The sequence below is a fragment of the Anabas testudineus genome, chromosome 1, assembly GCF_900324465.2.
Source record: "Anabas testudineus chromosome 1, fAnaTes1.2, whole genome shotgun sequence".
Classification (NCBI taxonomy): Eukaryota; Metazoa; Chordata; class Actinopteri; order Anabantiformes; family Anabantidae; genus Anabas; species Anabas testudineus.
The window spans coordinates 14,919,545-14,975,859 of NC_046610.1; the positions used below are offsets into that span (position 1 = coordinate 14,919,545).

The window sequence follows — 56,315 nt, forward strand, 5'->3', positions numbered from 1 at the left end:
CCATTAAAATTGGCACTGTTTCCCACAGTAAGTGATTTTGCTTGGCAGTGGTGATGTAGTGGTGTTGGCTGATAGCACCAAGGTAGGAGGAGGGACAGGATGACAACGCGCTACATTGAATTTCCTGGTTTCATCTGGGTTTATCAAATATCCGCTATGCTCAGTATAAATAGTATGAATACAGTAAATATAGTTACTGTAGACATGTACATAGCAGAAGAGGACTTGGGTAGAGATTATATGCTATGTGACTGTAGTAGTTAAACATGACTACTACTACTACAGCTTTTTTTTTCCAGCTACTTGGTCTAAACACCAAAAATCCTGATTTTAAACTGGTCTTTCTAAACTGGATTCTGATACTAATGATGATTTTGCTAGAGAAGACATCTGACTGAGTTTTGAACATTTTCGGAGCCCTTACTCCAAATAGATCTTATTTTAAGTTCACTAACATCTATTCAACCTCAGATGAGCACTATTATATCTACATGATGTGTCAGAAATAAAGTGGGTATTTGTATAAAATAAAATTGAGGAATGTTTTCTCAGGATTTCACTCAGCTATCTGTTGTAGCAGCACCTCCTCTAATTTAAAGCGCCACGGTCCAAGTTTTTTATTTTTTTTATATATTTTTTTCAAATGGAAAGCCCTGAGGTTATTTCCCTTTCAGTTAGAAGACTTTGCTAAAATTAGTGCTGTAAAAAATGAAATGGCTGTAGGTAGTTTGCAAAGAGAGTCATGCATGCATTATTCAGCTGCAGTGCAGAGTGCTCGAAGCCACAAGCACTCTTCAGTGATGTGTGTGTGGGAGGATCATGAGTGGGGGCGTGCAGGTAGTTAGCCATACTTTGGCCACTTTGATTATACAAATGTGTAATATTCCACTGCCTTCAGTCTTTTGTCTTTTGTTTTTTTTTATTTGCTGTAGTCATTTAACATTTTGTCCATCTGTTCATCGCTCAGTTAACATAGTTACTAAACAATATTTTCTAATGACTTCGGCAACCTTTAGCACTTTCATCTCGTATAATTTTAGGACAAAGTTCACACACATAAAGAGAATATCTAAATGTAATCACCTGTCGTCTTTGGATACCTTGTGTTTTATGGCAAAAATGTCTAGTTTAAGATTTTATTCTTGTGAACTTGAGATTTCTATGAACACCTTAAAGAAAATGTCATCAAATTTGGCTCAAACTAAGCTTTCTGACACTGGGCAGCACGTTTCGCTCCAGAATGCATCAATAGTCAGTAGCATAAATTGAAGAAACCCTTTGCCAGGTGGAGCAAAGTAGCCCCAGAACATAACCGAGCCTCCTCCGTGTTTCTCAAAAGCGATGCCTGGTTTTCATGAGTTGATTTTTCATTTATTTTTTATTTCTTCTTCAAGTTATTTCAGTGACCTTTGTGGGTTTTTCTTTCTTTAACGTCTATATCTGGCACAAATGTCATAATGTCTAATTTCAACATAAGTCTTCTGTAATCATGGAATACACATGTAGCTGTGCATTTGAAATCACTTCTGTGTTTGATGTAACCAGCAGATGCAGCATTAAGAAATATAATGACTCACTTTAATGCTTAATATGGATGATAATGCTGTATGAAAGCCTTTACAGCACTCCAATATTAAAGAGAGGATGAGTCACATACTGATTATTGGTTTGTATGCTTCTCGTTTGTATGAAATCAAAGGAACAGCCTTGCATTAAAACACACAAGCACATTTTTTTCAATAGCCAATAAGATACCTGGAATTTGGCACTGACCACGGCCTTTTTAAGACTCTAAGCCTTCATTAATGTTATTATCACACCACACCACCGTTTTTCTGCTGTGATGAGTGCTTTTGGAATCAAATTATCTACATTTACATTTAGATTGAGTTGAAGATGTTTTTCTCTCATCTAAGCAGAGATGTCAGAGACACAGATCATCTGTGTGAGATAATCTCAGTTGTTTTCTTTGTCATTTTCCACAGGTGAGGAAGTTAGCCAGTTGTTTGATTCCTGATTCTCATGGGAGGATCACCTTCAAAGACTTCTGCTGTGGTGTGCTCACCATGAAAGGTTAGAATCAACTGGAAATACAGCTTCTGATTGTTTGCAGTCTCAGTGTGGTTTGTTTGTGCTTAGTATTTTATAACATGTATAGTACATCTCTGGTAAATATCATTACAATTCTGTATTTTAATTATATTGCATACTGAAAAACAATGGAGGCTGTTTTTTTCTGCACACAAAAGGCAAAACTTCAGGTTTTGCAGGTTTAAGGCAAATGCAAGGCATTATTCCATACATGAGTTCATTGTGCGTTTTGCAGTAGAAAGTCCTGCATCTTTTACCTCATCTCACCCCTATAAGTGTGAGATTCATAACAGTTTTCTAGACTTTCCCTCAGTGGATTTGGGTTCTCTTTAATAATAGATTGACTTCAGAAAATTACACCACTTATTTGCTCTCTACAAGTTTAATCACAGATGAAACTTTGTGGGTTTTGTCCTGATATTGGTCCACAGTTTTAGAAGTGGTGTAGCTATCAGAGCACCACACACAGAAGATGCATGGTTGTTGAACCTTTTGAAAGATTTGCTCAACAGCATAGTGCTGAAAAGCTAATGGAAATTTGACCTTTACCTTTAGCCTCTGCTAGTTTATAGTTTTTATTTTAAATATTCTACACATCTCATATGTTAAGAAGTATGATGAGAAAAAAAAAACAAAAACAAATTAAGGAAATCAATAAAAAAAAACATTAATGAATTAAATTAAAAACATTATTTGTTCCATACCAGATGGGACTTTTTTCAGTACATGTAGCAGTTTAAAAGTAAATATTATCAATGTTCACACCACCATCAACCACATGCATGCACTATATGCAGCAAATACATGTGGTTTTAGCATCTTGAATAGATATGATTGCTTTGCAGAATCTCATGCAGAGATGAGTCATTCATGTCTCTGCTATTTTTGCAGGTTATGTTGGGCTCCTTAAAAGTAAAAGGAGAGCACAGTTCATCAAAAGGCCATGTGAAACGAATAAGGCCTCATATACTCAGGTAAGTTTTTCAAACGCGTAGTGTACTGCATGCGTCTTTTATTAATTATAATGACAATTTTTCCCAACTGTCAGCTGTGGACATTTACTAAAATTAAGGCCTAATTCATTTTTCTTATGTCTGACGATGCTGACAATACACAAGCAGTGAAATTGTGGTACATCCAAAAAGTACAAGTCCTTCACCTGGATACAGTTTATAAGATAAGATAAGGTAAGGTATGTAAAATTAACAATAGTTCAACACGAATAACAATTCAAGCCATAATAAGTAGAGGTAAATACAGTATAGTTTAGCAAATAAATATGATAAAATATGCTAAGTGTTCAGCATCAGTATCCCTCAATTAAAAAGCAGTGGCACTGTGGGTATTTATATACAGTATATTATAGTAAATTCTAACTTGTACTTACACTATTCTGTCCACTTGATGGTAGTATTCAGCTGTACTTGGTCACTCTGGAAGTCACACTTGACTGCAGAAATATAATAAACATGTCTCAGGGTAACTCATGTTATGAGTATAAACATTACAGATCTGTTCTGGAGCAGGTTCAAATCCAATAACCTTTGAATTTGTGTCTCTGTATGTTTGGTTTTGGTTCTTAATACCCCTGTTTGAATTATATGATAATTAAACATAAATGTCTTGCTAAAATTAAGGTCTACTGTGAAGATTTCCCCAAAAATGTGATCAGTGTTGCATTTTATCTTTTAGTTTTATGAAGAAAGGTTTTTATAGATGTGGTTATTTTGGTTCTTTTACTTAATATTGTTTCTCCAATAATGATGACTATGATGATGACAATCATTAGGTCATAGTCTGAGAGGTAAAATACTTTGGTGTTGTGTGACACATAAATTCCTGTGACAGTCACTTGGGAAATATAATAATTTTCATGATGCGACTTCCTCTGTCGTCACTGTGACTTTATAGTTAAGAAATAACTGTTGCAAATGATTTTATGCAACAGTTTTAGATGTTTTGTTTATGATGAAGTTAACTTTTCTCTTTAATATTTTCTGTTGTTTATTTCAAGTCTGGCTTTTGATTCTGTTTTAACTTGATGCCACAGAGATGTTAAGAGTGTTTTCCTTGCCTGTGGTACAGGTCTAACATTTCATTATACGAATACGGAAGTGCTCTTAAAATATTCACACTGGTGAAATGCTAGTGCGTCTTTGAAAGGTGATAAAAAAAAAACTTCTCTGTTTTGGGAGTGCCCTGTCATTTTCCCCCCTCTTTGTGAAACATGACTTTCTAAATCATTGTATGCTAGCACTTATACAATCTTATGTTCATGGAGGAGGTGTTTGGTTTTATCCAACGTTACTTTTCACTGCTTATCATTTCCCCAGCACAGCGGGTTATACATGTGATGTGCAGTTTTGTATGATTATACACACTTTTGAAACACTCCCCCATGTTTTATTGATCTTTAAACTGTTGGTAGCTGTGCGTACAGCTATTGATATGAGAACAACCTGGCCTGTCTGCATACATAATTGATCTGTTGCAACCCTGAGTCAGTCCTGCTGAGCAGCATAGAGGCTTAATAACTGAGAGATGCGGTGAAGAGCTTTGCTGGTACTGAAGAAATATGTTGTAAATATGTACGTAAAGGATCTCTTCTTTTCACCTTGTTGTAATGCTCTACTGAAATGTTTTAATTGGGTGAATTGCTCTGAAGATCTGTGTGAAAAAGCAGCCACTGCATTTCCTGTTGTTGGAAGCTGCAGCCAATCGATGCCAGAGTGGGCTCCAGCACAGAAACACTAGCTGTAATCTTCAGGTACCTACTCTGTTCCCTCCAACTGCCTTTGTGTATGTAATGCAGAACGTATCTAATTTTCCTTTAGGCTAGGCTTTTCCTCTTAGAGATAACATGAAACTAATAACTGCTCTTTAACCTTCCTTTATAGCACACGCTTTCTTGCTATACCTTGAGTCTCCTGGAGTTCTGTTCCTAATGTACTGTAATCTCATTTTCGTGTCAGCGACACTTCTCCCTCTTCTGTTGCATGAAGATGTGTTGCATATGTTTAAAATGGCATTTATGATGCACAGAAGCCCGTGTATTTGTGGGCTGGGGTATCCAATTGTGGGAAAAAAATGTTAAGCAGTAAATGTGAGTTGCCCTAGTAGAGAGAGGGAGGAATCCCAGAGCTCCCCAAGGCAGCTCTGCAGAGGTGTGTGTCTATGTGCACGCTTGTGTGTGTGTGTGTGTGTGTGTGTGTGTGTGTGTGTGTGTGTGTGTGTGTGTGTGTGTGTGTGTGTGTGTGTGTGACAGAGAGGGAGAGGAGAAAGAAAAATGGGGAGGGAGTGAAAGAGGAGAGGGAAGAAATGCGAGAAGTGTCTCATTATGGTGAGAGACATTGTAGGGGAGGATTTATTAGCTTGCTCTCTCTTGCTGCTTCACATGCTTCAACACACACGTGGACACACACACACACACACACACACACAGATATTACTGAGTATGGAGAAAAGTTTGACTAAGGCAGGTTTTGGAACATAGCAAAGACAAATTGAACTGCTGCACTAAACACCTGGTAGAACACATACATATTAAGTGTGTCTGTGTGAGTGTATGGTGAGGAGGGGCGTGACCTGCCCTCACAATATATTGATCATTACAACATTGTGATTGCAACTTTTTAACTTTTCTTTCACATTTCAGTCTAATATGGCCCAGATCTGTTTAGCCACTGCAGAAAAAATCGTTAATAATTTACACCTCATTCATCCTCACATGAGATGAGAGATGTTTTTCTCCTCTGGGTTTGGTGCAGGCCAGAGGAATCGTCTGAGCTCTCTTCTCTCTAATCTGCTTCCATGTGAAAGCTTTTCAGCTCTTTCTCTGTGTGTTTTCTTCATCTTGAGCTTGTTTGGTTTGATCTCTGTACTGTCAGAGATCACACGTCCTCCCTGGGTTATCGTCAGACAGAATTTTGCTTGTGTGGTTGCATCGGTTACAGAACTGCGAGTTTATGCTTCAAACATAAGCACAATCCCATCTCATCTTTGTTTTTTTTTACATTGCCCTCTGTTTGTATCCGCTGTCCTCTGTTGCATATATGCGCTTGTTTAGAGCATGACTGCTGCTTTAATCTCCCCTGCTGCACTCCCCTATCTTTTGCTCTTACTTGTCTTCACTCTCTCTTATTTATTCCTTCATTTATCTTCCCCGAATCCACTGGTTTCCTCTCATTTTCTTTTGATATCTCCTCTTTTTCCTCCACCATCATCGTTTTATGCTTCTCCATCCCTCCTTCTGCATTAGCACTTCAGATGAACAGCACAGAGGAGATTACTGTGGCACTATCTCCAGTCATTTCATGGTCTTATTAGAGAACTGAGATGAAGGGAAAGTGTAGCAGAGATGCAAGACTCAATACCGACCTTAGGCAGCTGGAATAACAGCAAAAGTTGAACTAAAGTAAAACAATGAGCTGGAATAGGGAACCAAAAAGAGAAACAGTAGAAGTACAGAGGTCATGTTTGCTGTTTGCCCTTTTTTTGTGCACAATGAGAAAATCAGCCAGCCGAGGTGCACTGCCGTCTCTGTTACAGTGGCAACATCCCTGTTTTTGTTTGCACCATAAGCACTTCCCCATGAACTTATCAACAAGCCTTCCTTGTAGATACGTGTTGGCTGTTTGTTGGTGAAGTGGCTCGTTTTGATTTGCCTGCTTACCGACAGTGGAAGAGTGCTGATCATACCGTGTTGGCGTTTCGGTTCATGTGGCATGAGTTAAATAGTTCTGTTATTCACGATCAGCAGTGCAATGATGCAAGCAGCTCATGATTCCTCATAGAGATTTCATGCAGAAAAAAAGGACGCTTCCTTTTGAACAGCTAGCGACCAATAGCTGCCTCCTCCTCAGTCTCAGCGTCGAAGCACCAGATGCACGACTGATTATTTGCTGTCACATTTAAAAACGTTCACTTTGTTCTGGAAGGTTGAAGTGTTATAGTTCTTGAATATGTTTGCAGACACACGATGCTTGGTTTGAAACATGGCGAACTTTCAGTCCACTTTAAAAGCCAAACAGCTGACTGATAGCACTGCTGACAGCCGTGGAAAAGCTATATGTGATGCTACTTTGTGAACCATCTGGTGTGATGTGATGTGATGGCACATTATGACAATCTGTCTTTTAGATTTATCATTTCACCCGTGATCAAAAGACAGTGTTGGCAGTGTGTGACTTCTCGGTGACGTCTCTTAATGGCCCAGACCTTTCTCAGCTTCCGTGGTAAATGTCGGTTTGAAATTTCATTTAAGACAGCTGCCGTCGTATATCATGAGGTCAGTCTTAAGTTCCGTGTGGAGTTATGAATTACACATCATTTTCCAAATATCCATGGTGCAAGTACAGCTTCAGAGCAGTTCTCTGCAGGGAGATGTTTGTATTTTTGAAATGTTGAGCATCAAAGAGATGGAACAGAGCTTAATTTACCCATTGTGCAATTGTAATAGTGTTTTCTCCTCCTCTTTGTTATTTAACCGTTTAAAAGATGAGCGGACTTTTGTAAGATAATGTTTGCAATGTTGGCAATGGGCTTTTTTCCTATTACAAAGTTTAAGTAATCTCGAGTGTGATCCCTTGTGTGTCCTGTCATTCCTCTTTAACACTCAGGCAGAATTTCTTCTTCTTTATTTTTTCCAATGTGAGATTTTCTGACTTTCTACATGTGTGACAGCACAACCCTGCCCGATGTCTGGACATGATTCTCCCGATAGGAATCTTTGCTCTAGTGTCAAGTGAAAAGGTTGAGAGTTTAGTCACCTTTAGACCTTTTATTCACACCTTTAATACAAATGATCACCGCCCCTCGAGTTCGAATCCCAGCTGTGGTCTGTCTCTGGTAGGGGTCCTTAGGTCTTTGTCTTGTACCTTTTACCTCACTTGTAAGTCGCTTTGGATAAAACCATCTGCCAAATGACTAAATGTAGAAACATGAGGTGGACTAGAACAGCTGAGAGACAACACATCTTGTCCACTTTTTACTTAATTTCATAAAAAAAATATTTCAAGTATTAGTTACTGCAGCTTTAACAATACACACATTCGTAAAAGATATGATTTAAGTGAGGTTCTTTAGTTTGGTTTGCTGTTTAGTAATGAACAGTAGGATAGTATAGTATAGGGCACCAATTTTCTGTATTGACTAACAGATGTTATGTAAGCTTGGTCGACCTCTCTGTCTGAATAAGTCAGAAAAAAAAAATAATGGTGATGACAGCAGATGGACAAAGAAATATCAAATATTGAGGGAGGAAAAAGATGGAGTAGAGGACAGTAAAGATGATAGATTGGGTTGAGCGTGAATTGATGGGTTTGAGGGAATGAGCGTTTGGAAAGAGATAAGAGCAGCAGATGGAATCCAGACAAAGAAAAAGTTTGAAGAGAGATTAAAGTCAAACAACAAAAGAAAAGTGAAAGAACAGAGAAAAGATAAGAACAACAGAGTTAGAGAGTCCAGGCCGCAACTTTATCAAATGTATCAACGTTTGGCCTGTGGTGACTGACAGGACCCTTTACTGTAGGACAGGTGACACTCGTCAGGCTTCACTTCCAAATCAGTGTCTGGTCTTTCTCTGAGCAGATGGAAACAGGAACAGATGATGTATTCAGGCCGAGTCAGAAGCACTTGCTTTGCTCAAAATGATAAGCATGGTGCACACGGGGTCTTGAGGAATTGTGAAAGCAGTTAAATATTATATATATGGTTAATATAACCATATATATAATATATTGTTTTAATATCTGATTGTTATTTGGGGTACTTGCAACAGGTTACTGTGAGAAAAAAGCTTTTTTACAGTAATCGCGTTGCTTTTGTTGGATTTCAATTGGCATTACATTTGCTCGTACATTAAAACTGTGAATTTTATTCATAAAACTTATGAAACTATCCTGTGAAGTAAAGAACTCAACTGGCTGAGTCTCTCAACTCAGTGATGGCTGATTCAAATTTTGTCTTCTTGTTGTGCATTATTTAAACCTAACTACTGTTCTGTTCAGTTCTGTGAAAGAATATTCAACCCCCTATTGAGTTCTTCCCTTTTCATGTGTATATCATACTGCACTGTTTCAAATCTTCAAACTAAAATCTAAGGCAAAAAAAAAGGCAACCTGAGCAAATGCAAAATACATTTCAAATGATAATTGTAATTTTTGAAGCAAAAAGACAATGTAATGCCAGCTACGCCTGTGGGGAAAATACCAAACTGCTTTGCACAGTCTGGGAAAGGGTTGCAAAGCTGTTTCTAAGGCTCTGGGACTGCACAGATCCACAGTGAGAGACACTATCTACAGATAGAGGAGACATGCAACAATAGTGAATCATCCCAGAAGTTAACAGTCTTCCAAAATTAACCCAAGAGCACGCCAGCTCATCCAGGAAGTCACAGAAGAGCCAAGGAACACCTCAGCAAAGATCATTTATCATGGCTCCACTGAATACTGGGTTGATGGCATCCACTGGAGAGAGGCCTGGTGAGAACCACTGCTAACCCAGGAGAACATCAAGGCTTCTCTGAATTCTGCTGCAACACACCCAGATGACCCTAAAGATAACCCGTTTTGTTGTTGCAAAGACTCCATAAAGAAATGCAGCAGAGCATCCTTGTAAAAATTGGGCCAGTTGTACATCACACATACAGAATCTGTTCAGGGACCACAGTCTCATCTCTTCATTCACATTAGTTTTGGTGCTTCAATACTGTATGTTACCAAAAAACGAAACATTATTTGAAATGTATGGTACCTGCTGCTGCTGTTATTGTCTTTATTCATTATGTCACAATAGGCTGGCTGGAAGGGAAGGGAATGATATATTGTATATTAGGAAGAGCACTGAGTATTGCTACTTCGCTTTTTGGCACCCATGCGTGTGGCTTAGTTAGTTGAATTAAGTTTTGAAAGACTCTCATACATATACACACAGACACACAAACATGGACACACACTTTGGATTGGAGACAAGGCCCAGCAATCCCACCAATGACGCTCAAGGACACACCGCCACCAAGCAGATACTCACCCTCTTTTTCTCTCTGTGTTGTGCACACAGCCACATACTCAGTTCTCTCATGATCTCACTGACTAGCAATGGCTATAAATTGTACTCTGAAGTTTAATGTTTAAACGTGCGTGGACATGCATCAACACATATCTGCCTAATACAAGTCCGAAGCATTAATGCAGAATGTATTGTCAACCACCCCACGTTTCTTTCTTTCTCTCACAGGCAAATAATTCTTTCCACTTTATGATAAATTATACTTTTTATTGGTGTTTGATCGCCTCAGCTAATCCCACTATGTTAACAGAGCATGTGTGTGTGTCCCAGGGCAGTTTCCTATGTGATTCAGATCAAGTTAAAATCAAGGAGGTTTAAAATCTTCTTAAAGCAACATTCATATTGCTGGTATGAGAATATTACGTTGTTACATTGAACGCTTAAGGCAGTGCTGTGAGATGAATTAGCATTTGGAAGAGAATAGCAACAAATGTGATCAGTCATGCTGGAGTCGGAGAGGAAGCTGAAAAGCGTTTGTTTCTGTTCCTCTTTATTCTAGAAGTTAAAATGACCTTATCTGCCTTTGGACAGGCTTTGAATTTCTCTTTTTCTAAGTGTGTGTTGCATTTCCAGACCCTCTGTTTGCAGACAGAGGTCACCTCCTGCCAGGAAGCATCTGGTTGGAGAGCGCACACACATGCACACGGACACTCACTGAAAGATGAGTATTTACTTCACCTGCATACCTGCATTCATTTCTGTGCGTTTGCATTCAGAAGGTGTACTTCAAGTATGTTCAAAAGCTCAATTAAATCCTAATAGTTTTTGGGGCCAAGCTTCTTTCTGTCCCCCAACTAGAGCAGTCTGTATTAAGTGTTGAGGGTAACACTAAGCTGCATTATATAGGATTAAAAGGTTCACATCTGAGGGCAAACTGTGTGTTTTTGAAAGTGATAAAGGAAGTTCGTACAGTGCTGTAGTGCTGTTATTCTGTGTGTTTGGGTGATCTTTTCTCACTGTTCTTTTTATGATAACACTTTTGCTTTGCAGTAACTTTAGACGTTAAATCTGAAGCATCTTCTCTTTTTGTGTCGTTGTTTCCTAAAAGACAGAACAGAGTGCAGAACAAACAACACAGGAACTTGCACAACTCTTAAATGTCCTTCCTCCAACTCTTGAAGAAGGAAGACTGTTACTGATCATCTGATTTCTTGCATATGTAAACATGGATCTGAATACATTCTTTCATACACCTCAATATAAAACACAAACATGTGATAATGCTCATTAGTAGATGCACGGTACGTATTACTCATTGTTTCGAATCTTATGTCTACATAAAGAGCTGAGTTTGAGCAACACATTAACATAGCAACTAGCTTTGGTCCTTTAGTCACATAACATGTTCAGTACAATGCATAGGTCACCCTGAATAACCTAAATAAAAATGCACTTCAGGCTCGGACTGCCTGTAGTATCTGTGTTTCCTAAGGGCAGAAACACACCAGGCTGACATAAAAGAACTAGTAGCAACAAAGGCTGATTGTTTTATCACCTCATGTCGCATTCATCTGTGCTAAAAAGTGGCACTTGAACATACAGCAACATACAATACACCCGGCACTCTGCTTCTGCATGACAGTAACTAACTCTCCATACCAGTGATCGAGTGTGATGTGACTTGACTTGATATTCAATTCTACAAAAGTTAAACTGAATTGATAGCTGGTTATGAATTATTATCTACAGTAGAAGACAAAAATATGCACACAGCATTAGAGGTTTTACCACAAACCCAACTCACTGGTTTCTCTCCTGTGTTATTTCACAAGTCTCTTCATGCCTGACAATGTCACTGTGCATGAAATATGCATGAGCCTCTAACTTCTAACTGAAGCTGCAGGTGACTGAATGCCTTTCCACAAATTGAACATAAGTACCGCCTCGATCGCTTAAAGCATTTCTATGGTCAAACTAGCCGCCACTATAGTTAAAGTGCACATTTGATAAGACATTTACGGTAATCATGTTTCAATCGTCTGTCACTTTATTGTTTCCACTATGTACTATTGTCTATTAGTGTCTATTATGTACCCAAAATGCTCACACCCATTTAAAAGTGGCGGGGGCATCTTGTACACTAATTTCATGCTCTGGTTGTCTTATGTACTGATATCACAAGACAGATTTTCACCTTGACAGAAAACATTGTCACGTTTTAATATTTCATGATTTTTGTGACATGAGATCTCGTCACGCTCTTAAAACCAGTGGGTGGCAGAAGTCTACATTTGTCATTGAGTAAGGGAAAGTGGAAGACCTAAGACCGGGGATACAAACAAAGTGTTTGTGTACCATTTTCCCCCCGTCTCATTTACCACAGATAGTTTCAGTTTCTTTCTTTCAGGGGGTTCTTTTCTCGTGCACTGATTCGCTAAACTAACAGCCAGCCACAGTGGTCCTTCTCACTGGCGTTGGCTCGGTGTTTCACTACCCTAAGTTATAATAAATTAAATAGTCAACTCTCTATTTCTTTGTGTTTCCTCCCCTTTGTTCTCCCTCCTTCTTCAATTTGCTGTCTCTTCCCTTTCTGTCAACTCTAACCTCAGTCGACCAGAGCTGGAGGCCTGTGCAAAGCTCTGCTGTACGTCTGTCGGTCTTGTTATCCATAATTAGTGTCCAGAGCCTGTGTTGTTGTTCTTCTTCTTTTCAAAGCAGATGAACTGCTCTCTCTGTCTCTTCTTGGTTTCGGCATGTGTGTGAAACACTGCATCCCCCTTCCATGTTACCATCTCTGTTTCTCTGTAGCTCTTACATCTTATTTCAGACTTGCCTGATTTAATCATTGATTTTCTCCGTTAGATATTAACATCCTTTCATTCCCCTTTTCTCTCCATATTCCTCTTTGTTTTTCTCACTCATTTCTGATCACCACCGTTCTTGTTTTCTTCAGCTTCACTTGCTTTTTCTTTTTTCTTCTTTCTCTCTTTCTTCCTCTTTTCTCCCTCATTCTCTTTTTGTTTAATTAGGTCGCTGATTATCCTGTGATGTGTGGACTGAATAGAAAATCTGTCACAGAAGCTCAATTCTGGATCACTGCCTCCTGCTTTTCCCCCTCTTTTATAAACAATGCTGTTATGCTCACATACACTCCCACTCATAGTAGGAGTCCTGGGATTGCATCACATTTTGGGGGTGACTCACCAAATTCAGTGGAAATGGTCATAAGAGCTTTAAACCCACTGCATTTCTCAAACCTAAGGAGGATATATGGGAGGAAGGAATCATATATATATTGGTTAAACTTAAGTTAAATATTGTTAGTTCAACCAGCTAGAAACCACTTTTATTTTCATTGCATTTCTTATTCCAGTAAAATTCCCCTTAAAACAAGGTTACAGGCCAAAATTCAAACATAAGTTGCCTCAGCTTCAGATGGTCAGTTACAATATGGGACATTTATACTTGCACAAACTGTTTCAACAGTTGTTACAGCAACATTGTACCTCCCTCAGTGTGACGTAACAAGCCACAGTAGCCTCCCAGCTGGCTCATAACCTTTGAGTCGAAGAAAGGAGTATTTTACCAAGGCCAACTTCCTGTGGCAGCACCAAGGTGTCTGTAAACCACAACACTACTGTGCTGATGTGTCTTTGTGTGGGTTAGGGTAACACTGAAGAGAAAAACACAATGATCTTTTATTGTTCAACCGTAAACAGGTAAACAGAGAGGAAAAACGATGCCATTCAGACATAGCAACAAAGACATGTTCTGCAAGGTAACCAAAAGGAGCCACACACTATTTATCTAAAAAAATAGAAATCAAGTACAATACACTAATCTTTTTTTCTGAATTCCTCTGTGGGCCCATCAAGATGAACCCAGCACTTTACACGTTCTCTCTGAAGTGTACTCTTGCACACTGTTAAGGGAAGATGAGTTATTGCAATCATTAATGCTTTGCTGTAAGTTGATGTAAACACCAAATTCACTTCAGAAGCGATATTTTCAGAATGTACAGGCCTGTGTATAAGATATTTAATTTGTCGGGTTTCTTGCTTGTGTGTCTAATGAGGGCCAGGTTTGTGGTTGTGGTCCGCTGTGGATGCATAGACACATGCAGGAAAGTCAGTTTCCCCAAAATGTTAATGCAGTAATACATGTTTGCAGATTGCTACTTTACTGATCGTTATATTTGAGGTTTCTGCACCCACACATTTATTACTACTAAATATCGCTAGATCATCTTATTACTGCAGTGGTGAAGATATAAATCTTTGTTTTAGTTTATTGTTAATCAGTAGTGCAGTCGTCGAATGCTAACAGCTTTGGTCTGCAAGGTTCCTTAACCTGGCCCTGCAAACACCTGAATATACAGGGGTTTAGAGTAATGTAACACATTCAGAGAAAAAGTTTGCTTATGTGTCAATCTTTAGGCAAATGAACCAGGTATCTAGTATTTGGTTTTGGTGGCTATATTGCAAGCTAGAGCTTTAGTATATTGTGGCAAGCTTTGCAATAGTTGCAAACTTGTAACTTAAACTTCTTGTCACTCCAATAACACCATTTGCCAATGAAGTCATGTGCTCAGTAAAAGGTAAAATGTTAAACAGAGGCTTGTATTGTTTGTGAACAAGTAAGTCTGTAATGATAGTCACCCACTGTGTGCATCTCTTTGCAAAGTGCTTTTTTATGCCATGACCTTGGCCCTTTCATGGTTCAGCGATTTCCTTCCTGTCTGGCTAATTAGCAGCCAGTCCGCTTGCATTGTCTCACTTCAGTTCTTACTCTACAAAGTACGCTCCCTAGATACTGTCACCTTTTAATAGAGCGAGTGAAAACCTCCATTAAACCCTGCACATCCTTAAAGCTCTGTAGTTCCTCAGCTCTCAGGTGTAAATACACAAGTGGTTCTCCGTTTAATGGTTAATGTGTTGTCTTGTATTCTGTTCAACCTCTTCTCTCCATTCTCACCACACCTGTCTTTCCAATGCCTTTTTCCCTTTATGTCTCTCCTACTCTCTCACCGTCCCGTCTCGTTTAATCAGACTTGTCTTTATCTTGCTCAATTCCTCATTGATTCCTCTGTCAGTTGCTGTCCCATTGGTGTGGTAGTGATTTGATAGATGGATGCTCTGGTCATGTATTGATCATCGGGCTTTCATCTGTTGTCAGTCAAATGGTAACTGGGCTGGCTCAGCATGTTGGCGGAGAACAGGGTTTTACCAGGGTTTTTTTTTATCAACAGAGAAAAGACACAGTGACATGGCAATATTGATAGCTGTATAAAGGGAGAAAGCTTAATACAAATGGAAAGTTGGCACAAATTATAACCTCATAAAAGTAGAATTTATGGCATTTATGGAGTGTATGCTCAATAAAAACTGTGTTAACTAATATGTTTTAAATGTTCTTTCTCATCTTACAATACTTGTACATTACATAGACAAAGCTATTCATAAGTCTTGTCAATTAAGTGTCAGTCAATCTTAAGTATTGAATATTGTTGAGTTGTTTCATGTTATTTTAGAAGTCACCTGGCAAACTGAGTGATCCTGCTTGCTGCAATGTCCTCACTTGGACTTGTTTCTGGAAGGCAGGTGTCTGACAAAGCTAAAGCTGACATTATTGCATTTTACCATGAATAGTGGGGTATTTTTTTTAACAAGTACCTTTTTACAGTAAACTCATTTCATATGTGCATTGTCACTAGAAGTAGTGTCAACTACTTTTTCAAAGGAGCTTTAATTAAACTTGATATCTCTTCAAAGTAGCTTTTATAGTTCAACGTCTTAGTAGTTTATATGTAGTTTACAAAGCTATACGTTCAAAGTAGCTTCTTTATCAGTGAATACTCCTAAACTGTGTTTCTATTTCAGCTGATTGGGAGTTTTCCCTGCAGGCAACATTAACCTAGTGGCCTGTTTTCACTCTGACTGTAGCCAGAATATCACCATCAGATAGATTTCTCATGATGAATGTGGTGGCTCACCATTTATTACTGGTAATGTTGCCACTTAAAGTGTATCAGTGTAACTGTGAAAGTCGATCAAATCTTGCGGTAATGAATCCATTATTGAAAGATAACATCTGTTGTTCTCATTATATCGGTTCCTTGTCCATTACTGCATTACAAGGAAACTTACAGGAATTCAGTCTTGTCAACAGCTGGTAATTGTACAATGAAAAATCTCCCCTGACAGCATAACAACAGGGAAGACCTCGATTACTTAATGTTACATATTTATTCTTCATTCATACAATTACACAATATCTTTAATAGGTGTTTTTATTGTTTGGGCATAGTTCAGGTCTGTGTAGATGCCTTTCACTAATGCACAGTGTATTATACTTGTACTGTGGGTTTAGTGTTTTTTTTTTTTGTAATGTCTCCTGCGACACTGGAATTTCCCAGTGGGATTAAAAAAGTATGTCTGTCTAGCTATCTGGTAGCTCAGGTCTTGTTTACTGACTGTTTACTATTCAAAGCCAGTTTGACAATACACCTCATGACAAGAAGCCATACCATCGCAGAATGCGCTCAGTAGTTTCTGTTCTGTACTGTTCTGTCATCCCTTGTGCAGTGTTACTCTCAGAAACATCCACATTATGACAGCAGCTCATCATTTCAAGTCTCCAAAAAATTACGTTTCTATTACAAATAGATTTTTGTAAGGAATGTAATTGCAGCTGGATTACTTTCTCCATAAAAATAATGACTATATGTTCACAATTTACAAGACTGGCAAATTGCAACATATCACAAAATGTACACAGGCAACATATGTTTGTCCAATTCAACTAGTTAGCAGCTAACCTCTAAAATACATTAGTTTCTATTAGTATTTTAGTATTTTTAAAACTATCTGTCGTGCACCTTTCAAGCAAAAAGACACCTTACTAAGATATACCTGTATAAAATGGAAATCAAATAATATCCATCATTATCCTCTCTTAAAAGTTAGATACATACATACAAGTACAGAAAGCTCATAATTAAATGAGTAAAAAAAAAACACTTGTATGTATATTGTACTCACAGGAGACGTAAGAAATAAGCTGCATATAAAGCTCGTTTGTACTTGTTGTCCTTTTTTATATGTGCATTTGTGTGTTAGTGTGGGTTTATATAGTTACACAGGGCGTGTGTACCTTGTGATGATCTATGATGATCTGTGATTTAGGGAAACAAAAATGTCATTTTGTCAAACTGCTATCTCATTCTCTACATTTGAGCTTTGCATTCCCTCCTTCTCTTTGCGTGTCCCTGTTGCTTGTCAGTAGAGATGAAATGGTATGAAAACTTAATATCACTATAATAGTGACCAGAATTAACACAGTATTTTTAAAACGTGCTAAAATGTTTAAAAGGTGCTCATACACAAACTGAAGTCATTCATTTGTGACTGTCACTCACACAGATAGTATCTTCTGTACTGCGTTTGACAAGAATACAAGGAAGACTTATAGTGACAGTAATACGCCTGACAACTGGCATACCGTAAATACAGAGGTGTTGTGCCAGGAAGCTTGGCTCTGTTTCCCTTTTGTGTGCAATGCTGTCAATCTCTAAAATGCACTAGTTTTTCTCACACAGTTGTTTTTTTAACCTAGGTGTTGTGCACCTTTAAAGCAACAAGAGTGCAAGAGATGCCAACATGAGGACAACTTGTACAGTATGTTGTAGGAGGAGATATAAGAAATCGCCTGTAAAAACTGTGTTTCACTCTGCAGGAGGGCAGTTTTTCAAAGCTCAACAAGTGACCAAGGTTTTGACCAAGTCTTTATGGTCTCGTTTTTTAATAGCAAAGTCAAGTAAGGAGCAGAAATTATTCTGTAGATTTCATTTCAGCCTTTTCAGCCTCTCTGTGACTTGCTCACTCATACTCGCCCTGACCCCCTTCTCTCATCGCCTCCACTTCCTACACTCTCATTAGTGCTTGCATGTTGTCAGATCATTTCTGTCACAGATGTCAACCTCAGCAGTACTCCTCCACACCCTAACTCTGTATAATTATAATGCATAATTATGTACCTGAAGTGCAACATTTCATATTGTGGCTAGTTGCTAATTATGCCAGAACGTATACCTCATTTAAAATCCAATCCCAGTAGCTTCATTAGCTCATACTGGAGCAATAAAGGAATTTAAGGACAACTTGGTGAATAATCTGCAGCATAGGGTGTTACACCCCCAAGGCTGGCGACTTACAAGTGAGGTACAAGGCGAGCAAAATATCCAAGGAGCCAAGGAGAAGAACGTACGCTATATACATCTCTCCCCCCCTCTATTCCTCTGTATCATTTGTCTTGCTGCAGTGCAAACCCCAGCAGCTTCAGCCAAACTCAGCTCCATGCACATTTGTTAGATTTGTTTTATGTGTGAACGCACTTTGGGGTGCGTGTGTGTGTGTGTGTGTGAAGGCACAAATGTGTTTGTTTTCTCCTCTTTGCCACATACCCTGATCACTGTAATACTGCACCTCCCTTCACTCCATTATACCCAATTTCAAAAAGCAATGTAATAATGTCCCCCTCTTCCTGAATAGCATTAACACTTTGTGAAAGCATGAAGTGAAACCCAAGCTCTTGGTCCATAACTATGTGTTGCCATCTGAATGAGGCAGGTAGACATGAATAGAATTGTAAATGACTTCTTTGAAAAGGGGGAAAGGGGCCAGCCCTCTAACAAATTGCCAGCTATAAACAAATAGCCCCAGGCCATTGGCTGAGCCTCTGCCGTCTTTGAGAAGTGAAGGAGAAAGAGAGCAAGAGAGGGGGGAAAAGAACGTAGAGTAAAGGAAGGTTGCATTGGTTTCCACGTGATTAAGTTTTGTTCGACTTCCTCCGTGTAGATCACATCTCTTTTCTACTCATCATCTATTTTTGTCATCACTCCATAAGGATAATAATCAGGCAGCCATGAGTCTTTGACCAAAAGAGAGAGAGAGTCATGAAATTAACCCTGAAACATAAAAAATATGTCAACAGGCAGAGTAGAGGGAGATATAGCAAGTTTACTGACATTACCTTGTAATTTTAGCAGCATAAAACTTTACCGGAGCTGCAATCAGCTCCTGCCAAAGACTGCTGACTCTAGTTACCGGACCAAGGCACGTAGACAAGTCCTGAAACATGAGCCAACACTGCACAAACAAGCAGGTACAAACATCTATATAACCCAGAAAGGTGAGATTAATGAAGTTGAAAATAAAAATTAAATATTTGAATTTGGAAAAACAATAACAAAAGAACAATAGAAAGCCATTAGGTCACTGAAGCCAGAGGGCATTTGTTGTGATGACAGTAATGTGTGAGAACAGGTTCTTCAAATATAAGTAGGACAAAAGTATTTTCAGAGGGTGGGAACTTCACAGAAGAATATTAACCTAGAGCTGATCGGACTGGTGGTTAACGCCACGTGAGTTGGTAACCTATTAATGTTCTGAGAAGCCCTCAGTTCATATTGTTAGCTTCAATCACTTTGTTAATCTAAACCAGCTAACGTCAGCATTACTACAACAGACAGAGCTGTGGCACGGCAACAGTGACATTTTAAGACACGAGCATTAAATGAAATGTTTTCAGGGTAAAATTAACAACTGAAACTCTCAGCTTAAATTCTTAAATGTTACTGGAGATACATTTGAGGGGTTTCCTCCTCTCGTTCGATAAAGTGTGAGACACTGTTTGCATACTGGCTTTTGATAGTTCACAACTTGTCCCTGAAAAGACAACGTACACAAGCTTTACAGTGAGTTCACCTTGGTACTGAAGGATCAGGTTTTAGGATGCAAAGGTTGACAATAGCTACTGTGCATCGTCTTAAAGGAAAGTCTGACTGCCAAATGGCTCCACTAAGGACTGTAAAAACAAACATTACCAGTCAACATTTAGAAAAACTTTTTTATCTCTTTAGCACGTTGTTTTCACTGGCAATAATAAATAAGTCTGGTGAGCATCCAGCTAGAATAGGAACATTTCAAAAGTGAGGAGCATAAGATGGAGAGGCAGCTGAAAGAGTGAGTGAAAGAAGAGTTTAGATAAGAGTTGACAAAGGAAAACAAAAAGGTAAATCTTATGGAGGGCCCTCTCGGAGAATATTTATTATATATATATAATAATATATTATACATACAACCAAATTTGGACAATCTCATCGAGGGTTTTTATTTCATGACATGAAAACAATCTAACATCTCTGGAACTCTTCAAGAATGTATGAAGACCATTCAGTGATACCTCTTAAAGCTCATCAGAAAATCCAAATGTGCAAGCATATCAGGCAAAGTGCTACTTAAGACCTAGAATATAATATTTTATTGTTTCAACTTTTTGTATGTATACAATTCCACATGTGTTAATTCAGTTTGATGCCTTCAGTGTAATCAATTTCATAGTCTGAAATATGATGAAAGTGTGTCAACTTTGGTCGACTGTAGTTAAATATAATCTGTAGACTCTCCATAGAAGAAATGGAATAGCAGAAATAAGTTATTAAAGTTGCAAAAGGTAAACTAACGACTGTGGTAGCTAAAGTTTAGTTCCATTGTTAATATATATATGTTAATTTATGAATTTAGGAAAAATAGTTGCTTATTACTTGTTTAATTGTTTCAGCATTAACATGCAATATAAAAACAAATCAAATGAGCCTTGATTCCTTTTTTCTTCTTCTTAAAGTGAGTTTCTGAACACATGTTTAGTTCAGTGAAGTGAACAGTAAATGCCTGAAGCTCTCCTGCTCTCCAGTGCTTACTGGCCTTTTCTTCCTCCTTCCCGTCGGGACTAACCAGTACTTCCTTTCCTTTTGACCCATCTGGTGGAATCTGCTGCATCACTGAAGACAAACCGTTTCAGTTTTAACCGACCACAACTCACCTCCCTCCCCCCCCCCTGCAGCCCACACAGCCGCTGGCCTCCTCTACAGCAGAGATAGACACAGAGGCAGGCAGGGCTCCATATGCAAATATAGCCTGAGTAGGCGGCAGCCGAGAGCACGGTGTGCAGCAATGTGCACTCAGCACACTCGCTGGCCCCGCCCACAGAAGCCAGTTGCTAAGCAACTGCCCACCAGAGGAAAAGGAGGAGGGAGGGGGGGGGAGGAGGAGGAGGAGGAGGAAGGTGGTGGGGGAGGAGGAGGAGGAGGAGGAAGGTGGTGGGGGAGGAGGGGCCATGAATTCAACAACTGTTGCCTGATCCGAGCTCTCACAGTGTGAATGCAAGTCAGCCGGCGAAGCAGTCACAGAGACAGGGACAGTGTGTGAGTGTGAGCTGCAGAGTGTGTATGTGTATGTGTGTGTGTGTGTGTGTGAGTGTGTGTGACGGAGGGAGGCTGAGGCAGCCGGTGCGGTGTTTTTAAAGTGAACGGTACATTCAGCACTGCCGCTCCAGCAGTGCCTCTCTTTGGACTATAGCACCAACAGGGGCTCACCCTTTGGACTACCCGGGCGCTTCCTCGTCCTCTTGCCTTCCAAGGGGACACCTGTGCGTGAGCTGAGACAGCTGCCTAACAGCCCTGGGGAGCAGGGCGAGTGGATGACTTCAGTGCATGAGGGCTGGGCTGGTGGAAAGAGGGGGACTGCTGGCCATGGACTCCCCTCACTAGTAGACGGGGTAAGCGACCAGCCTTTACCAGCCCGCGGAAATGTGGGGGTGATGAAAGATCACTTGACAGAATGAGAACAAAACAGGGTGGGTGGTCAGCAGAGACTCGTGAGGGGTTTAGTGAAAGAGAGGCGAAGGCAAGTTGGAGGGAGATTTAATATATATGTTGTGGGAAGTCTTGCAGTTCAGCAGCAGGGCACAGACCTCCCCAGTTTGAGTTGGAATAATGTAGTTGACCCTGCCCCACAGCCTGCCCGCCTGTCTGTGCTGCTCAGATGTCGGTGTCTGTGTCGTCCCACTACACTGAGCCGTCTCTTCTGTAGCCCTCCTTTTATCCATCTCTGCTGTTGCAGTGTCCCCTGCTATCATTCTCTCCCTGTCTCTCTCCTTCCCTCTCTGTTGCCTCTGTTGCAGTTCAGCATCTCTGATGGTAATGGGATTAATTGGAGACCAGAGTAGCTGGAAGGTAGAGAGTAATTAAGATGTGCAGGGAGCAGGACGGATATAGATGCAACGTGCAGGTATAAACAGACTGTTAAAAGACCTGAGGAACAGCTGAAAAGAGACAACACACTAGTTATTAATTAGAGGATTGAGGGAAATAGAATTGGTACGTAGGAGTATTATTTATTTGTTTGTATGTGCATGTTTCAGGTCACAGTTCGATGAACAAGGAAAAGTGTAAAATTACCCTGTTTTGACAACAACGAAAGTGTTGCAGGTGAAAATAAATACACTGTCACATGACTCAAACACCCTATGCTACAACTTCATATTATATTTGATTCACGTATTCAGGCATTTGATTCACGTATTGGATAATAACAGATGCAGTAAATCATTTAACAGTTAACAACTAATATCGGTGACAGTTGAAAGTATTGGCAGTAAACAGATGATGGACCTTTTGACTGTTGACAATACAACGGATGCCTCTCTGTGTAACTTCTAATATTCATTCCTTCAACAGCGGAAGGGCAAGGTGAGCTTTATTTGTATTGTGGGCATCTCAATAGCAACACGTGACGTCAGACTCTTTAGTTGTTTTGAATACTCTTGGTCTGTGACTGGACATTACATAATGAGATTTACTCCTCAGCCAAGCTTCACGTTCTCTGTCGATTGTTCCAAAAATATTTGTTAAAGACCAGTTTTTCACTAAATCCATTCTACATATTGGCATGAATTTGAACAGTACTGTCACTTTGTTTCCTTAAACAAAACTGACATTCAGCCAAGTGTCTTTGCCAGCACACGGTGTGTGCACCAGGACTTGAATAACTAGATTAGCATGCACTACTGAGCTGTACTGGATGAATGGAAGTTCATCTGCAGCAGGTAAAACACTCCTCACATCAACAGAGGGACAAGAAGAGAGGACAAATAATAGTGTCTAGACAAAACAAAAACTAAATTTCTAAATATAGTCGCATCTTCTCGGCCTCCAACTTAATGTGCTGCAGCTTTAACTTGTGCTCATAATCTCCAGAAGCTCTCCCGGTTCTTGTTTCGCGTTGGAGGCCGTTGAATGACCACCTGCCGAGTGTCTGCAACCAGTGACACGCTGAAATGCCCCCATTCAGTGCACATCAGCAAGAGGGCTGACATTCGCTTAAGAGAAAGACAATGCACTTTGTTATAGAAAGACAGTGAGGTGCTTTCTATTCTTTTCACTGGACACGGGTCTGACGGCACAGAGGGGACACTGACTGAGGGACGAGAACCCTGAGCGAGACAGAGAGCTGTTAAGACTGTGTGTGAGGAACCTGAACTTTATGCTACTCTTGATGATAATTCAACCATATCAGCAGAGCTCTAGCAGAAAATATATGAGTTCATAATCTAAAATGTGAAGATTTACTGCTTCCTCTGTTTTATATCGTAAATTAATTATCGTTAAAGATGAAACTTTGGGCTTATGGAGGTTTTATGAACACAATAAAGCCTTGTCACACACACCTGCCAACTTGATGTGGCAGCTTGACTTAATTACATTTCAGTATGACAGTGAGAGTGTTTGGTTTACATATGAACGTTTGTGTACACAGACATTTAGCTGATCTGTTACTCTTTTAGGTTTTCTCTCTTAAGGCTCAGCAACATGCACACAGAAAGCTGGATTTTGCCTTCTTTCGATATCCACATTCACGTGTTGATACAGATATTTGCACATGCAAAGGGTTGACCGAATGTCGTGCGTCAGCAGGATACAACTAGCACTGTGTGTGCAGCTTCGTAATCAATAATAAAATGAATTAAGGCTAAATTGTCCGGTCATGTTTGCGGTGATTGTGTCTTTGTAGTTAGAGATGCAGGTTACTCATTAATTCACACCCACAAACCGTGGAAAACGATACTTGAACCACTCATAATCACGGGATGTATTTCAAGTTCTCCTTGTTTAACGGGCCTCCTCTTTATACACACCCACAAACACAAACATTTGTCATGGAGAAGCTCTCGTTTCTCAACCACTAACGTTAACTGTCGCCGCTATCTGGTTTTAAACCTATAAACCGAATCTGAATGTTCTCTAAATCCAGATATTTAACCCTTAAACCACCTCTTGAAGAAGTCAGGAAGTCATTTAGGGAAAAAAAAAACAAACCTCTGGGACTTCCCTTGTGCTTCAACACTATGTTTTGTTTTGGATTTGCATTTGCTCTTTATTCATTAGATTAAGGGATATAGGTAATCAGAAACACACACATACAGGCTGTTTCACCTCTTTTGGTTTCCTGTTTGTATCTGAGAGTGGTTTCATTGAAAATATCTGCACACAGACTCCAGTGTGCTGCACCTGTCCCTCCCTACATTGTCCTTTGTCCAATGCTGCGTTCTTGGTAATCCAAACCACTACCTGTTTCCCAGGACTCAGGTGGAAACAAATGTGTGATTAAAACCTGTTGAGTCGTGGTGTTTTTATATAAATTGTAAGTTTAGCTGTGAATGAAAGTCCTATTGTTGATAGTTAACTTAGTTTTGACAGACTAACGAACGGGAGGGGGGTAGGAGAGGCTATATTCAGAAATTCATACAATGATGGATCTCGGGTGTTTCTGTACACTTGGGTAAATGTGTCACCTACCGAAACATGAGTTTCAGACAATGTTGACTTATCAAAATGCTGGTGAAATATGAATCATTACTTCCCCTGTGTGTGTAATGTGTGAGTGTGTGCATACGTAGGAAGAGTATCGCTTACCATATGACGTGAATAACAGAGCCGTGCAGGCAGATACATGCACACACTCACACATGTGGGGCGTGTTTATGTTGCCTCCTCGGGGTATTTTGCAAACGAAACGACTCCATTAGGTCGGAACGTAGTCATTACTCAACAATTGAGGACTGTTTAAAAGTAATATGTGTACATTCATGTTGCCACTGATGATTGCCTTCATTACATTACATCACATTATCTACTCATTTTCAGTTTCACATCATATATGACACCAGAAAGCCGCATATCCCCACATTTGAGAAGCTCGTGTTTGCAGCAGCAGCAGCAGCACCTTCTGCTAGTCAAAATGCTGACGGTCAAAGCTGGTGCATTAAACGGTTTAATTTATAGGTGAATATTTTTGTGGTGGCAGCACTCGAGGAGCTCAGGGCTTAGACGAATAGAGAGAAAGTGAGATCAAGAAAGGATGAAATGAACAAAGAGAGAGATGGAGGAAAACCCTGTGCAGAGAAATACCTCTTATCTCATTAGCTCAGTCTGACAAACACAAGCGGAGACACTGTGCCGCTCTTCGTCTGCACGTCTGTTCTTTTTTCTGCTGCCCTTCTCTCTCTCTCTCTCTCTCTCTCACACACACACACTTTCCTTCCTCTACTGCTCTGTCTTTTTCCTTTTTTCCAATTCATCTTTCACTCTTCTGCTCATCCCGCTGACTCACAGTAAATCAAAGATCCATCAGTGTGGATTGATCCGCTGAATGTCAGCTCATGTGTCTGCTCATCAAACCTCGCACCACATTGGTGTAGCACTCCATCTCTGTCCTGTCCTCTCTGTCTTTTGCACGACATTTGTTTTGCTGTACTGTTTAGCAACAGTGTGGTTAGTGCCCAGCCAGCTGTACAACCAATGTGCCACAAGGCAACACCTCTTAGAAACCATATAAGCTGTAAAATTCATTTAATCTAGTTTTCTTCAAATTACAGCTGTACTCTGAGAACCCTCCTCGAACTACATCTTAAAGCCTTATAAGACTTGTATATTGCTTTAAAGGAAGAAATGTAATATTTCTGAAGTGCACAACATTTCTAATTTGCAATGCAGATGAGCTCGCATTTTTTTTTAACTGCAAGAAGTGAAGCAAAATTTGACACGCATGGAAATGTCTCTGAACTGGCAGCATTTTCAGCTGAGGAAATAAGAGGTTGACACTTATTTCCACCAGTCCCCATCATGGAAAGGCAAGTTCAAAGCCATCATCTCCCCCTTTTTTTGTATATTTAGATCGATAGGGCTTTGCAGACCATGGTCATCCACATAATTCTCCACTGTGCCAGAAGGGCAGATCTAATGATCGTTTCAGCTCTAAAATGGTATCGACCTTCAGCATAGACTGAAAGGGTGTGAGGAGAGGTGGGTAGGAGAGTCTTTTTAATGATGGCATTAACCCCTCAACATCGTTGCTATTGTCATCCTAATAAAGTGTTTGGGTCTTTATTGACAGGCATTAAACACTAACCTCAAATTAATTGCCCTTTCAGTGAGTAATTAGTTCACGTCCCTATTGCTGTCACTCTGTGTTTTCTGTGTATCTAAGACAGTATGTTGGCACAGTTTTTAAGTAAGCCGTGTTTAATGATGCTAACTACTCCTGGGCTATTTCTGCTGTGACGTGTCAAAATGTCGTCTTGTTTTTCTTTCTATAGCCACATTTAGTTTCCCGTGTATCATTTTCCCTCTCCCTAAGAATACTTTGGACTCCTTATAACTTATATGTCCATGAGGAATTTGCATTGTGTATTTGGATGGATTATAGATTTGACTACAGGAAATAAAGCTAAAAGTGAATATGGGTAGGAGGACTGTGCTAAACTTATCAGTGCATTTCTGAAAACACATTTGTCTCCCACTCACTGATTCGGTTCCAATTCTGTCTCTGGCACAAACAAATGTTGTTTTGTAATGTAGAAACACTGTATGTGTACCTCCCTAGCAACTGGTTTCGTGGTGGTAGTTGCAGAACTGCAACATCACTTGTATCTCACTATTTTCTGTACTATAATCTCCCACGCTGTTGCTTAACGCCTGCATTAGGACAAATACATTAGTCAGCATTTCTGACTCTGTCACCATGTTGTGATTAGTGGTCAAATACCTTCAGCATACCTCATGTCAATGCCAAGTTCATAAGTTCATTAATGAAAAATAATTTCCCAGTTACTTTCCCAAAGTGGACACAAATACACTTTTAACACTTTCTATCTATTTTTCTTTTACATCTATTTCTCTCCACATATATACTGTAGTGTGTCCATCTCACTCCCGCTGCCCACATTAAAGTGACTCTTTAGTTTTTGTCCCTTCATCTATTTTCCTCTCACTTCTTCAACTTCTATTAGAGCTCAGTGGATGTAAACGATACACTGTTTCCTGAGAGACTGTCACATACCTGACTATTCATGTGACACAATTGTTCCTCTACCTACAAGGTCTCCGCTGACAGTCTTTGTGTCTATATTACAGGTGGATGACCTGTATTTTTCCAAGGTTTATAGAGTGCATATGCTTGTTCAAGCACACATGACATGTAATAAATCACATGTAGTGAATGTGATGTGGGTAATTCAGCAATCACTGAGGATGTTTAGGGCTTGTATTCAAACACAGCACCTGGAGAAGGTTCGTACTAGTTTACACATATATATACCTTTAGCACAAATAATGGGACTCAGATGGACCACAGACACACCGGTCTGATTACTCTGTCTGAATTTCTCATATCACAAAAGGCAACTGAATTTTCTTCTATGTCTTTTTCATCTTTTCCCTCTCTGACGCTGGCCTCACCTGGGAGGGTGGGAAAAAGAGCAGGAAAGCAATGACAGGATGTCTGTACGTTAACTAGGTCAAACCCTGCAGCATCAGACTAGAAAATCTATTAGCTTTTTCATTTGAACTAAAGCTAATGATAAAATATTACAACAACAGGCATACTGTGCGGTTTATTGATATACATCTGCATGTTGTTGTTTTTATTCTGAGAGAGGCGATTGAACTGGGACAATTAACGTAATGCAAAATAAACTTTTCTTAAAGTCTTAATATTTGATATAAGTTCAACTGTAATACATCATAAGCATTCATGTTAAAAATGTTAAAATCTTTGATTTTAGTATAGTTTGATATTTAAAAAAATTAAATTAATATGTAAAAAAGCATGTTATAATTGTATTGTAAATATTTACCGTAAAACACTAAATTACTTTAGATGCTCAGAGATCAAACTCATAAATCATCAGTAAGAGAGGTAATTTAGCCCAAGCAAATATTTATGGGTGTCAGGCACAGTACACACAGAAGCGAGAGCTGCTCTGTGTCCTCAGTTCAAAGCCGCTGGCAGTCGGACACTGTTTGGCAGACGTGCTGTGTTTTTTGCTTCAGGGAATCAAGCAACTCAAAACACTCTGTAGGCTCATGTTTTGGCAGTCATAGCCCCTGGGCTGTTCTTCATCTGATGGGCACAAAGAGAAGCATACTGTAAACACACAGCACTCCTCCCTCGATTATATCTCTTTTTTTTTTTCTTTTTTTTTTTCGAAACCGTTCTTATCAGAGTGCAAAGTGCTTTTGGCTGAAGACACATATACACACGCTGTGGGTTGTTACTGTCCATCAGTGTCTTTGTCTAACACAACTGCTGTTAGAAAAGCTTAGTTTATTATCAGACTGAGCGACGGCACGTGCTACCGTTCCCCCAAAATTTAACTGGCAACCCAGCGTGTGTTGTTTCAGTGTTTCTGCAGGAGAGTGAGTGAGTGAGTGAGTGAGTCAGAGGGCGCTGACACACATTAACCTGGAGAACATGAAGCACAGAAGAACATAACGCCCAATAAAGTAAAAAAGTCAAATGTATTAGTCTTAATATAAGGGTATTCTATGCAAGAGCAGTATTTTTCACATTGTCACCCATGTTAGACGTCTTGTTGTTTATCTGCTTCTAACATTATGTGAACTACCAGTACATACAATATGAAAAAAAAAAAACCTCCTCCCTCTTCCTCACAACAAGCACAACAGGTGTCGAGTCGCCCACTGGGTCAGCTTGTTCAGTTTTTTTGAATTGTTGTGGTAGAGTACAGAGGGGGGTTGCCTTTAACTTTCCACACAGTGTGTTTCTTTTTCTGCTGCAAGGAAATGAGGAGCCGGGTCTAAGGAATGTAAAAGAGACCTTTATCCTTCTCTTTTTTTCTGTGTGACTCAGTCTTAGACCCCATGTTGGCCATTGTAGCAGTGCAGAGCCTCAGTTAGTTTATGTCAAATGGGTACTTTGATCATTTAGTTTCACGTGCACTTTAGTGTGTGTGCATGGGAGTGTTACTGACACGTCTTTGGTTCTTTTAGTATGAAATGGGCATATGAAGAAATACAAATGATCATTATTTGTATATGAACAGATAGTGGATTGTAAACATACACTTAAAAACAACCCTGAAGACAAATGGCTCAATAAACCAGGAGCACAGTCTGAGTCCCAAGTGTATTCTGATATCGACCAAGCTGCAGTATATTTCTTCCTCTCCTGCATCTTTCTCCTCATCTCTTATACTCTCTTCCCATATCAGACTGCTAATTCGTTTGTATCTGTTCTTTATTTTGTTGCTCATTTCCTCTCTTCTGCTCACTTGTTAGCCTTTTCTACACTTAGCATGCGCTGTGGATTTTGTACCTTTCCCTTTATAAATATGCAAAGTCTGGCATCTTTGCCCAATCGCGCAAAATACAAGGAGGAGATAATGCAAATAATGGATATAAAATGAGCATGTGCAATGTGATGTATCAAGCTTGAAAGGGATTGCGGTGGCTGTCACTGTGTTTGTGTTTAATATGTTTATTTTAATGCTCAATGAAATGCACAACTTCCTATTTAAGATCTTAGTAAATCCGGCCCTTATTCTTCCCTTCCTTACCTATATCCAAGACTATTTCTCACCATGTCCACATTTCTGTTACCCACTATTACACAACATGTAACTTACCCTTCATCTTGACCTACCCCCTCCTTCAATATGCGGTGTTTTAGTTGTTCAGTCATGCTGAGATAAGTCCTTGTTGTAGTCCTGGTGCATTACGCTAGATTTGAGCCACTGCAGAGAGCCCTTTCACCTCTTTAACCCTCCAGGCAATGAGTGGGGACTCAAGGTCATTCCCACTGTGAAGGAATTTACTAAATGGATAATCCAGAGAATGTAATGTAATTGTCCAGTACCCACAGTGCTCGAAACAACATTGATTTGTGAAGTTGTACTGTAGCTAAATGTCCCCAGGTTCAGGCTGGAGACAAAGTGGAGGAGTGTTTTTACCATCAGGGGTCCTAAAACCCTGGAATAGTGGAAGACTGGAAAGTAGACAAACAACCTTGTCATTCTGTACTGAAGAGTGAGGCTAACTTATAATTCAGTTTTGTAATGCCTTTAATTATGGCATTTTAGTGACTTGTGGTTTTATTTATATTCTCTTCACATTTTTAGTTTCTCCCATATGTGTCCATCTTTTTCACTGTAATGTTACATTTATTCCTCAGGGTGGTGAGGAGGAGCCGGTTTGTCCGGTCATCATGTGCACACGGGCCTATCCTGACCCCGTCCCCGAGTGCCAGCTGTTCCCTGGAGAAGTGGAGGAGCCCGAGGAGGAGGTGGGAGACGACGGCAAGGACAGGGAATCAGACAGAGACAGCGCTGTGGAAAGCACACCAGGATCAGACGCATCTGACGGGCTAATCAGACTAGGGGACAAGGAAGAAGCACTAGGGGATCTGTTTTTTCCAGGGGAGAAGTAAGCATAGCTTTCTTTCTGACTCACTGTCTCTAAATCTTGATGATGCCGTGTTTCTGGGCTGCACACACATTTTCCAAACCTAAAAAAGTCTACTTTTACCTTAACATATCCTGTTTTAATATGACTAATAATGAGTCATGTGCATAAACACACACTGTACTCCCTGTTTTTCCTCAGGTGTGGGCAGACTAGCATCTCAGTAACCTCTGACCTGTCAACACGTTCCTCAGCTTCTCTGAACGAGGAGCAGTTTGAGGACTACGGGGAGGGGGAAGAACCAGACTACACTCCCAGTAGCCCCTGTCCAGACGACGAGACTCGTACAAACGGTTACTCTGATCTAGGCTCATCGGTTCCCTCCAGGTAAGACAGAAAAAGGGAGAGAATCATTGTTCTTATTGATTTTTGTGTGGGATATTAATAAGATACTGAAATAAAATTCCAGTTTTGGAATCGGTACAGATGCCAAACTTTAGTGCTGCACAAAGTTTTATGTTGTTATATTTTTTATCTTATACTGATGACCGACCTGTGTTCGAAGCCAGTATCCTCTTGTTTTGATTGGGTTGGGTTGAGTTGGGTTGTCACAGGAAGTGATTTGGAGAACTGCAAAGCTCAAGATGATTATAACACAAAAAGTCTTCGTGTGATTAGCCTGCGAATTTAAATAATTATTATTCCGCTTCCTTGCTTAATCACGTTGTTTCCTCTTGGCCCAGTAGCAAATGTTTTGTGCCCCAACTCTAATCTACAAACCAGGGTTTAGGAACCACTGCTCTACTGTGTACCGATACAGCCTCTCTGTGCTTTTCTCCAGCTTCATCTTTTTAAATGATGTGGATTTGAGTCTCCGCTCGGCCTGCTCCACAATCTTTACCTGACTCATATTATTGTGCGTCTTGACTCAGAAGTGTAACTTAGGAATTCTCACCCTTAAGGCCACTTTAATATTCATCAAAGTCCTAATGGGATTAAGTCTCCCGGCTGATAGACTGGCAGTACAGCTCCATGCTTCTTTCACGCATACCAAGCAGACAAAACTCTCCAGATGGAGTTGGCGTGGAGATTTAAATTCAAAATGAGGCCCAGATTTACATTGAGTCTTAGACAAGTCAGCATAGGAAAGAACTTTAAATAACTTCAGTACAGAGTGGGTTTAAGGTCACTTTAAATCACTGGTTTTAAGTTACACTTGAAGTTTACGGCAGTTTATGAGAAAATAATGGGGCTCATGAATAAAAAAAAATATTTTAGTGTTTTTATTGGCAGATGAAAACTGTGTTTCCCTCTGTGTGTGTGTGTGTTTACAGCGCGGGCCAGACTCCTCGGAAGGTTCGTCAGCATTACCCCGGTGAAATGATGGATGTCTACTGTTCTCAGTGCAACAAAAAGGTCAACCAGCTAAATGACCTGGAAGCTCGCCTTAAAAACCTCAAGGCTAATAGGTAGGACTCACATGTGCAGAAATACACACAGGACAACATTACACAAAATACATAGTGCCAAGAAATGTTAATACCATCTTTATACCGCTGACTTTTCCCTCTGAACACGAAATTATCAATGTCTTTTAAATAAAAACGAATCACCCGCATATTTCCAGTAAGTGTAGTTTTCACTTTTATTTAAATTAATGAATTCATATCATGAAATACACTGTAACACGTACCCAATCCCTGATACCATAAACAAAAGCTTCTGAGCGAAAACACGCTGCTGGTAAATTAGTGTTATTTGTATTGATTAGCGTTAATTGTATTAAAGGACGGCAGCTAAATTATACATCACAGGAACTATGCTATTTTTAGGTGAGACAAAAAAATGTGTGGATGGATTTGAAATGCATTGCTCTGCTCACACTAGACTGATGAGGCTGACTCAGGGGTCCCTGTTAGCATTGAGGGCTCATTTCGAAGTCTAATTTATTAAGAGTTATGTAACATTTGTTACAGAGGTGTTAAAGTGTTTGTACTGTGTCATGCATGAGCAAACACGTCCTCATCGCGCACAGTAGCCACACAAACAGAAACACTCATTGATTGTTACATAAGGCTGTCACTCCCGAGCTTACCTCATCAACAAGTGTAATAGGGAGCCTATTATTGGAAACATAATCCCTCCTGACTATTACTGGATGCACAGTGTACCTGCAAACACAAGCGTGCACAGACAAATGTAGACGCGTCATTTGAGAATCCTAAATAATTTAGAGCAATGTTTTGAATGTAGTGCGAAGTGTGGAGTGGGATATTTTTTCCTCTGTGTTTCTTGAACTCTGTGCTGACTGTGCAGGATTGCTCCCTGGAGAGAAATGGCTCAATAAACCAAAACAGCTCTCCTAATTAGACCTATGCTTTTGCCTTATGAATAAATAAGTAGAGAGAGGTACACCGTGGAGAGTGTGAGACTACAGGGAGCAGAGGTAAAGAAGGTGCAGGACTTTGAGTACTGAGGGTCAATGGGTCAGAGCAAAGGAGAGTGTAGAAAAGAGGTGAAGAGTGGATGTGTAAGCACGATGGAACCAGTGGAGAAAAGTCTCAGGTATGTTGTGTGATAAAAGAGTATCAGCGAGAATAAAAGGAAAGGTGTTCAAGACGTTGGTGAAGCCAGAGATGCTGTACAGCTTAGAGACAGTGAAGACAAGACACGTGGCAGAGCTGGAGGTAGCAGAGCTTAAGATGTTGAGGTTCTCTTTGGGAGATACAAGGATGGATAGGATCAGGAATGAGTACATCAGAGGGACAGAATATGGCAGATGTTTTGGAGATAAAGTCAGAGAGGCCAGACTGAGGTGGTTTGGACATGATCAGAGGAGAGATTGTGAACATATCGGTAAACGGATGCTGAGGTTGGAGCTGCCAGAAGGCCGTCAAACAAGATAAAAATGATTCATGGTGAACTCTGTACAGAAGTGAATGTATCGCTTGTGCCTCTCCAACATTTTTATAACTATTTAGTGTCATGAAATTACTCACTTTGAAGCAGTGGTTTTAATATGTGAAATTAGTAAATTTGATGTAACAGAGGACTTGGCAATAATTCCTCCTTAAGCCTACTACTGTATTATTTATGAAACCACTCCTTATGTTAACTTTTGATTAACAGATAACTTTTGGTGGAATGAGTGGTTCCAGAGATGTTGAAAGTTTTGTAGCACATCATAGAAGACGCAGATAAAACAAACTTTACATTTGATATAAAGGATTCAGCATAATTCTCTAATTAATATGCAGACAAGCCTTAAGTTCAGAAAATAGAAATATATAAAAGACAAGCTATTTCACATGGGCGTAAAACATATGAGATTTGTATTCACCCAGAATATATGGGTTTTTAAAGATCTGCCAGTATAACTCTACTGTGCTTTTTCTGACTCAAACTTGAACTCGTCTCTTTTGTGCTGGGCACAGACACACACATCAGGCTGAAAGAGTCTTTGGGCTTTTGTCCCCTGAGGCGGTTGCTGAGCGGACAGAAACCCCTGCTTACTGAACCAGAAGTGAAATTGTATTATCACTGACATGTCCTTCAGTGATTCTTTCTCTCTCTCTCTCTTTCCAACATATCTGTCACACTAAACAGTCGAAAGCTAACTGCTATTATTATTATTATTATTATTATTATTATTATTATTATTATTATTATTATTATTATTATTATTATTATTATTATTATTATGGCATTTAACAAAAAATATCTTTTTTTGTTTCCCTCTGTAGCCCCAACAGGAAAATCTCCAGTACTGCTTTTGGAAGGTAGGCCACCTACTTGTGCGCGTGTGTGTGCACGTGTGTTCATGTGTGTGTGTGCTGTACACTGTGTATGCTGCACGTGTTTGCTCAATTCGTTGACATAGACACACACAGTGATGTAAGCAGTTACTGCTTTCTTATCAGTCGCCTGCCTGACTATTGTGCTCTAACAGCCAGTTAATTACTAACTAGTTATTGAGAGAAAACACAGGAAGAAGTCTGGAAGAAATTAATCTAATCTGTAACCAAGCACACGGAAAAATCTTCAGTGGCATCTGTGTATCCTAATCCATGGCCTGTTGTGGCTGAAGTGTTTTGTATCTAGGCTTTTGTCCTATTTCGATCCACTGCAGCTGAATTATAGCGACAAAGTGAAAATGGCCAGCCAGACCTGATTTATGTGTTCAATATAAGCTTTGGCTCTCTCTCCCTGTTGCTTGGACTGTCCTCTCTGCCACTGCTTCAATTACTTCTTCACATTATTGCTTTCTTTATCTGTCCTTCTGTCCTTTCTATTTTCCGTTTGCTCTTTTTTGTCATTCATCTCCCTCCTTTTTTTATCTTAGTAGTAGAGCAGAATCTCACTTTAGTGAAATTCTTCCATCAGTGAAAGACAAAAAGGGGGTCACCTGCAGCTAAAGCCTGTGTGCCTCAGAGTGTAGTCATTTGAATTTCGTTTGCACCAGCTTCTCTGTTTGGCTCCTTCCTTATAGTCTTTCATCATGTGTGCGAACTTGCAGTAGCATCACTTCACGACAGAGCCATCTGGGCATCACCTGGATCTATTCTCAGCTGGTGCCTCCTCTTAAAATTCTGTATCTCTGTGCATTTGAGCAGGCAGCTGCTTCACAACAGCAACCTGAGCAGCAGTAACGGCAGCACAGAAGACCTTTTCCGGGACAGCATTGACTCCTGTGACATCGACCTCAATGAAAAGGTATGAATGTGTTTTGTCCTTTTGTGTGCATCACTTGTTTGTCCTGTGTCAGCAGACCTTTATTTCACTAAGCGCTAATCTAATGCTTATAGGGAAGTTGCAATAACGGGTCTTGCTAATTCTGTGTGACTACAGCAAAGCCATAAAAGATTAAATAAATCTCCCCTTTAGCATTTCTTGTCGTTTTTGCACTGAAGTTACAGCCTTATGAGATGCTCTTCACGGATGCTGGTGGAGCTTACGTTGAGAATGCTAATTTATCTGATGAGCCCTGTCAGTTCTGCAAATTAAAGCAGTATATGAATGTTTAAGCCCTCAAAACTTTGTAAATTGAACAATTAGTCAAACTATGAAAGTATTGTTACTCAGTGCCAAATCGTGGCTTTAATGGATACAGTGGACAGGAAAACAAGAAACGAGGGAGCACCTGGGTCACCAACCACAGCATGCATTATTTTTAACCCCAAAGTGTATTTGTTGATTTTAGTTATTCAGTAGTTGTAGAATAAATGGAGCTTTTAGCAAGATGTGTTTGTTTTTTCAGGTGAGTTCTTTGGAGAAGAAGGTGGCAGAACTGGAGAGTGAGATCCTGATGAACAGTGAGGTCAAGTCCAAGCTGAAGCAGGAGAACACACAACTAGTACACAGGTAATATTTATCTTCAAACCAATAAATTATCAGCCCTCAACCTACATTAAAGATCATTCTGAATACCATAGAATTATTCTTGGAGATATATTGTGACTGTTTGGCATAATTCACTTTTTGAAAAAATAACACTATTGTGTGATGTTCATCAACTCAGGGTTAATGAGCTGGAGGAGCAGCTGAAGGACCAGGAGACACGAGCAGAACAAAATGTGCAGGAGGGCCTAAGACGACACAGAGAGGCCTATAGCAAGATGGAGAGAGACAAAAACACACAGATAGAGCTGCTGACCAACCGGTGAGAAGCACATACATGTGTCCAATTTGTATAGAAATGCTTTAATTCATTAGTTTATATTCTGATGATGAAATAACGCAAAGTTATGGTGCAGAGATTTTCTTTTAATATTGAAGTTGTTGTTATATGTTCTGGCTGTACCTGCTTGTACGTAAAACTAAATGGTAAACAATTCAATTCAATTCAATTTTATTTATATCACGCCAAATCACAACAGAAGTCATCTCAAGGCACTTTACAGTGTTTCAGGTCTAAGACCTTACAAAATATAACTGTATAGAGAATAGAAAACCCAACAACCCCATTTGAGCAGCACTAGGCGAAAGTGGAGAGGAAAACTCCCTTTAGAGGAAAAAAACCTGCAGCAGAAGCAGGTTCAGGGTGGGCGGCCATCTGCCTCGACGGGTTGGGGTGAGTGAAAAGAAGAGACAGGAAAGAACAGCAGGCAACAAAAACAACAACAACAACACACAGCAAATACACTGGGTAGGTTTGTAGGGCCAGTAACTGCACTCTAGAGATATACAGCTCCAAGGCCGAGGATACCTGCAGAGGAGAACAGAGAGAGGGAGACAAAGAGTAGGAAACACAACTACAGGAGAGAGAAAAGTCAAAGTTAATGACAAGTAATGGTAGCATTTAAAAAGATGGATATAAGCATTTTAAAAAAGGGAAAGTTTTAAGTCTAGTCTTGGTACGCTAGTACACTAACATACAAGACTTTGTGTTTTTAGAGTGAAGCAGCTGGAGGAGGAGAACAGTGAAATATCTCTTAACATGTGCCGGCTCAAGTCACAGACAGAGAAACTGGATGAGGTATTTACTTTTCTTTGTCTATTTGCTTTCTTCTACGTGTTTCTATGTGAACTGTAACATATTCAGCTGATGCTCCTCTCTAGAGCAACTCTACAGTTTACTGTGTGTGTGTGCTTTTCATATCTAGACTTGTCAACTTACACCCACTGTGTTGAAAATGGCAGTTCCTTTAAATAATGTGCAAAGCACAAAGATAATGAGGAAGTGTCATTTTATTTTCTGGATGAGGTGTGAGAGCTTCTTGTGCCACATCTCTATATTCAGATGGTATGTAAATGTAAAATGTAATGTAAATCACACCAAACCTGACAGTTGTCATTGCTGGAAATAGTTTAGAAAGCACGAATGCATAACCAAATGTGTGACAGAAAATAGAAAATGTATCACTGTTGATGTTTGCATGTAGAATAAATACCCTCTGATAACATTTACAATAGTGTCTGTCAGCGTAGAAATGTGTGCATACTGTAAATCAACATGCCTCTTCAATGACTAACTGTACTGTATATGCCCTTGTATGATTGTACTGAAACTGTATGAGGATGTGCATATGTCATCCTCAGGAGAAGCAGAGGATGACAGACAAGTTGGAGGACACCAGTCTGCGCCTGAAAGATGAGATGGACCTCTACAGGAAAATGATGGACAAACTGAAACAGAACAGACTCCAGTTTCAGAAGGAGAAAGAAGCCATGCAGGAGGTGGGAGGATTATTGTGCAATCAGGCGTACACACACACAAAGTGGATTGTTTCTCTCTTTTTCTCTCTCGCTGCGGTCAAGCCAGCACATACACCTACAAAATACTGCATCCACGTTATACAACACTGTTCATCTGTCCTTTCTCTTGTATCTAGCTGATAGAGGACCTGCGTCGAGAGCTGGAGCATTTGCAGCTGTTCAAGCTGGAGGCAGAGAAGCCTGGTCGGGGCCGCAGCTCTTCCTCAAGCCTTTCAGATTTCAACAGCAGGACCAGGGAGGTGGAGCTAGAGCACGAGATCAAGAGGCTCAAGCAGGTACTGATGAAAGGCTCTCCTTGAATGCTTCACTATGCATGGTCAGTTCAGCAAGTATTGTAGCTAGTGGTTTTTAGGGATGTGTGTACACGGAGATTGATAGATGATCATAAAATGCTTTCATTTAGATTTTATAGAGTGGTAAGCAACGGCGCCTGTTGTACAGCTCCCTAAAATTCATGGGTGTTTGTTCAGCTGCTAGTCTCTCTGGAGGCTGTCGTGCATAAAAACATAAACCAGAAGTGCTGTTTTAAAATATAATGTAGATGTGGATGAACTCGAAGGTGCTAGAGGGACAAAGATGTGCAAGTGCGTACATGCTTAGAATCTCACAGATTGAAAGCAGTATCAATGAACCATGCTTATTTCTAATCATGGTTCATTTGTTATAGAAGAAGTACAGTATATATGCTAACCAGTTGTTTTTATTTATTTCAGTGACCAGCTGTTGTAATTTATTTCAAGAATTTTCTTGTTCTGACTCTCAACCAATGTCTCCAGGATTTTCTAATTTTGTAATGCTCCTAAAAAGTTGAAGTTCAACTTATCCCTGCTTTATTCATAAAAAAATATGTTTAACTTATTGTCATATTCATCAGCTTAGTATATGAGCACTCATTTTTATTTTAGTTATCCACACCCAGACCCCTCTTTTGTCTTTGGTTGAGCATCCTGTTCTTTACCTTTACCTTAGAAACAAATGTTTCACACTTAAATACCACAAAAGCCCTTATGTTTTTCCATAAAACCCTGTGATTTAGTACAGTTAAAAACAACAACATGTACGCTGGTTTTTATAAGTTATAACCAGTTCTGATGCTCATGAGAGGAACCTGCACAGTGATGCATGGGCTCAGATGATCCATAGGTTCATATTCAGGTTGTTATCCCAGTCCACAGTGCACTTTATACTGGTTTTATAGGAGTAGTTCCCATTTCACACGATAAATCATTTTATGTTCTACTAGAAGAACGTGACGTGACAATTTCACAAGTCAAGACAAACCTTTTGTATTTTTCTGTAGACTCTAGTTGGACCTGGGACAAAATTAGCAAAACATTGCGTCTATGGCAAAAATATCTTAGTTTATCAGTGAAGTTGAAGCAGTATTGTCCTCGACATGATGTAATGTAGCATAGAGCTACATCACAGTTTATGAGATAACCAGCTGTAGAGTAAATACAGTATGTTTAGTTTCAGTATTCTTAATGCAATAGTAGTTGAGACACAGAAATCATCTTTCCAGTCTTTGAAGTGAACTTTTACTGCTTAAACTTGTTGATATAAGATATGCACATACAAGTTCCTAAGCAAAAAGCAAAGCTAGTGTATACAGCAGAAGTCTGAAAACCACCAGGCCTATATGGTAACTTTATTTTTATACATAGTCTTTCAGAAATGCTGATTCGTACATTCTGTACATCTTATCAGAGAGTAAGGTGATAAAGTCCATATCCCCCTGGATCATACTATATTCTGTGCAAGCAAGCAAGATGCTGATTTTGTACCATTTTGTAGATCTGTAGATATGTCTTTCTTTATATCTAGTTCTTACAGAACAATGTAGTTTGACTGTGGCTTGACAGATAATGTGGACACTGTATGTGGGTGATAGCTGCAGTTTTACAGGTCAGTGTCTCTCGCTGTCCTGTAACCTCGGCATAGAGAATAAACTCACTATCTTCTGCTTGCCTGTGCACCTCTGTAAATGTCTGTATGTGTGTGTCCAGGGATTTGTGTCCCAGGACTTTCTTCCCCCTGAATTCCAGCACCTGGTGTTGTCTGGGGCTCGGCTCCGTCCTGGTCTCATGGTAAAATTGCTTCTGTGACCTTTGACCTCCTGATTAACCACTAATCACCATGGAGTAGAGTGAATCTGCCAAAGCTGAATTGGGGTCTTTGCTGCAGTTCCCTTACTAATCATAAAAAATAGAGCAAGGGCAAAGCAAACTGACCTCTTGTCAGCACTCAAAGGCAACTTAATCATGGAGCTTTCATAACACACCAGACAAAGCAGGGGAGCAGTTTGTTCTGTAACACGTATAACCCATGTTATGTCCTGTAGGTGTTGCCAGTATACAGTAGATGTGCGTTGCTGTGTCTGCTGCTGGATGATACACTAAGAGCAGTGTTGTTTGCATACTGTTTGAGCGAGGCTCTCGAGTAGTGGCAATATTCTGATTGCGTAATCCAGATTTCTCTCTCATTCCTTTTTCTCTCTCTCTCTTTCCTCTACCTCCCATCCTGATTCTGTATTTTAGGACAACCAGAAGCTGAGAGAGCAAAACGATGACCTGAATGGTCAGATCCTCAGCCTCAGCTTATATGAAGCTAAGAACCTGTTTGCCACACAGACCAAGGCCCAGTCTCTGGCTGCAGAGATAGATAACGCCTCCAGAGACCAGGTATGATCAAGAATGATGTACAGAATATACATGTTGAGAATGCAGTGGATTTAAATAGGCTAAATAATAAAGAACAGTATAGTTTATTCTGAAGTAGTACTGAGTTTCTAAACAAGTTTACAGGTTCCTTCCACACAACAGTTAGATCATAACTGTATTTCTAGGACATATCCCAGCATGGCAGTGTTCCAGATATTACACAATTGTAAATTTGAATCTAATATGCATAAAATGGAGAGCAGCGCTATTTCTGTATTTCATGCATGTCTGCTAACGACTACCATGGAAATAACCTACATAAAAACTAACCCTGTAGCATTTCCAGACAGTCCCAGTACAAAGAGAATAGGAACAATGGACATTCTGTCAGCAAGGAAAGGATTTGGTTAACGCTGAACACCGAACTACAAAACAATGGAACAATGCTTTATTGATAAAGTGTGCAATACACAAATACAAATAAGGTTGATATTTTTCTTTCTTTCCAGTTAATGGAAGCCCTGAAGGAGCAGGAGGAGATAAACCTACGTCTGCGACAGTACATGGACAAAATAATACTGTCCATCCTGGACCACAACCCTTCCATCCTAGAAATCAAAAACTAGCAGTGACTCAACTGGAGTGAGAATTGTTCTCGAACTAGGAGAATAGCATCATTCCAGTTGTTTGATCAGAACCTATAACTCAATGTCAGGAGTCTTGGAAACTGGGACATATAATTTAACATTCACCGCCCCCTGCTGCTTGTGGCAGGAAAGGAATTGCTCTTGCAGTGAAGAGCGGGAATTTGAAGTTTTCTCAGCCAATGATTTCCTACTGACTGTACATTATACTCCTGAGACTTTTCAGCTTCAACTTGATCCTGTTTTGTCTTTATCCTCTGCCTATGCTGTGAACTGTAGTTACTGACACTATTTCAGTCTCATAGGACAAAACTGGTGACCTATTCCCAGGAATATCCTGCACTCTGCATTCGAAAAAAGTCTACACTGGACATGCATAAAAACTGGAACAAAATAACAAAACTAATGTGGTTCTACTGTATCATGATGTAATATTAGCTATATTCTCTGCAGACAGATCATGTCTGGTACATTGTGGAGAGGCAACATCTTTTCTCCCCCCATCATGTAGGTCATCTCTAGGAACGCATGTGATGGCATATTTGGACAAGCACGTGTTAAAAGATGACTGCGAAAGGAGGCATAGGTGGTTAGAGGAAGAAAAGAAAATTTGCCTAACAGAGTTGAAAAGTTGCAACAATGAATGAAGTGTGGGAAGTCAGATGATGGACCAATGAATGCTAGCAAAGGAGGCTTTTAGTGAAGTTGGTGCAGGTAAATTGAAGGTAATTATCTCAGTTTCTACTGAGAACACGTCTTCCAGGAGCCTTATGAAAGCTATTGCGTTGTCAATCAGTCTAATAGTGAATATCTTTCACTGAGGAGTGGCCCCTAACTGGTTCAGACGAGGAGTAGAGTGTCACATAATAACACAGAAGCTGCAACCAAGGAGTGTCTTTAAACTGTAACTTCCACGACTGCTATCTACTAGCAGAGAAAGAAATTTCAAAGTTTTTTTTTCTTGCTAGGAATAGTCCCAATAATGTTGCACAGAAATGTAATGATATGAATGTATGGCATGTACGGTGGAGTTACATTAGAGTGACTAGTGGCCATTGTTACATGGTATATTGAATCGTCTCTCTATGCCTTGTGAAGTCAAGTCAGAAACTGGATGTGAGCATGGTAGTCTCACCTTTTGAACCACAAGACTGGACTAGCAATCTCACTGAACCCTACAGGTCACAGAGTGTAGTTAGATCTGTCGATGGCTCTCTGAAAAGCTGATACTGTAAATATCATGAATGTACAACTTGTTTCACTGTGTGTGGCCAGCGTGGCTCTCTGAATTTAAATCTCTGTAACTGGTTAAGACATGTTGTAACACATGTGCACAGTATTCTGTACTGTAACAAGAAGGGTCGTTGTTTTGAGAGAGGCAACAATTACAATCTGATGTATTATGTAATTATTCAAAACTTGAGTTTTGCTTCCTTGCACAAAAAAAAAAAACAACTTTGTTTCCTTCAGCATGGTTCTTTACTTCTGTCTGTGCCTTTTGAGGACATTTTTCCAGATGATGTGACTGTAGATTTACACAGTTTTTGATGGTACATCCTGTCTACGTCTGACATATTTTCTTGACTTGTAAATGTTGTAATTATTTAGTGATAATTTGTATTCATGTGCCACTCACCACTCACTCTTTTTCAGATTGATACTATGAAAACTATTTTATACAGTTTTACCAAGAAACAACTTGTTATTGCTCCTACTAGAAAAACAGCATAGCACAAATCTTTGTATGGTACGCAAGCCAGATTAGCATTTTGGGAATATTTTCTCAATGTAATGATTTTTAAAAAATGCATTGGGTATGTTTTGATGCATTTCTCAATATTTTGTTAGTCAAACTAAGTCCATTGCTTTTCGGTTTGCTTTAAACTGGCTTTTTATATTGTTGTAAACTGTCTTCCTAACTTAAACTAAATGGTGAGCATTATAATAAGCAATATTAACTTATTTACCAATACCTGCTGATTTGTGTCCTGTTTTGCTTCACAAATCTTTTCATTCCTTAGCTGCTCGTGCCATTTTAGATTTCAAAAACAAAACAACAGTACATTGAGCTGTAAAACCTGTCACAAACTATTTTCTTTTAGCTTTAAATTTTTTGCATTTATAGGACTATCCCGTGCATTGTAGTCACTGTAAATGGCAATAAAAATGGCTTTGGCAGTCTCATGAAATTTCCATCAGTTTTTTTAATCTGTGTTTACGTCCTCGTTTGCATTTAGGTAACAGATTATACTTTCTAAAGTCATTTTATCTAGTAGTAGCTTAAAGCATGGATGTCTTTCGGAGTGGGTCTGCAGGACACCAGGGACAAAGAGATCCTGTATATGAAGTGAGATTGTTTGGAGGTCATGTTGTTAGATACAAGATACAAAAGAAATGACACATATGACTAAAGCACACAGGATTATGGCATCAAATGAACACAAGCAGTAAACTACATTGGATGTCTCCTTCAGTTGGGGACTGGGGGACACTTTCCTGTCTTTGCCCATTAGCCCATTTTCTCACTGGTGTTAAAACACTAGCGTTTCCTTTGCAGTAGAAAACGGACCATGTGTCAGCACCTGTGCAGCCCAGGATCACTGCTGAAATCTATGATCGTGTGTGCTGAGAGTCGGTCCGTCGTGTTTGACTCGTTTCATTCATCCAGTGCTTTTAAACCTGGATTTCAAACAGACTACATGTGTGTGTGTCGCCCACCTTGTGGTTCACCTCCCTCTCTCCCCGCGGGTCAGAGCCACCTGGAGCCTGGCGCACTTAACCTCACGGTCCAGGTAAGAGGTGGCGGCATTGACCAGCTGCTAACTTGCTTTTAGCATCAAGTCATAGAGTTGAATTTGTGTTAAAATACCTACTGTGTGTCTCCTTTAGCCGCTGTATTTTGTGTACATGACCACCAGATCTCCACGAGGGCGGTGGCTCACTGCTAGCTTTAGCTTTAGCTTTAGCACCAGTCGTGCGCTGACTAAAGTAATGATGACACACTAGCTAACGTTAGCTGACCCACTGTTTAGCAGCTAATTTTAATGCAATAATTATTTTTAGCGTGAAAAATGAGACGTCACTTTGTCACCTGGTGGTGAACAGGGGTCAGTTTCCCTCTACTGACTTTCTGACTTAGTTAAGTTAATGAGTTTTAATGGCTTTAGTTTGTGTCTGTGTGATTTTTGTGGCTAATGGTTTACAACTTAATCCTACAAAACCCACACAGCCAGAGGTGAATGACACAGCACCATAAACCGAATTTATTACTGACTGAATCACTAGTTTGTCATTTTTATGACTGTATTTTTCTAAATTAAATGTTTCTTTCTTCTTCACACATGCTTTTGCACAATTCCGTACCCAGCCAAGCCAAGAAAGTGCTGTCACTGCAAGTCATGTAACATTAACTCATATTAATGGCAAAAAGTAGAACAAGACTTTTACTTGCAGGACTCTGCAGGCCCAAAATAGCTTTTCTAAATTTGCTCTCAAAATCATTTATGGGTTGAAATAAATTCAGGTAATTTAAAATGTAGGCGTACCTTGAAGAATATCTATTGTGCATGCAAGAAATTCAAGTTGGATTTGACTTTTAAAACGTATAAAGATCAAACCTTCAAATTGTACATTACAGGTGACGCAATGCCCCAGAATCACATCATCTTCGAGGGTAGAAGAAGAGCGGCGCGTCACCACACCTGTAAAGCAAATGGGCCGATCCCAGGCGCAGGTTTGGTTAATGGACCTATTGCTCCCGATGGCTGCAAAGCTGCTGCCCCCTCAACCAGTGAGAGCACACCAGCTGTCACACCGACCGGTACCAAACCACAGCTCGTGCTTAATGGTTATATCAACCATAGGTACAAGGGCAGAAATGCAAAATTAGCACCAAATGAAGGACGAAGGACTTCAGCTGTGACTGATGCTTCAGCAGCTGCCAGGGCAAGTGGTGGAGGAATTCCAGGTGATGTCTCAGTCAATGGGGTCACCACTGTAGACGCGGATGCTTATTCCCATAATTCTGACCAGATGACACCAGAGTACCGCCTGTCAGCAGCAATGAAGAATAAGAGGAGCAAGAAATTCAGACGTAAGAAGAGGTGAGTTATCAACATTGCAGCTGCTTTGAATAAATCATTCGGTGTAAAATGCACCTTCATTCATAATTACTCAACCCTGTCAGTCCGCTCTTCACTATCTGACTGAAATATCAGATGATGTAGTCTATTGCATTGGTGGACATGGAAATGTATGTGGAAAAATACATCTGTAGACTGGATATGTTATACCGTAGTAGAAGAAATACTGCCTAGTTGTCTTCTGAGTATTTGTGCCAACAAAGTATCAGTTCACAGGCTGTTGGTGTAGTAGTACAATGCAGTAGTGCTGTGTTAAAGCAGTAGTTTAAAATTTGGAAACGCCAGACTTTGTCTCATTTTTATTAGATGCTGAAATCAGGTTGAGATCTATCAATCTTTTATAGAGACACCAAAGTTGTCAATCCAGAGAACTGCAAACTTCGGTACTTCCCACCACAAAAAGAAGAAAACTGGGAAAATGAGATTCAAGACAGCACACTAACCAACGGGGAAACTATGTGTTTTGGGGTCAAACCCTATGGTAAGGAAAACCTATTGAAACCTAGTGTTGCATTGATACCATATACAGTTAGTTGCATTTTTGTCAATTTTCTGCTTTGACTGATTCTCGTTTAACAGCTTTGAAAGCAGTGTCATTAATTTTGATTGTATTGATGATACAACATGTATGAAATACACATATACACAGATGGAATTTATATTTTGAGGATTAAAGTCAGATCAAAGCACAGATGTCTTCTTTGCCTCCACAAGGGCCAGAAGATGTGCTCCAATTTGCTTTGAGGGATTTCACCCTTAAGCAAAGGGACACAGTGGATCTGCCAGCGACGACCAGTTACAGCCCTGCTGTGCACCACCCAAACCCTGTTGAGTGGTTATGCTGCAGAATAAACCCCGAGCCTGACCAGTTTGCGGATGCAGAAGAGTAAGCCATACATGCTGCTGTGTTAAAAATAGTTAAAATCAGTGTTCACGTAACATATGAACTGTTAGCTCTTTAGTTAGCCTTGCTGATATTGTTGTACTGATTTTCTGGTCATGTGATCTATTAGAGGATCTTGAATAACATGCTTAGAATATTTGTTTAACCAGCATCTGCCTTCGTTTCCACATTTAAAACGTTAGAAGAAATTCGGTTTAAAATATATTCTAGGTTAGGATCTATGCAAAGCTTCAAAATCAAATAGGTGAACTCTAAAGCAACAGGGTGGAGTCCATTTAGTTTTTTTAATCACAGGTTTTATTTCATTTTTTTAAATTCAGATTTTATATTTGTTTTATATTAAGTTATTAATTTGTTAGACCTTTGTGATCTTAAGAATTGATTTTAGTTAGTTAACACACCTTGCTGTTCTCCCGGCGAAGTGTGACCAGAGTGGTCATGTGTTTGCTGTTGGATTTCAGTGCTTCATAATTTTGCTCACCTTCCAACAACTGACATATTTGTTTTTATCTAAAGTTGCCTGAAGATGCCTGAAATGTGAACGCTTTTCTTTTGAGCTGTAAAATCAGTTTTATATTTTGTAAATTGAACATGTTCAGATGAAGTAGCTTTTTCAATTTGAGACATTCAGCCTAAGAAATTATGGTTTGATTATATAACAACCAATTGTTGTATGCCTGTTCAATATTAACTTTAATTTTCACAACTGCAATAAAACAAATTTTCTTCTAACTTGTGGTGAAACTGAATATTTTTCTCCACTAGTTCAAACAATAATCACCTCTCTGACAGAGGGTGTACCTCCTGTCTCCGATTTTCATCTCCGTCCCATAACAGCACATGAACCAATAGATTCGGCCAGTGCCTGGTTTTAATCTGACTGTTGTCGTCAGAGATTTTATAGGCAGTGACAGCTTTTGGCCACTAGATGGAAGAATTGTTGTACAATTTGTCTTTGTCTTGAGTTATTCCATGCACCTTGGGGAGTTCAGTGGGTTCATTCCCAAGGACTTGGGAGATGTGAGCACTTACTTGCATACTGCTCACACCCCTTGTCTCTCTGGAATTTCATTCAGAGAGCAGCTAAAAATGGAGTTGCAGGCAACTGTTACAGAGTTGATTAATGCCACCTAATAATACTAAGTCATTCATGTCCACAGACACAATTTCAATAATTGATTGAGGTCATAATCTCTGTTAAAATCCAGTGTCATGTGCTCTGAGGAGACTTTGTAGTAGAATTCTAAGCAGGGTTCTGCTTTTTTTTCTATCAAGCATAAGTACGCAACATCAGATCTATCGCTATTGAAGTCATGATGTCTCTTTTGATGTTCCACAGCCCCGTGTGAGAAATTCATTGTTCATGTTACTGTAGGGGCCAATGTGACTGAAGGAGTGGTGATAATAGGAAAAGATGATGGTTTACTTTATCAGATGTTTGCAGACGATGTTGATTGGGTTTAGAATAGTGTCGAAAATTAGAGAAACATGACACAAGGCTTTCTAAAATACCATAGATATGATTCTGTCACTAAAATATGCACTTTCAAAAAGAATAAGTGGAAAATGGAAGGACAGATAATTGTCTGAATGTTGATTTCTGCTTGTCCTTATTTGTTTGCGGCATTTGTTTCCAAGATGCTGACCCATACTCAGTGTCATTGTTAATTTACACTAGAATGATCATTTTTGGGGGGACTTGGCAAAAGTCCACTCTAGAGCAGAATTCACATATGTTATTTGTTTGAGCACAGACATTTTAATAAATATTTGTGAACACAAATAACTCTCTGAAATCCAGAAACCGGGAAACCCAAAACCAAATTTGTCATGTCATCATGCAATTAACTCTTGTAGCTGCTTCTTTGTCAGAAGTGCTGAATATTTACTATTTGTACAACCTTATGACTTAGTGTGTTTAAAAGTATTTTTTATTAAAAAATGCATGTTTCCTAATTTAAAGTCACCATCAAGATTATCAGTCTTTTCACAAAGCCCATCTGTTATTCATTGTCACTGGAGCAGCTCACATTCTGGTGCACTCTCACTTTTAGCTTTGTGAGAGGCTGCATCACGCTCACAAATCCCGACTAAACCAGCATTCAGAATCCTAAAAAAGTGTATTTGCTTTAGCATTCAAGGGATTTCCTGCTAATGCTACAGCAGCTGTAACAGTCTTGCATTACCAGTTTGTGGGGGTTGTAGCAGAGTTCAATTTTTAACAAATTGCATGTTTCATACATGTTGTAATCTCGGTGAATGATTAATGCTCCTATGTGTCCCAAAGGATCATTTCACTACATCCTGTGTTTGGACAAATAATCAAATACACTGGAGGTCTATACTGACCAGCCCTACTTACCCACTATAGGCACACTGCATTTGCGGTATGGCTCAAGTCCAGCAGTTCAGCAAGTTCCACTTTTTAATATGAGAAGAACAGTGACATTTGTACAGTATCTGCCCACAGATACTTTGATTGCTGTATTACATACACAATACATACAAAAAACAAAACTGAAAATATTCATCTGTAACAATTTAATCAGAATAACTGATAAAACCTTAAAGATTACCATTTGGAAAACAACTACTCGGTGTTTAACTTAAATTTGCTTTATCCAAAAATTCAAGTGTAGATAGTTTTAAATTCATCATGCATTCCCTGCCCTGTGTTCATGTCCAAAACCATAAGCTGTCCAAAGCTTTTTTAAATGTTTGTCTTGAGAAAGAAAGGAAAGTTATTTTCTACGAGACATAGCCAAGAAATTACTAATATTATTATTATTATTATTATTATTATATCTTCACTATTGTCTTCAGAGAAATACTGAAGTTGGATCATGAGCAGAGTTGCCAGAGAAAAAAACCCTACTAAGTCCTACAGTGGACTTTAGATGACTGAAACCAAGTCTTGTGGACTGATGAGTCCAAGTTTGTGGTAAAGAGAAAAAATACAGTAGAGAGATCAGATGCAGAGTTCATGAATAGATGATAGATGCCTGCCTAACACTATCAGTAAAGTATGGAGGTGGAAATGTAATGATCTGGTGCTACTTTGGCAATGGGAAAGTGGGTGATTGGCATTGTGTGCAAGGCATCTTGTTGGGGATAACTTCATTTTTCAAAATAGCTTCTGTGTATAATATACCTAAAAATGATTGTTGATTGATTAAAACCAACAATACATAAGAATACATTCTTGTGTGGGTGTTTCCCATTGCAATCTTGCAATTGTATATGAGAATAATGTTCTCATAATCTTTCATGTCACATAGTCTTAGTAATCCAAATGGGACTATTGATAAATGTCCAATTACTTCACCACTGGGAGAAAGACGACCAAAGGAATTATTCTGTTTCCTCACATCCTTCTATATAAACAGTATCCAAAATGAGCTGTATCAGTAGGATTCTGTCCCCCTTCCTCCTCTTATATGACCTCCCGCAGTGCATGATAAATTGCACACCCAGTACAGACAGGCAGCTAGGTCTGTATTTCTCCTCTGTGACTCACCTCCAGTCATGGCTTTTTCATCTCCCTTCAGTGTATCCGGTCATTTTCTGTGCCTTTTCTTGATTGATCTTGTAACAGTATGTTGACAAGTACAGGAAGATGCCTGTGGTTAGCCAACCACAGCCAGAGCTGACCAGTACAAAAACAAAAAATAAATAAATCGACTGTGCTGGGGAGTAGGGATTCCGGTAAATTGGAACAATTATCTGCAGCCTGTGAGTGAAAATTGGTAAAAGATGGAAACTACAAGAACTTTGGAAAATTTGCCTCAGTCAGGCTAGATCCATGCCAGTGTTATTTAATTTAGGGACTTTTTTTCACTGAATTGAATTGAGGCAGCATTAAATTTAACAAGTTCTTGGCTTTTTAATTCTCCAAACTCTCTGGAAATGGTGGATAGTATTTAATGGCTTGTTAAAGGCTGTGAACATATAATTGTTCTGAGGCTCCGTAAAGGCATTTGTATCGTTTCCAAAGAAGAAGGTTCGTGGTTTCCTGTCATTGTGACTTGACCCAGTAGGAAGACAGCCAAGGTGTAAAGATGTGGGTGACAGACCATTAAGAAAAACATGCACATTGCCTGTGGAAATAGCTGGCAGTAAGCAACTGCAAAGGTTACAACAACCTCATGAGCAAGCACAACGTTTCTTCACTTTGTGATGAAAGAAAACAGTGCTGCAATGCTTCGTCATTGCTTCCAACTGGATGAATTTGTTGCATGCTAAATCATCTCTAGGCTTTTATTTTGTGCCAAATTATTGTTATTTGTGTTTATGTTTCAGAACTTGGGGTGCTCTAATTAAATTGTAGCATTTTGTTGTTTGTGGGTGGACTGTTCTGAAAGAAACCATTGCCACATCTGGTGATCAGGGGAAAGGCAACGCATATTTTGCTGAGTCAGACTGATTGGAATCAGGAGGTGTTTGCCTGGGGTGAAATCCTCACCATATGGTGAAACTGGAGCATACACATGTGTCTGTCTGGTAAATTCACATCCTGTGTGTCACTGTAATGTCTTGTCGTAACATGGTTGGTTTTATTAGTGTACACTTGAGGAACTACACTTGTTTTAACAGCAATATGCCCGACTTGAATAATTGCAACATACTGTATCTGCTTTGCTCAGTGACAGTCCAGCGTGTACAACTTTCTAATATTATGGAATAAAATCCCATAAAATCAGACATTTCCACAATGAATTAATACAGAAAGTGCCAGTGCCAGAATAATTTGCCAAGGTTGTGGGTACATTTTATGCCTAATACCATAATATTTAAGAATTAGTGTGGCTTGTTTGTCTCCTTTTGAGAAACTTGTAGACTTGGTTCATGCAGCCTCAGATTAGTTTTGCTGTGGTTTTGACTTGTTTGTGTTGTTGTCATGGCCTCCACCGTAATATAGGAGTAATCACTGCTTCTTAAATTCACTGCAGTTTCTCTCCGGGGTCTCAGTATTAGAAGCTACTGCGACTGGTGTATTCAGTGTATTCCCTTTTTTAAACTGCAATATCATTTTTTGTAGTATTTACTTTACACTAAATCTATCAAACGGGTCTACAGCTAATTATACATTTATCTGACAGTCACTGGACTGAAAAATGCTAATAAATAGTGCCCATCAAAGTTCACTTGACATATTCAGTCAAATTGTTTGCAAATTTAATTTTGAAATCACAGAGAATAACAAAACTTAAAAAGAAAATGTTGCTGGAACTGTGGTCTTTCATCTTATTTAAATCCCAATTGTTTTAGTGACTAAAAGTGAATGTTTCCTTCTGTGTAATAGATTCTTCCAGTATTCTTACGCTAAAGCCTTACAGTACTTTAAGGTGTCAAAGGAGATAACGTCTTCTTAAGTCTCCGACGGAACACCCAGTACTTGAGGGGCATTTGTCACCTTGCAGGAATCATGGTTTGCCTGCAGTACTGTGCCAGGCCCAGACAGAGGCAGTGTTTATCAGCCATTCAACTGCTGACCCTCTGGCCTGTTGGGATGCTGGACTTGTAGTCCTGTGAGGACCTGCTTGTCTGGCTGCTCTACCTACCTGTCTGCCTCCTACTTGCCGACCTGTATCTGTCGTCCTACCTCCTAGTAGTCACTTGCTGACAGCCTTTTTGTCTTCTTCTCAGCTTGCCTAGCTATGTCAGTGCTGTCTCCCTGGATGTCTGCCGTCCAGTTGCATTTTTTGCCTTTCCTCATGCCTGTCAGTCTTGCTGCAGTAGCTGTCACTCTTCATCCCACCCCCCCCCCCTCACCCCCCCAGGTTGCCTTTTTTTTCTGTCTGCACAGTTGCCTCTCTGGCCGTCTGGCTTCCTAGCTGGGAGATGTCTGGTTAGGTGCTGGATAACAAGCAACCCGCAGATCCACCACTCGCATACAAGAACTGAGGGTGGGTGAGACAAAGGAGGAGGAGGATGTGACAGACGAAAGGAGAGATAAACGGAGAAAAAGGAGGAGGAGAGGAATAGGCGAAGTGCACATACACTAAGAGAGGTGGTAGAGAGGAATGAAGACATGGAGATAGCTGTGTGTTAAAGAGGAACAGAAGGAGCCAATGAAGGGAGGATGGATAGGTGGGAAAGGAAAGTGGAGCGACTGAAAGAAACAGTGAGACGAGAGATACTGTTTATGAAGAGGCAGACACTGTGCTGCTGTTTTGTTTTCTTTTATTGTTTTGTTTTTTGTCTTTGACTGAATTAACACACAGTCGTACTGTTAGTCTGAAGAGAAGAACTGTGTCTCTGTGGGGACTTCACATGCACAAAACAGACACTCATTCTGTGTCTTTCACACCTTCTTATGCACATGCACATGCACATGCACACCCACACAGGCAGTCATGTAGTGTCAGGCTCCTGGATCTCTGCTCACAGTCACTGCCAGAGTTACACATTTACAGCTCATTTGTATAATAAGTGACTTTGACTATAGTTAATCTCATCTGGCAAACTCAGACTGTAATATCTCTTTTTCGGCATGAGGTTGTGGCTAAACATTTTTTCCCCTTTCAAAAGGAAGATTCTAACTCCTCAGTAGCCGTGAATCCTGTGTCTTAGGTCTGGAAAAGTCAATAACCAATTTGTCAATCAACAGAAAAGTATTTTTGCCAACTATTTTAATAATAGTTTCATTATTTTTAAGTTATTCCTCCAGCAAATATGTAAATGTTTAGCTGTTTGTTGTGTGCTTTAGATGCATTAAAAATGTATCTGTAGATGTAAGCTTGGGTTTGAGGAAATAGTGATGGGCAAAAACGTAATTGATAAGTTTACAGAAATAATCAACAGATTAATTATTCTAATCTAAATGGTCTTAACTGTTGAGTCAACGCCTCTCTAAACAGACACTGCAAATATAACCTTCATGTGGGTAGGAATTGTTGCAGGACTGTTTTAACATTAAGTAGGTGTACTGAATAAATAGGCAACTAAGCGTGCAATGGATTTGGTAGAAGGTCATGTATAAAAATGTCCAACTTGCATATTTACTTAAACATGTTTTGTCTTTTATTCACTGTAGAATGATTGGCTATAGCATTAGCATATGCTATTTGCTTAGTTTGTCATTGTGTGTGCGTGCTTGTAGGTGTGTGTGTGTGTGTGTGTGTGTGTGTGTGTGTGTGTGTGTGTGTGTGTGTGTGTGTGTGTGTGTGTGTGTATGAGAGAGAGAGAGAGACGGAAAGGAGGAGAGCAGGAGTGTGTTCTGTCCTCTGCGTTAGTCTTTGATCAGCAGGGCTGAATGTTGAATCCTCATTCTCCACATTGCTCTCTGGAGTGATAAGAGGAGTTGTAGCTAGAGTTAACACCTCCCACATCCATTTCTACAATACACAAACACACACACACATAAACACTGTGTACACCATACATCACCGAGGAATCTGCCCTTTTAAAGATGAATTACATTCACTTTCCTGTCTCTGTCTGCCTCTCCCCTTTTCTTACACACACAATCTACAAACTGAACAGACTACTATACCGAGTCCAAGGTTGCCCAGCTCTCCCGCCATCCATTCAGAGCAACTTAACCCTTTTTCCACCCTCATTCCTCCCTCATCTGTTTTGGCCCATGTGTTGCCTTTCCATGACTTTTGTAGCTGTGGTCAGTGCATCCATCTTTGCAGCTGTATCCACAGTCATAACTAACCTTTGGAAGGGGAAGGCCCATCCGACAGCACATAACAAAGGAATGTGACCTGACTGTCACAGCTGATAGAGTTATCTGCAGCCTTGTGTCTCAATGTGCACCCTAGCAGTAGCGACTGGTGGAGCTCAGCTGTTTCCCGTTTTATTACAGTATCGGGTAATTATCTTGTAATACAAGTCTGACTTTGTAATATTACAGCATTTCTCACAGTAAGAAATACTTGACTCGTGGGCCAAAGTGAAATTGCGGGTGGCGGTGTAGGAAACACATGCTCCAAAAAGATTTTTTTATTTTTTTTGCTGATGACAAGCCACAGCTTTCATTTAGCAATGACATTACAGTATGTTTTTGGCCATCTGCTGTGTTGGGAAGTGGCCTGGATTCGGTGGTGACACTTCCTCCTTAAGTAAAATTGCCATGTCATTCACATAGGATAACATCAGTGGCATGTGGGCATGTTACATATGTTAGGTTTGGTAAGTTTGACTCTTTTTGTTGAACTTAGATTTGGGTTGAAAAGATTTATAAGAATATAAGGGAAAACTAATTGTTTGTGATTTTCCTTTTAAGACATTAAACTAGACGCTTTTATTTCTGGTCAGACGAAAGAAGACATTTCATTACCTCTATTTGAGCTTTGGGGATTTCTCATGATTTTTGAATTTTTATTGACAAAACATCCAAATACTTGTGAAAAAACCTGACTGGAAATAATTCAGTAAATATCTGGTAATTGCAGCCTTTCTTTTTATTTATTATTTGTTTCAGTAACATGAATGATAGTAGACATAGTTCTTGAGTTGTTGTATTTTCTTTCTCTGACTTTTGCCAATTCAAACTATTTCACTTTAGCAAATGGCCACCTAACCAATATCATCCATTTAAAGTCAATAAATCCATCAATACCTTAGAAGATAAAAAATATCATCCACATACTAATTAACCTGGGCATGTTTTATCTTGATCCCTGTCAAGGACCTCTCTTAGCACGATACAGTGACGTAAAACAGAACAGTCTTCCACTGAATTTTGGCACAACGCGAGCAGAAAAGTGGGCATCTGGTGAAAACGGCACCTCTGTGCTCGTGGCGTTGTAACCTGGCACCGACTGCAGAGAGATGGCAGCAGGATGGCAGACAAACAGGGGGAGCGGGCACTGTATCCAGGACGAGCAAGGTCGCCGGCAGGTTGATTGAGTGCTTGTAGGTGTGGGTGACCTCCTTCGCTTCCCCTCAGTGGCAAAAGAGAGAGAGGATAGGAGAGGAGGGAGTGAAGCGCTCGTAGCGCTTCTGTCTGTCCCACTTTCTCTCTCTCTCTCTCTCCTCTTTCTTTCTTTCTCTGCCTCTGTGGTCACACTCGCAGACAAATCTGCTCATACACTCATGCATTTACACAGTACAGTACAGTATACTCACATGCTGTACTTGTATTTACTACATTCCTACATAGGGTGGACATGTTGAGTCTACTTTGGTGTGCCCATTTACTATATAGCACCAAAGTGACGCCATATCATGTTACCATGTTAAGTTCATCTGTGACTTTCTCTTTGTCTACTTCTCAGCCTTGATTCAGCTTGTTCACAGGCCACGTTATTGTTCATTAGCACAGCCGTGGTTGGCGCACAGCGTCGATCACACTTAATCACTGTGACAGACAAGCAGGTTGGTGAGTCAGCGGGCGTGCACGTCCGTGTGTATCGTGGGGACTACCACTGAAATGTAACAGGCAGGCTTAAAACGCGGCCCCTTCATGTGATAACGCGAAAGGCTGATGGGGGAGGACGGCAAAGAGGAGGAGGACAGCAAAGATTTGAAGTAAAGGCTCAACATTTTAAGACTTAGGCGTGTTCGCCTTCTTGCCAAGAGTCAGCTGAGAAGATGAGTACCACTCTCATAACTGTAAACGAACTATCACCTTGCAGCAGCTGGATAGCTTAGCTTAGCTTAGCATACTGGAAGCAGGGGTGATGCTCACAAATTAGCATGTACGTGCCAGACGCCTTTGGACAGAGCAGGACCTTTATAATGTGGTAAGAAGAACTGGCTGCTGTAGCTTCATATTTAGCCTACACACATCTGAGACATATACATCTAATATATGAAAGTTGTCTTTTAACAACATACCCATTGACATTTTTCTTTTACCTGATGTTTTATAGATTTTTATCTCATTTGGCCTTGCAGCTCTTCCTCCTCTGTCCTTGTTCTTCAACCTTTTGCTTTTGTTTGTGTCGTTTTCTCCTCTCTCTATCTTTTTCCTCACCCTTTCTCCAGTCTTTACCTTCAGGCATTGGAACAAGCCTTTAAACTCCCACTCCCACACCCCTTGTTGGCCTCTATTGTTGTGTGCGTTTGTTTTGTTTGTTTTATCTCCTCATGCACAACCCT

General features: G+C 39.8%; 2 protein-coding genes across 4 annotated transcripts; both read left to right on the plus strand.

Annotated features, from left to right (window-relative positions):
- Positions 1 to 21,294: 21,294 nt before the first annotated feature.
- rab11fip4b (RAB11 family interacting protein 4 (class II) b) lies at positions 21,295 to 43,409 on the plus strand. 3 transcript variants are annotated; one of them, XM_026359157.1, is made up of 13 exons: positions 21,295 to 21,714; positions 30,468 to 30,718; positions 30,899 to 31,084; positions 32,032 to 32,166; positions 34,441 to 34,476; positions 35,311 to 35,410; positions 35,955 to 36,058; positions 36,216 to 36,356; positions 37,091 to 37,172; positions 37,736 to 37,873; positions 38,029 to 38,187; positions 40,450 to 40,593; positions 41,082 to 43,409. In XM_026359157.1, the coding sequence occupies exons 1-13, from the start codon at positions 21,637 to 21,639 to the stop codon at positions 41,196 to 41,198; spliced, it is 1,671 nt and encodes a 556-aa protein (XP_026214942.1). In that variant the 5' UTR covers positions 21,295 to 21,636; the 3' UTR covers positions 41,199 to 43,409. The 3 variants fall into 3 exon arrangements, with proteins under 3 accessions (XP_026214942.1, XP_026214944.1, XP_026214943.1); XM_026359158.1 differs by lacking the exon at positions 21,295 to 21,714 and adding an exon at positions 22,403 to 22,426 and having other exon boundaries at positions 41,082 to 41,198; XM_026359159.1 differs by lacking the exons at positions 40,450 to 40,593; positions 41,082 to 43,409 and adding an exon at positions 39,919 to 40,443 and having other exon boundaries at positions 21,637 to 21,714.
- Positions 43,410 to 43,796: 387 nt separating this feature from the next.
- LOC113162260 lies at positions 43,797 to 46,961 on the plus strand. Its single transcript, XM_026360313.1, has 4 exons — positions 43,797 to 44,008; positions 44,854 to 45,319; positions 45,703 to 45,839; positions 46,073 to 46,961. The coding sequence occupies exons 2-4, from the start codon at positions 44,862 to 44,864 to the stop codon at positions 46,246 to 46,248; spliced, it is 771 nt and encodes a 256-aa protein (XP_026216098.1). The 5' UTR covers positions 43,797 to 44,008; positions 44,854 to 44,861; the 3' UTR covers positions 46,249 to 46,961.
- The last annotated feature ends 9,354 nt before the right edge of the window (positions 46,962 to 56,315 follow it).

Excerpts from the sequence above, each read along its gene's own strand:
- rab11fip4b (XM_026359157.1), top strand. The coding sequence starts at position 21,637 with ATGACTTCAGTGCATGAGGGCTGGGCTGGTGGAAAGAGGGGGACTGCT. Across the intron at positions 21,715-30,467 it reads TCCCCTCACTAGTAGACGGG|GGTGGTGAGGAGGAGCCGGT; the intron begins GTAAGCGACCAG and ends TTTATTCCTCAG. Across the intron at positions 31,085-32,031 it reads GGCTCATCGGTTCCCTCCAG|CGCGGGCCAGACTCCTCGGA; the intron begins GTAAGACAGAAA and ends GTGTGTTTACAG.
- LOC113162260 (XM_026360313.1), top strand. The coding sequence starts at position 44,862 with ATGCCCCAGAATCACATCATCTTCGAGGGTAGAAGAAGAGCGGCGCGT. Across the intron at positions 45,320-45,702 it reads AAATTCAGACGTAAGAAGAG|AGACACCAAAGTTGTCAATC; the intron begins GTGAGTTATCAA and ends AATCTTTTATAG. Across the intron at positions 45,840-46,072 it reads TTTTGGGGTCAAACCCTATG|GGCCAGAAGATGTGCTCCAA; the intron begins GTAAGGAAAACC and ends TGCCTCCACAAG.